A 62,492-nucleotide genomic window follows, 5' to 3' on the forward strand; every position below is an offset into this window, starting at 1 on the left:
ATTCATTTTGAGACAGGGTTTCACCATGTTGATCAGTCTGGTCTGGAACTCCCAACCTTAAGTGATCTGCCCACCTCGGCCCCCCAAAGTGCTGGGATTATAGGCATAAGCCACCACGCCGGGCCAATTTTTCTGTACTTCTAGTAGAGACAGGGTTTCACCATGTTGACCAGGCTGGCCTTGAACTCCTGACCTCAGGTGATCTGCCTGATTTGGCCTCCAAAAGGACTGGGATTACAGGTATGCACCACTGTGCCCGGCCAGAATTTTGCAATTTTAGACTGTGTAAAAACAGAATCCTGGCTGGGCACGGCGGCACACACCTGTAATCCTCGCACTTTGGGAGGCCAAGGTGGGCGATCATGAGGTCAGGAGACTGAGACCATCCTGGCCAACATGGTGAAACTGTCTCTACTACAAATAAAAAAATTAGCCAGGTGTGGTGGTGTGCACCTGTAGTCCCAGCTACTCGTAAGGCTGAGGCAGAATCACCCGAACCTGGGAGGCAGAGGTTGCAGTAAGCCAAGATCATGCAACTGCACTCCAGCCTGGTGACAGAGTGAGACTGTCTCCAATAAACAAACAAAGAAACAGAAGCCTAGAATTCTAGAATCCAGAATTTGAAAGTCATCAGCCAGGCATCTGTGCCTGACTGATGACTTGTAGTCCCAGCACTTTGGGAGGCTAAGGCGAGAGGATCACTTGAGCCCAGGAGTTGGAGGCTGCAGTCAGCTATGAGCACACCACTGCACTCCAGCCTGGGCAACAGAGCAATATCTTGTCTCTAAATAAAATAAAGTCATCAGCCGTGTGCAGTAGCTCATGCCTGTAATCCCAGTACTTTGGAAGGCCAAGATGGGTGGATCACCTGAGGTTTGGGGTTCGAGACCAGCCTAGCCAACATGATGAAAACCCCCTCTCTACTAAAAACACAAAAATTAGCCTGGTGTGGTGGTGCGAGCCTATAATCCCAGTTACTCAGGAGGTTAAGACAGGAGAATTGCTTGAACCTGGGAGGTGGAGGTTGCAGTGAGCCGAGATCACAGCAGTGCACTCCAGCCTGGGCCACAGAGTGAGACTCCCTCTCACAAAGAAGCCATGGACTCTCAAAGTTGGAAGAAACTCTCCATATCAGCAAAGGCAGCTGCCTCATTTTACAGATGAGACAGGTGAGGCCAGAGAGAGCTAAGACATGTCTAGTACTATCCACTAGGCAGGGGTGCAGCCTGTGCCCTCCCCACTTTGCCATGTCACCCCCTTATAGGACCACTCTGGGCAGAATCAGGAAACACAAGGGGATCCAGGCTTTCCCTCCTGCTCTGTGAGGGGTGGCTGTGGGCCCTGGGCATCTGCCCAGCCCCCTCTGGCAGAAGGGAGCTCCCAGCTCCCAGCTCCTAGAGATGCCTGTTCCTCTCCAGCTGGTAGGACCAGCCTGCTGACAGGGACAAGTGCCTGCCTCAAGGGAGGGGTGTGTTATGCTGCCTTACCCATCTCCCCCCACTCCTCCAATGTCAAAGGGGCCAATTAGCAATTAGAGGAGGCCGGGTGGTGGAGGCACCAGGCTGTGCATTGGCAGTTTGAGAGAGCAGGGAGCCGGCAAGGGTCCAGCCTCACACAGCTGGCTTCCCCACCCCCTCCAACCTGGAACAGAAGCTTGGTAGCCCCCACAGATCGCCTGCCAACCTCAGAAGCTGTAAGAGGAGGGGGTTGGGGTGCTGGACCTTATCTTAATTGGGGAATTCACAGCCTTTAGGCTGGGGTTCCTGTAAATTATACAAACCTGGATTCGAGCCTCTGCTTCATTTACTTGCTGTGTGACCTTCAGCAAGTGACTTGACCTCTCTGTGCCAGTTCCCTCTGCTGTCAAAATACAGTGAATAGTGTTTCCTCAGCGGCTAGGTGACTTTAGAGGGGTTATAGCTAAAGTGCTATAATCCCAGTGCAGTGGCTCACGCCTGATATCTCAGCACTTTGGGAGGCCAAGGCAGGAGGATTGCTGGAGGCCAGGAGTTCGAGACCAGCTTGGCTAACACAGCAAGATCCCATCTCTACAAAAAATTCTAAAATTAGCAGGCATGGTGGCACGCACCCTAGTCCCAGCTACTTGAGAGGCTGAGGTGGGAGGATCGTTTGAGCCCAGGATTTGTTGACTGCAGTAAGCTATGATTGTGCCACTGCACTCCAGCCTGGGCAACACAGAGAGACCCTGTCTCCAGAAAAACACACAGCAACAACAAAGCAGTGCTTAGCACAGGGCCTGGACATAGTAAGTGCTCAAGTAACCTAAGTGTTACCTTCTCTGAGCTGAGGTGAGAAAGGGCTTTGTTCGAAGCTGGTCCTGGCCGCCTGCTGGGTAGGGGACCCTCGCCAAGAGACTTAGGCGCTTTGAGCCTCAGTTTCCCCATCTGTAAAATGGTGTGGCTCAGAGTCCACGCTCAAACAAAAAAACAACCAAACAGGAGACCCAGGACAAAGATGGCGGAGCTCACGACAACAAGTCCGAGCTGGCAGTTTTCCACAATGAACCAACCAGACAGGGACCATAAGCCTCATTTTTCTTTTTTTTTTTTTTATTGCATTTTAAGTTTTAGGGTACATGTGAAGAACATGCAAGATTGTTGCATAGGTACACACATGGCAGTGTGATTTGCTACCTTCCTCCCCATCACCTATATCTGGCATTTCTCCCCATGCTATCTCTCCCCAACTCCCCACCCCTCTTTTCTTTTTTTTTTGAGACAGAGTCTTGCTCTATCGTCCATGCTGAAGTGCAGTGGCACAATCTTGGCTCACTGCAGCCTCTGCCTCCTGGATTCCAGTGATTCTCTTGCCTCGGCCTCCTGAGTAGCTGGGACTACAGGTGCACACCACCACGCTCAACTAATTTTTATCTTTTTAGTAGAGACAGGGTTTCACCATGTTGCCTAGGCTGGTCTCGAACTCCTGACCTCAAGTGATCCTCTTGCCTCAGCCTCCCAAAGTGCTCGGATTGTAGGCGTGAGTCACCGTGCCCTGCCGAGCCTCATTTTTCAGAAGAGGAAACTAAGGTTCAGAGTAAACACCTGCCCGAAACCACAAAGCCTGGCAGGAGGAGGAACACTTACGTCCCCCTTTGTGAGCTCTGTCCTTGGAGGGTACAGGAGCCTGACGGTCTCCCAGAACACAGATTTCCTGTCTGTAGATGATCCCCCACAGAACAGAAACCCCACCCCAAACATCCCAGGGCCCTGCCCCGTGTTCCTCCCCCAGCATCTTCCTCCCGCAGTGACTTCCTCCCCCATCACCATCCCCAACCTCCCGTTTAGACCATTCCTTCTCCCCCAACCCAGGACTCCTCTTCGTGCTGCTGGGGGTGGGGATCGTGGGTGTGGCCTCAATGGTGCTGGGCGCCCGGTTCTGTGGCCACCTCCACTGCCAGCAAAGGGACTCAGGTAACAACCCAGGTAAGGTGTGGTGGGGCGGAGGCAGCAGGAACTGCAGCTGCTTGACAGAGATCCACTGCATCTGCGCTCCTGCTTCGGCTTCCGGGAAGGAGGGAGGAGGGATGAAGGCAGGGGAAGCCTGGCTCCTATGTCCTATACCCATATTTTTCAGAAATAGAGACAAAGCTCTTAGCTTGAGCGACATAGCAAGATCCCATCTCTACAAAAAATTAAAAATTAGGCTGTGCACGGTGGCTTACGCCTGTAATCCTAGCTCTTTGGGAGTCCGAGGTGGGAGGATTATTTGAGCTCAGGAGTTCAAGACCAGCCTGGGTAACATGGCAAAACCGTCTCTACTAAAAATACAAAAACTAACCAGGCATGGTGGCCTGTGCCTGTAGTCCCAGCTGCTCGGGAGGTTGAGGCAGGAGAATCACTGGAACTGGGGAGGTAGAGATTCAAGTGAGCTGAGACTGCCTCACTGCACTCCAGCCTGGGCGACACAGCGAGGCTCCATCTCAATAACAAAAGTAGCCAGGCTCAGTGACACACGCCTATGGTCCCAGCAACTCAGGATGCTGAGGTGGGAGGATTGCTTGAACCCAGGAGGTGGAGGCTGCGGTGAGCTATGGTTTCCCCACTGCACTCCAGCCTGGGTAACAGAGAGTTACCCAGTCACTCCAGTCTGGGTGACAGAGAAAGACCCTGTCTCAAAAAAAAAAAAAAAAAAAAAAAAAAAAATCGGGCAAGGTGGCTCACACCTGTAATCCCAACACTTTGGGAGGCCAAGGCGGGCGAATCATGTTAGGAGTTCAAGACCAGCCTGACCAACATGGTGAAACCCCATCTCTACTAAAAATACAAAAAAAAAAAAAAAAAAAAAATTAGCTGGGCATGGCGGCACACACCTGTAATCCCAGCTACTCAGGAGCCTGAGGCAGAAGAATTGCTTGAACCCAGGAGGCTTTTTTATTTATTTTATTTTTTATTTTTTTATTTTTATTTTTATTGTTTTTTTTAAGACAGAGTTTCACCATGTTGGCCAGGCTGGTCTTGAACTCATGAACTCAAATGAGCCACCTGCCTCAGTCTCGCAAAGTGCTGGGATTGCAGACGTTAGCCACCACACTGGCCCAAGAATTGTTTTGTTTTGTTTTTGAGACGGAGTCTCTCTCTGTCACCCAGGCTGGAGTACAGTATCCAGATCCTGGCTCCTGCAACCTCCGCCTCCGGGTTCAAGCAATTCTCCTGCCTCAGTCTCCTGAGTAGCTGGGACGTGCCACCACGCCCTGCTAATTTTTGTATTTTTAGTAGAGACAGCGTTTCACCATATTGGCCAGGCTGGCATCGAACTGCTGACCCCGTGATCTGCCTGCTTTGGCCTCCCAAAGTGCTAGGATTACAGGTGTGAGCCACTGCTCTGACCAAGAGTTTTTATTTTATTTATTTATTTTTTTGAGACAGGGTCTCACTCTGTCGCCCAGGCAGGAGTATGCAGTGGTGTGATCCCGCTCACTGCAACCTCCACCTCCCGGGTTCAAACAATTCTCCTGCCTCAGACTCTGGAGTAGCTGGGACTACAGGTGCCTGCCACCATGTCCCGCTAATTTTTGTATTTTTGGTAGAGATGGGTTTTCACCATTTTGGCCAGGCTGGTCTTGAACTCATGACCTCAGGTGATCCGCCCGCCTCTGCCTCCCAAAGTGCTGGGATTACAGGTGTGAGCCACCATGCATGGCATTTTTTTTTTTTTTTTTTGGATGCAGGGTCTTGCTGTGTCAACCAGGCTGGAGTGGAGTGGCTCAATCATGACTCACTGCAGGCTTGACCTCCTAGGCTCCAGTGATCCTCAAGCCTGTGCCTCCTGAGTAGCTGGGACTATAGATGTGCACCACCACAACTGGCTAATATTTTGATATTTTTTTTGGGAGAGACAAGGTCTCACTCTGTTAGCCGGGACTGGTCTTAAACTCCTGGAGTCAAGCAATCCTCCCACCTTGACCTCCCAAACTGCTGGGATTACAGGCATGAGCTACTGCTTCTGGTGGCCTGAGTTCAAATCTTGGTAAGCTAGAACCCTATGAGACCTTGGGGAAGTCACTGCTCTTCTGCGAGCCTCAGTTTCCACTTCTGCAAAATGGGAACATAGTGGTAGGAAGGGCAGAGTCACAGGGAGGATGTTTACGTGCCCAGCAGGGGAGCCACTCCCTCAGATCTGTTTTAGGAAGGTCCCACCAGGTTCAAAGAGGAAGGGGTGCTAAGGAGAGAGGACTGGAGGGCCGTGGGGATGGCCATGGAGGAAGAGGACCTGGAGACCTAGCAGGGTGGTCAGAGAGGCAGGAGGACAGATATCAGGCAGGTGCGGTGGCTCACACCTGTAATCCCAGCACTGATCATCTGAGGTCAGGAGCTCCAGACGATCCTGGCCAACGCGGTGAAATCCCGGCTCTACTGAAAATACAAAATTTAGCAGGTCGTGGTGGTGCACACCTGTAATCCCAGCTACTTGGGAGACTGAGGTGAGAGAATTCGCTTGAACCCGAGAGGAAGAGGTTGCAGTGAGCCAAGATCCCACCACTGTACTCCAGCCTGGGAGACAGAGGGAGACCCTCCTGTGCCTCAAAAAACAAAGAAAGAAAGAACAGACCTCCCCAAGCAGGTGGAAGTCTGGAGGACTGGGAAGGGCCTGTCTGGTGCCCCCGTCCCCTCTGTGATCACACATAAAACAAGCTCTCTCTCAACGAACCAGGGAGCCCAACCTGAGCCTCCTCTCCACCCAGTCTCCCCGGAGCCACCCAGCCACGCACCTCCTCCCCGGGGCCGCCCAGAAGGGCCTTGGCTCTGGCCGTATCCGCAGCCTCCACCTTGATGAGCCGATGCTTGGGAAAGCCATACTTGACATCTCCGGGGTTCTTGGAGTCCCCTGCTCCCGCGCGGTCCAGCTCCAAAAGGCTCTCCGCCGTCCTCATAGGGGTCTTTGAAGTCCAGGTTCTTCTGCTCCCGGTAGGCCCTCAGGATGTCGCTCTCGGTGTAGTCCGGGGTGGGCGGCTGCGGAGGCGGCCTCCGACAGCCAAAGCTCAGGTAGTCCGGTAGCCACTTGGCCATTTGGGTGCCTGTCACTCCCAATCCGGCCACTGTCAGAGGGACCCCTATATGCGCTTCTCCGTGTCCCTTTCCCCAGGGAGGAGGAGGAAGAGGAGGACGGGAGGAGGAGGAAGAGGAGGACGAGAGGAAGAGCAGGGAAAGAGGAGAAAGGTCAGGTGCGCCCTTTGGCGGGGCTCTGGATGGATAGAGGGAAAGAAAAGGTGAACGAGAGGGAGGAAAAGGCGGCGACGGAAAAGGGTGGAGGACAAACCCACCTTAGTCCGGTTGGGGAAGCACCGCGGGGGAAGGGGCGCCCCGCAAGGCCCTGAGCCCCTCTCGCTGGGGGCCAGGGCGAGGGGCATCCGCTGAGGCGCGCGGAGTTTCCGCGGGCAGCGCGGTTCCCTGGCGCCGCTCGGCCGCCCGCCGCCTCCTCGAAGCTCCGGGATCCCTTCCTGGGTTCCGGAGATCGGGACCAGCGCCGCCTACAGACGCTCCCGGCCCCTTGCCCAGCCTGGACGCCGGGGATCTCAGCGCAGCGGGCGGGCTCCCCAGGGGCGCGGGCGCCGCGCGCAAAGTTGGGGAGCCGAGACGGTGACCCCAGCGGGAAGCATCCTTTGTCGAGCTCCTCTCGGCTCAGCGGGGAGCCCCAATCCCGCGGCCACCGGCTGGGCCGCCTCGATCCGGCCCCAGCCACCCGCGCAAAGAGAAATAAAAACCTCCTTCAATCCCTCTTCATGCTTTCTGAGAGACTTTCCCCGCCTCCGCCGGTTCGCGGCCGGGAGGTGGGACGCAGGACGCTGGGGAGGAGGCGCGCGGGAGAAAAGCCAGGTTCCCACCAGCCGCGGGCCGCGTCCGGCGCAGCAGCGTCAAGGCTCCCCCGCCTCCCCTCTGCCGCGTCCCCCGCCTCTCCCCTCCCCCTGCGCTCCCCTCGCAGGTGACTGAGACCTTCAGCTGTTCTGGGGAGGGAGGAAGCCGCTGCCCGCGGAGGGAAGTGAGGCCGGGGACGTCAGTATCCGGGGCCGAGGCCACGGCGGCTGAACACTGACCCTGACGCCCGAGACTGGCCGCAGCCAGCGAGGAGCGCCGGAGGTGGGGACCCGCTGGGAGGGACACAGCTGGGGAGGGGTAGATGGAGGGGAGGGGGAAATTGACCAGGAAATGGAGGACTGGACTTGACAGCCAGAAGGGGTGACAGCCCGCAGAGGTGGGTGGGAATGGCCAACAGGGAAGGTCGAAATGGAACCGATGTCTGGGGATGAAACTGACCAGGAGAGTGGGGGTGTGGAAATTGGTGGAGAGGTCACTGGCTGAATTGATAGTGACTCAGAGAGAAGGAAGTGGGGGTAAAGGAAGGGAGGATGGGGATCGGGCTTCCCCTCCTCCAAGAGGGCTCCGCTCTGCACCCCCACCCCCACCCCGGGACTAATTACGGGCAGGGGAAGGGTTTGGGGCAGCTGGCATGGAGAAGGGAGATGGTATCTGTGTCTGGAGCCTATCTTGGACATCTGTCTCTTTGTGGCTTCTGGGAGCGGGGGAAGAGGGGCAGAAGTGAGAGGGGTCTGGCCTGTCCTAGCTGCCTGTTGTCAGCCGCCCTTGTCTGTGGGTGAGAGTGAGAGGTTTTGGGGGTGGGAGAGAAAAGGGGAGCCACTGGCCAATTTTCCAGGGCAGAACCATTTTTTTTCCTTCCCCATAAGGGGGCTTGCCCAGTTCCTCCTAATGGCTGGAGTGAGAGAGGGGTGGTCAGGAAGGATGGGACCCCAGATTCTCTCGTCTTGTGGCCATCCCCATCCCCCTGGTTGGGTACAGGTTATAGCTTGGAGGGGACAGTTGGAGGACAAGAAAGAAGTCAGAACCAACACTGCTATGACTGGGCCTCCTGGCAGGACCCGGGGCTGGGGTCAGGGTCTGTCACTCACCGAGTCTTGGTTTCCTTATTTGAAAGATGTGGTTTCTACCAGGAAAACCCAGACAGCTTGAGGAAGGATCCCCGAAGAGAGCAAGTTATCACCCAGCTTTCTAATTTTACCGATGGGGAAACTGAGGCACAGAGCTAGGGACTTATTCAGAGCTCATTCTGCCTGGACATCGCCATGGGGACTGGCCTAGGTGGCCCTGGAGTCTCTCTCTCTCTCTCTCTTTTTTTTTTTGAGATTGGGTCTCGCTCTGTCACCCACGCTAGAGTGCAGTGGCCCAATCCATCTCTGCTCACTGCAACCTCCGCCTTTCAGATTCAAGCAATTCTCCTGCCTCAGCCTCCTGAGCAGCTGGGGTTACAGGCACCCACCACCACACCCGGCTAATTTTTGTATTTTTAGTAGAGACGGGGTTTTACCATGTTGGCCAGGCTGGTCTCCTGACCTCAGGTAATCCACCCACCTTGGCCTCCCAAAGTGCTGGGATTACAGGCATGAGCCACCGCGCCCAGCCTGGTGTCTCTTCAGGGAATCAGCTCTGCAACTCCTCTCCACGATGAGCTCCATTTTCCAGATGGGGAAACAGACCTGGAGCCAGCAAGGCAAAGCCCCTGAAGGCCGCAGGCATCTAGACCCTTCTGTTCCTCCCTTCCCTGCACTGACTGTGTCCTCCAACACAAACCTGTTGAACTCCTTTCTCTTTCTGGAAGTGCACGGCCACCCCCGCTTCTGCCCTACCCTTTCTGATCAGTGATCATCCCTGACAAGGCAGCGTACCCTTGGTGCAGCCAGGGAGCACAGTGGGTAATTGTCCTGCTTTCTGTCAGCTGCAAGGCAATTCCAGGGTAGGGAGATGAGCTATTGACAGATCTCATCAAATCTGACTCATCTGCCAGATAGAACTAGATATCTGAGGTATAAATAGTTGAAAGGGGTCTTCTAATTACGGTCTGTGTTAGGAATAGCAATCAGAGGCCCCGGGACCAGAATCAAACAACGTTTGACTTTCCTGTGCTTTGGAGCTGGCTTCTCCTGGAGCTGCCCCCTCACCCCAGCCAAAGCAGGGGAGTGGGGAGATCCTTGTGGGGAGGGGCAGAAGGAGGTAAAGGAGAAAGAGATCCAGGCTGGAGGTCCGATCACCTTGCCCTGTGACCTTAAATCAGCTGTATAAACTCGTAAGCTTGAGTTTTCTCTTTTTCTTTTTTTTGAGAAAGGTCTCACTTTATTGCCCAGGCTGGGGTGCAGCATTGCAATCATAGCTTGCTGCAGCCTCAACATCCTGGGTTCAAGCAATCCTTCCATCTCAGCCTCCTGGTAGTTAGGACTACAGGTGCATACCACCACACCCCGGTAATTTTTTGTTTGTATAAAAACAGGGTCTCTCTATTTCGCCCAGACTGGAGTGTAGTGTTGCAATCACAGCTCACTGCAGCCTCAACATCCTGGTTTCAAGCAATCCTCCTATCTCAGCCTCCTGGTAGCTAGGACTACAGGTGCACACCATCACACCCAGCTAATTTTTTTTGTAGAGACTGGGTCTCGCTGTGTTTCCTGGGCTGTTCTTGAACTCCTGTCTTCAAGCGATCCTCCTGCCTCCCTAAGTGCTGGAAGTGTAATCCCAGCACTTCGGCCTCCCAGAGTGCTGGGATTACAGGCCTGAGCCACTGCCCCTGACTCTGAGCTTTGGATTTCTGACCAGGAGAGGAGGGAAACCAGGGAGGGCTACCAGGAGGTGGTCATAGAGTGGGCAATAACAAGGAGGTGGGCTGGGCAGCGGGACCCTCCTTCCCCAGCATTCACAGTCTGAGAGGCAGCTGATGGGGGGCTCCTCCAGGGTGGGTGGGGCCCAGGGAACTATCTTCCAGAGATTCTTCTGGCTTCCAGAATCCCAGCCTGTCAGATAACGGCTGATGATGAGGGTGTTTTCTCACCTGGTACATGAAAGAATAAGAGCTCGCTCCTGTTAAGCGCTTACGGCCAGGCACCGATTTTGGTTCTTTTTGTTTTGCTTTGTTGCTTTTTGTTTGTTTTTGAGGCTGAGTTTAGCTAGCTCTGTCATCCAGGCTGGTGTGCAGAGGCACGATGTTGGCTCACTGCAACCTCTGCATCTCGGGTTCAAGTGATTCTCCTGCCTCAGCCTCCCTAATAGCTGGGATTACAGGTGTGTACTACCCTGTATGGCTAATTTTTATATATTTTTTTTTAGATAGAGTCTCACTCTTTCACCCGGCTGGTGTGCAGTGACATGATCTTGGCTCACTGAAACCTCTGCCGCCGAGGTTCCAGTGATTCTCCTGCCTCAGCTTCCAGAGGAGCCGGAAATACACGTGCCTGCCACTGTGACTGGCTACTTTTTGTAGTTTTAGTAGAGACAAGGTTTCACCATTTTGGCCAGGCTAGTCTTTGAACTCCTGACCTCGTGATCCACCAGTCTCCCAAAGTGCTGGGATTATAGGCACGAGCCACCTCACCGGGCATTTTCCCCCCACCTTGAGACAGAGTTTTGCTCTTGTTGCCCGGGCTGGAGTGCAATGGCACGATCTCGGCTCACTGCAACCTCTGCCTCCCAGGTTCAAGTGAACCTGCCTCAGCCTCCCAAGCAGCTGGGATTACAATCGCCCGCCACCACACCCTGCTAATTTTTTGTATTTTTAGTATAGACGGGGTTTCATCATGTTGGCCAGGCTGGTCTTGAAATCCTGACCTCGTGATTCACTCACCTTGGCCTCCCAAAGTGTAGGATTACAGGTGTGAGGCACCGTGCCTGGCAATTTTTGTAGTTTTTGTAGAGTCAGGGTTTCTCCATGTTGCCCAAGCTGGTATCCTGTTCCTGGGCTCAAGCAATCCTCCTGCCTCGGCCTCCCAAAGGGCTGGCATTATAGGCATGAGCCACTGTGCCCAGCCAGCTCTGCCTTCCTTAACTCACAGTCTGATGGCAGAGACATGGCCTCACCCACAGAAGCCCCCAGTCTGAGGGAGGAGTTGTGGCTCTGACTTCAGGGGCTTCCATTTGATGGGAGAGATATGCCCCTACCTTGAGGGGTTCCCGGTTTGATGAAGGAGACACAAACCTCTCTTCAAGAGTCTCCAGTCTGATGGAGACTCTTCCCCTCCTCCCCATCCCTCTGATGTGCTCCAGCAGCCAGGCAGCCCCGGAGGAGTTGATGGAGGAGAGCTGGGATGAGGACTGATGGCTCCCAAGACAGGATGACAGATGTGGGCTGGTGGGGAACAGGTACTGTTGGCAGGATGGGGCAAGGGCAGGCTTCAGAGGATGAGGGAAGGCGGCCCTGGGAGGTGGGGCAGGGCAGGGAGGGGTCCCCTTGCTGATCAGCAGGGACAGAGCCCGATGCATGGCTGTGCCCGCTCCTCTACTCCCGCAGCCCTGGGAACCCCCACAAGGGAACTGGAGACCCAGAGCAGAACTGCCGACGAAACACAGGGTAAGAAAACAAAGCTTCCCAGGGGAAAAAAAAGAAATAAAATTCCAGTGGCATATGAAAGAGTGGGTGTGTGTCTGGGGGAGGAGGTGGAACCTGGGGTTCCCTGAGCCCGTTTCCTCATTAGGGAATGGGGTGATCACCACTCAGCCCATTTGTGAGCACCTACAACATGCCAGATGGTTTTGGGGTGCTGGGATGCAGGCACCAATCTTTTTGAGATGGAGTCTTACTCTGTCACCCTAGCTGGATGGGATGCAGTGGCGCAATCTTGGCTCACTGCAACCTCTGCCTCTCAGGTTCAAGCGATTCTCTTGCCTCAGCCTCCCAAATAGCTGGAATTACAATTTTTAGTAGAGACAGGGTTTCTCCATGTTGGCCAGGCTGGTGTTGAACTCCTGACCTTAGGTGACCCACCTGCCTTTTCCTCCCAAAGTGATGGGATTACAGGTGTGAGCCTAGCCGATTTTTGTATTTTTTGTAGAGACAGGGTTTTGCCATGTTGGCTAGGCTGGTCTCTAACTCATGATCTCAAGTGATCTGCCCACCTTGACCTCCAGAAGTGCTGGGATTACAGCCATGAGCCATCGCACCCAGCCTGGCCTCTGCCTTAATAGCATTCTTGCTGGACCTTAAAGCAGAAGACCTGATGAAGCCACACCCAGCACTGTTGTTTTTAAGTTGCTCAATTTTGGTACAATTTGTTATGCAGCACCAGAAAACAGAGGGAGAGATGGGCAATAAACAGCCCCCAAGGCATCCCCTCTGCATCCCCTTAGAACTCACTTACCTGCTTTATTTTCGTTGTAGTCATCACCACCTTTGGTATGCATTAATTTATTTGTAGAACTTAATACATAAAAGGTTTTTTTCTTTCTTTCTTTTGGAGGACCTAAAGATTCATGTACATAAAAGTTTTTTTGGCTGGTGCAGCGGCTCACACTTGTAATCCTAGCACTTTGGGAGGCCGAGGCAGGCGAATCACTTGAGGTCAGGAGTTCGAGACTAACCGGGCAACATGGCGAAACCCCGTCTCTTTATTTTTATAAAGTGCTGGGGTCAGTCAGAGGCAAGCCCGGTGGCTCCTGCCTGTGACCCCAGCACTTTGTAAAAATACAAAAATTAGCTGGGTGTGGTGGTGTGTGCCTGTAATCCCAGCTACTCTGGAGGCTGAGGGAGGAGTTCACCTGAACCTGGGAGGTGGAGGTTGCAGTAAGCCAAGATCATCGTGCCAATGCACTCCAGCCTGGGTGATAGAGCGAGACTCTGTCATTAAAAAAACATTAAAATAAGAGGGAGTGTCAGAAGTGGGAGCTCAACTTTGTTTCTGCCAAGTGCTCAGGGAACATCTGATAACACAGGTTCCTTCCTTCCCTCTGCCAACTCCTTGTGCTACCCCTTCCGAGGAGGGACTTCCCAGCCAGAGCTTTCCACTGATAAAGCAGGCGAGTCCCACCCTTGTTGAGTATGTAGAGCTCAGCCCCTTTGAAGGCAAACTTCAATATCTTTTTTAAAAAAATATTAATTAGGCCAGGTGTGGTGGCTCACGCCTGTAATCCCAGCACTTTGGGAGGCCAAGGCGGGTGGATCACGAGGTCGAGAGATCGAGACCATCCTGGTCAACATGGTGAAACCCCGTCTCTACTTAAAATACAAAAAATTAGCTGGACATGGTGGCGTGTGCCTGTAGTCCCAGCTACTCAGGAGGCTGAGGCAGGAGAATTGCCTGAACCCAGGAGGTGGAGGTTGTGGTGAGCTGAGATCGCGCTATTGCACTCCAGCCTAGGTAACAAGAGCAAAACGCCGTCTCAAAAAAATATATATATATTAATTATTTTTTGAGATGGACTCTCACTCTATTGCCCAGGCTGGAGTGCAGTGGCGTGATTTCAGCTCACTGTAACTCCTACCTCCCAGATTCAAGGGATTCTCCTGCCTCAGCCTACCGAGTACTGGGATTGCAGGTGCCCACCATCACACACAACTAATTTTTATATTTTTAGTAGAAGTGGGTGGATCATCTGAAGTAAAGAGTTCAAGACCAGCCTGGCCAACATGGTGAAACCCTATCTCTACTAAAAATACAAAAATTAGCCAGGCATGGTGATGCATGCCTGTAATCCCAGCTACTCAGGAGGCTGAGGCAGGAGAAATGCTTGAAACTGGGAGGTGGAGATTACAGTGAACTGAGATCACATCACTGCACTCCAGCCTGGGCAACAGAACAAGATGCCATCTCAAAAACAAACCAACCAACCAGTGAAGGAGGGCTGGGCACGGTGGCACACTTTGGAAGGCTGAGGTGGGTGGATTGCCTGAGCTCAGGAGTTAAGACCACCCTGGGCAACATGGTGAAACCTTGTCTGTACTGAAATATAAAAAATTAGGAGGGTGTGGTGGTGGTGCCTGTAGTCCCAGTTACTCATGAGGCTGAGACTGGAGAATCGCTGGAACCCAGAAGGCAGAGGTTGCAGTGATCTGAGATCACACCACTGCACTCCAGCCTGGAGATCCTGTCTCCAAAAAAATAAAAAATAAAAATAAATAAATAAAGTGAAGGGGAGAAACTTTGTAAGTATGAGAAATATTTTGCCCAGAAATGAAGGACCATCTTAGTGAGCAGCACATATTTGATATTTGAAACATCTTATGACTATTTTGAATAAGTTGTAGCTTTTGAAATGATTTATTTTTGGTTATATATCAGATATTTTAGCTCACTGGAAATATACCAGTTTGAGAATTGAGACTAGAAACTTTCTCTAGAAATACTATACTAAAATTCTTGTTTCTGATATAAAAAAATTTGTTTGAAAATATTCAGTTACAGACACACTGTGTACTAGGACTCTAACTTCAAAATGCGCAATTAGGTTGAATAGTCATAAACATAGCAAACACAAATGCAAAGTGTCATTAGGTTATATGAGTACGCTTTATAAAAGAAATATTGTATGTGTTGATTTTGTCACTGGAACCCATCATAATCTTATGTAAATGTACCCTTAATTTAATAATTTTAATGATGTGTTTAAAATTTCCCACACATAATGTTTTTCTTTTTTTAGCTTTAAGAAAAAAGTTATGGAACCAAAAGAGAGACTGCATAGCCAAGTCAATTCTAAGTAAAAAGAACGAAGCAGGAGGCATCACACTACCTGACTTCAAACTATACTACAAGGCTACAGTAATCAAAACAGCATGATTCTGGTTCCAAAACAGAGATATAGACCAATGGAACAGAACAGAGGCCTTAGAGGCAACGCCACACATCTACAACCATCTGATCTTTCACAAACCTGACAAAAAAAAAGCAATGGGGAAAGGATTCCTTGTTTAATAAATGGTGTTGGGAAAACTTGCTATCCATGTGCAGAAAGCAGAAATTGGACCCCTTCCTGACACATTACACTAAAATTAACTCCAGATGAATTAAAGACTTAAACATAAGACCTAACACCATAAAAACCCTAGAAGAAAACCTAGGCAAAACCATTCAGGACATAGGCATAGGCAAAGACTTCAAGACAAAAACACAAAAAGCATTGGCAACGAAAGCCAAAATAGACAAATGGGACCTAATCAAACTCCACAGCTTCTGCACAGCAAAAGAAACAGTCATTAGAGTGAACCAGCAACCAACAGAATGGGGAAACATTTTCACAATTTACCCATCTGACAAAGGGCTAATATCCAGAATCTACAAAGAACTAAAACAGATTTACAAGAAACAAACAAACAAACCCATTCAAAAGTGGGTAAAGGATATGAACAGACCCTTTACAAAAGAAGACATATATGAGGCCAACAAACATATGAAAAAATGCTCATCATCACTTTGTATTTGCATAGAGAAATGCAAATCAAAAGTACATTGAGATACCAGTTAGAATGGCGATCATTAAAAAATCTGGAGACAACAGATTCTGGAGAGGATGAAACAGGAACAGTTTTACACTGTTGGTGGAAGTGTAAATTTGTTCAACCATGTGGAAGACAGTGTGGCAATTCCTCAAGGACCTAGAAATAGAAATTCCATTTGACCCAGCAATCCCATTACTGGGTATATATCCAAAGGATTACAAATAATTCTATTATAAAGACACATGCACACGTATGTTCATTATAGCACTGTTTACAATAGCAAAGACTTGGAACCAACCCAAATGCCCATTGATGATAGACTGGACAGGGAAAATGTGGCTCATATACACCATGGAAAACTATGCAGCCATAATAAATGATGAGTTTGTGTCCTTTTTAGGGACATGGATGAATCTGGAAACCATCATTCTCAGCAAACTGACACAAGAACAGAAAATCAAACACCGCATGTTCTCACTCATAGGCAAGTATTGAAACATGGAAACACATGGACACAGGGAGAAAATGTATATCTTAAATAATATATTTGTAGAGTGTGAACTGATGTATTAAAATCTTGTTACATTCTAGTCATATATAAATAAGTGTTATCATTTGATATGGCTTGGCTCTGTGTCCCACCCAAATCTCATGTCAAATTGTAATCCTCACGTGTCAGGGAAGGGGCTTGGTGGGAGGTGATTGGATCATGGGGGTGGAGATCCTCCTTGCTGTTCTTGTGATAGTGAGTTCTCATGAGATCTGATAGTTTAAAAGTGTAGCATTTACCCCTTTTCTGTGTCTCTCCTGCTCTGCTATGGCAAAATGTGCCTTGCTTCCCCTTCACCTTCAGCCATGATTGTAAGTTTCCTGAGGTGTCTTAAGCCATGTGGGACTGTGAGTCAATTAAACCTCATTTCTTTATAAATTACCCAGTCTTGTGTAGTTCTTTATAGCAGCATGATAACAGACTAATACACCATTATTACTAAACTACTTACCCAGTAAGGAATCCAGATAGGCCAGACATGGCGGCTCATGCCTGTAAACCCAGCACTTTGGGAGGCCAATGCAGGAGGATTGCTTCAGTCCAGGATTTTGAGACCAGCCTAGACAACACTGTGAGACCCTGTCTCTATATTACAAATGTATTATTAAACAAAAAAGAATCCATACAGTGTGACTGTAAACTCAAAGTCAGCCAAATGGAATAATAAACTATGCAACAGTTAAATACATTATTTAAAGGATGTTTGCTTCCACCCATGAAAGGAATTTTTGCTTCCACTCATTATCCAGGATTTATTGTCTTAAACAGCTGGCAAACTGGCCAAGACATATGAATTTGAAATAACTAGAAAACTGGAAAAATGTATGAAACAACTGTTTTAAGACTTGCATATTAGGAATTGCACAACTGTGATTCCTAAAAGAAAGGAAGCAAATATGGCCAATTCTATGATTGGCACAGCTTCTTGTCAGAGGGAAATTCCCAGACTATGGCAAAGACAGAAATAACTCCAAACATATTCTAGGAAGCATAAATATTTCAGAGTTCAAGAAGGTTAAGGTTGTAGTATGTGGACTGGCATACTGGAAAGGGAGCTAGCAGAGAGAGCTTGAGAAATCTGAGTACCAATCTGCATATGCAACAGGTCACATTCTTTTAGGCTTGGCAAAGAACAGCTGATGCCAGAGGAGCACTTATTGGGGAACTCGCAGACAAACACTTCCCAGAGCTCATACAGAGTTGGGAATCATTCAAGCTCCCACCAGCCAAGACTCTTCCTCCTTCAGTTCCTGAGATGACAGTCTATTTTTCTGTTAGTATGGATTTTTGAAGGTCCTATGGATACACTGGGAGTGGGCAAAGATTGGGATGTTTGGGATGCTGTATTGGTCTGTTTGGGCTGCCATAACAAAATACCACAGGCTTGGCATAAACAGCAGACTTATTTATTTTTGCATAATTCTGTAGGCTTAAAGTCCATCATCAAGGGGCTGTTGGCAAATTCTCTTTCTGGTAAGTGCTTTCTGGCTTCTGGATCACTGCCTCTTCACTACATCCTCACATGACATTTCCTCATGATTTTCACGGTGAGGGGATAGGGGAGAGAGAGCGTGTGCTCTAGTATCTCTTCTTTTAAAGACATAGCCTATCAGATCAGGTCCCCCTCCTACTACCTTATGTAACCTTCCCTGCTGCCAAAGAGGCCCTTTCTTAAAATAAAGCCACACTAGGGCTTAGGGCTTCAATATATAAATTTTGGGGGAACACAATTCATTTATTATATTTTGCCCCTAGCTCCTCAAAGTCCATGTCCTTGCATTTGCAATACATGCATTCCATCCCAACAATCATTCTAGCATTAATTCTATAGATCTAAAATCCAATGTGTCATCTAAATGTTATCTAAATCATAAAAGGGTGATCCTTGAGGTATGATTCATTCTGAGGCAAAGTTTCCAGCTACAAAATCAGTGAAACCAGACAAGGTATGTGCTCCCAAAATGTAGTGGTGGCATATGCGTAGGATAGACATTCCCATTCTACAAGGGAGATATCTGAAAGAAAGGGGTGATGGTCCCAAGCCAGTCCAAAACCAGCAAGACAAATTCCATTAGATCTAAGGCTTGAGAATGACCTCTTTAGTGCCCGGGCATGGTGGCTCATGCCTGTAATCTCAGCACTTTGGGAGGCTGAAATGGGTGGATCACTTGAGATCAGGAGTTGGAGACCAGGCTGACCAACATGGTGAAACCCTACCTCTACTAAAAATACAAAATTAACTGGGCATGGTGGCACATGCCTGAAATCCCAGCTACTTGGGAGACTGAGGCAGAATTGCTTGAATCCAGGAGATGGAGGTTGCAGTGAGCCAAGACTGCGCCATTGCATTCCAGCCTGGGCAACAGGAGTGAAACTCCATCTCTAGGAAAAAACAAACAAACAAGAAAACCTCTTTGGCTCAATGCCTTTCCTACCTGGGGTAGTGGCCTCTACCCCCATGGCCCTCAGTAGTAGTCCCACCCCACAATTCTGTGGAGTGGCCCTGCCCACAAGGCTCCAGGGAGGGTTAGCCTGGTCTGTTTAAACTGAAGAGGTGGTGGCTTCATTCTTTGAAACCAAGGAGGCAGCCTTGATGATCTTTCGGGTCATTCTTCCCTTTTGAAGAATAGCGCATCTCTCAACCAAATAGCTCTATTGTCCCATCCTGCAAAATCCAAGAAGACCAGCTGTCTTCCCTTCTCTATCACTTCAGTTCAATTTGACAGTGTTTTTGCTCATATAATTCCTTAATCTCTGTTGAGTGGCAATCCAGCCACATCCTTAGTGTTTTCTTTAGAACATGCTTCTCTTTTGCAAGATGGTTAGGCTGAGAATTTTACAAATCCTTAAGTTCTGGTTCTCTTTGCCAATCATTTCTTCAATGCTCTGTCTTCTCAGATTTTACTCTAAGCAGTCAGGAGGAACCAGGGCACACCTTCCTTGTTTTGCTTAGAAATCTCAACTAAAGGCTGGGTGAGGTGGCTCACATGTATAATCCCAGCACTTTGGGAGGCTAAGGTGGGCAGATCATGAGGTCAGGAGTTTGAGACCAGCCTGACCAACATGGTGAAACCCTGTCTCTACTAAAAATACAAAAATTAGCCAGGTGTGGTGGTGTGCACCTGTAATCCCAGCTACTCAGGAGGCTGAGGCAGGAGAATTGCTTGAACCCAGGAGGCAGAGGCTGCAGTGATCTGAGATTGAGCCAGTGTACTCCAGCCTGGGTGACAGAGCAAGACTACATCTCAAAAAAAAAAAGAAAGAAAGAAAGAAAGAAAGAAATCTAAACTAAATATCTGGTTTTATCACTTGCAAATTCTACCTTCCACAAAACTAAGACATAAACATTCAATTCATAACAGATGCTTAAAATGAGCCTTCCAGCCTCTAGAATATGCAATTACTCAGCCTCTTCTCCTCCCACTGCAGCCTCTATCTCTTCATTTATAAATGGGTAGAATTATTTATATCTGAAAGAGTGGAACAAAGCATTGAACAAACCGTTATTACTTGTCTAATGTATGCCCCCTGCCTCATGCGTAGTGGGTCCAGGAAAGGGAGCTTAGATATTAAGACTGCACAATTCCAGCTCGGCACCTGGGTGCCATCATGCTCTGTGGTCTCAGAATAACATTCTATTAAAGAGAAAGGGAAATTTGGAAAGGTTAGGAGCCACGCTTAGTCTCCATGGAGCGTTAGGGCCCTTACGTCTATTACCAGCCTCAGGTGTTCCTTTACAACAATGGACTAACACAGTGACCCTGGGCTCGGGATTACAAGGCTATGCTAGCATCAAGCGTTCATACTGGAAGGCTGAAGTGGGAGGGTTGCTTGAGCAGGGGAGGTCAAAGCTGTGGTGAGCTTCCTGGGTTCAAGTGATTCTCATGCCTCAGCCTCCTGAGTAGCTAGGATTACATGACTGTGCCAACATGCCCAGCTAATTTTTGTATTTTTAGTAGAGACAGGTTTTTGCCATGTTGGCCAGGCTGGTCTTGAACACCTGACCTCAAGTGATCCTCCTGCCTCAGCCTCACAAAGTGCTGGGATTATTGGCATGAGCCACTGTGCCTGGCCCAAGTAATTGTTTTGTATTGATTGAATTTTTCATTGTTTCCTACACTTCAGTTTAGATTTTAGGGTTTGTGTATACTTATAAAAAATGAGATCATGTCTTAAATATTATTTATTATTTTTGAGACAGAGTCTCACTCTATTTCCTGGTGCTCAGGCTGGAGTGCAGTCTTGGCTCACTGCAACCTCCACTCCCTAGGTTCAAGCAATTCTCATGCCTCAGCCTCCCAAATAGCTGGGATTACAGGTGCTGGCTACCATACCTGGCTAATTTTTGTATTTTTAGTAGAGATGAGGTTTCACCATATTGTCCAGGCTGGTCTCAAACTCCTGACCTCAAGTGATCTGCCTGCATCAGCCTCCCAAAGTGCTAGGATTACAGGGGTGAGCCACTGTGCCCAGCCAATATCCTCGTGTAACTTGCATTTAAAATTTTATGATATGTTGTGAACTCTTTCCATGTCTCTATTCTGTCTTGATAAAATATCCTTTATGGCCAAATATTTTTTCACTTTTCAAAACTGCATTTAGTTTTACCCATATCCTATATTTTGACATATAGAAAATTTCTGTTTTTGCTTGTGTGGGGGATTTCTTCCATTAAAAGTAGACAAGATGATTTTGACCAACCTGTGAAATAAATAAAATGGACAAAACTGAGCAAAATATTTTAAGCTGGGCATGGTGGCTCACACCTGTAATCCCAGCACTTTGGGAGGCCGAGGCAGGTGAATCATGTGAGGTCAGGAATTTGAGACCAGCTCAGTCAACATGGCGGAAACCCTGTTTCTACTGAAAATACAAAAATTGGGCCGGGCGCGGTGGCTCATGCCTATAATCCCAGCACTTTGGGAGGCCGAGGCGGGTGGATCACGAGGTCAAGAGATCGAGATCATTCTGGTCAACATGGTGAAACCCCGTCTCTACTAAAAATACAAAAAATTAGCTGGGCATGGTGGCGCACACCTGTAGTCCCAGCTACTCAGGAGGCTGAGGCAGGAGAATTGCCTGAACCCAGGAGGCAGAGGTTGCGGTGAGCCGAGATTGCGCCATTGCACTCCAGCCTGGGTAACAAGAGCGAAACTCCGTCTCAAAAAAAGAAAATACAAAAAATAGCCAGGCATAGTGGTGCACACCTGCAATCCCAGCTACTGGGGAGGCTGAGGCATGAGAATCGCTTGAACCCAACAGGTGGAGGTTGCAGTAAGCCAAGATTGTACCATTGCACTCCAGCCTGGGTGGCAGAGTGAGACTCTATCTCCAAAAAAATAAAAATATTTTAAACATTCTTTCTAAGCACATAACTAATAAGACAGTGATCACTGGGGCATGACATGAAATTCACTTGGGAATTGCATGTCAGCACAATGTGTGAGGCTGCTTTTGCTGTGGAGACTCAGGCTGACCTGAGAGAGGCAACAGGCTGAGATTTGCTTTTAAGGGTGTTGCAAGGTTAATGGGGCAGAAAGAGACCTCTGTGGCCCATGGGTGAGATGGACCAGAACACCTCTGTCTTGATCAGTCCCATGGAGGATTCTGCACAGGTAGCATGAAGAAGAAGAAAATCAGCCTTCCCACAAACTCCAGCCAGACTTCAAGATGTGTGGGAGGTCAGAACATTCTTAAGCCCTGAAATCCCTTTTTTATTTTATTTTTTTGAGATATGGTCTTGCTCTGTTGCCCAGGCTGGAGTGCAGTGGCGTGATCATGGCTCATTGCATCATCAACCTCCTGGGCTCAGATGATCCTCCCAAATAGCTAGGACTACAGGCATGTGCCACCATGCCCAACTTTTTATTTATTTATTGTAGAGACAGGGCTTGACTGTTGTCCAGTTGCCCAGGCTGATCCCAAACTCATGGACTCAAGCAATCCTCCTGCCTTAGCCTCCCAAAGTGTTAGGATTACAGGCATGAGCTGCTGCACCCAACATGAAGTTCCTTTAAAAATATCAAGGAGTGTGTCCCCTGTGAGCAGCAAGAAAAATTTCTCTGGAAGAAGAAACATCATCTTAGGTCTCTCTCTCTTTTTTTTAAGAGATAGAAAAGAACATCGTATACATAAATTCATTGTATTACACAAATAAACACCTGATTGACAGATCACATCTTGTTTGTGAAATTTATACAGGAAATAATTGATACAGGTTATAATAATTTATGCACATAATATTAGAAAAATTGGAAAGGATCAAATTATGCAGAATGGAAAATTCACTTAAGAAGAAAAGAGGCGGCAGTGCACCATGGCTCAAGCCTGTAATCCCAGCACTTTGGGAGGCAGAGGCAGGCAGATCACCTGAGGTTAGGAGTTTGAGACCAATCTGGCCAACATGGTGAAACCCCGTCTCTACTAAAAATACAAAAATTAGCCAGGCATCGTGGTGAGCACCTGTAATCCCAGCTACTAGGGAGGCTGAGGCAGGAGAATCGGTTGAACCCAAAAGGCAGAGGTTGCAGTGAGCCTGGGTGAAAGAACGAAACTCCATCTAAAAAAAAAAGAAAGAAAAAAAAGGAAAAAAAGATGCGTCACTGTTTTGCTGCTTTGCTGCAGAAAATCCTCTCCCAAAGCAAATTCACTGGTATTGGTATAATTCTGATAAGAGTGTTTACATTTCAGAGCTTCTGTCCAGGAAAAGAAACAATATTAGAGTGAACCAGCAACCAACAGAATGGGAAAAAATTTGCAATCTACCCGTCTGACAAACGGCTAATATCAAGAATCTACAAAGAACTAAAACAGATTTACAAGAAACAAACAAACCCACTCAAAAGTGGGCAAAGGATGTGAACAGACACTTTTCAAAAGAAGACCTATATGAGGCCAACAAACATATGAAAAAATGCTCATCATCACTGGTCATTAGAGAAATGCAAATCAAAACAACATTGAGACACCATCTCATGCCAGTTAGAATGGTGATCAATAAAAAATCTAGAGATCAAACACCGCAGATTCTCACTCATAGGCGGGTGCTGAGCAATGAGAACACATGGACACAGGGAAGGGAGCATCACACACTGGGGTCTGTGACGGGGGGAGCTAGAGGGACAGCAGGGGGTGGGGAGTTGGGGAGGGATAACATGGGGAGAAATGCCAGATATAGGTGAAGGGGAGGAAGGCAGCAAACCACACTGCCATGTATATACCTATGCAACAATCGCATGTTCTTCACATGTACCCCAAAACCTAAAATGCAATTAAAAAATATATATATATAAAGAAAAACTATGATCCAACTGTATGCTGTCTATAAGACACTAGATTTAAGGGCACAGGACATGCATAGGTTGACAGTAAGAAAATGGGAAAAAATTTCATGGAAATATTAACTAAAAGGAGCACAAGTGGTTATATTAATGGCCAGATAAGATAAACTTTAAGCTTATAATTGTTACATGAGACAAAAATGGACATGATGTAATGATAGAAGGGTCAATTCAACAAAAAGGTATAATGATTATAAATACATATGTGCCATACATCAGGGCTGCCTTCTCATTTTTTTTGTATGTATTCCATAGATATTATCTTTAATATTACTATGTGAATTACATAAAACTTTTAAAGTTATTACAATCTACTTTAAACTGATAAAAACTTAACTTCAATTGAATACAAAAACTCTACAACCTTATGGCTCTTCCCATTTTATGTTATTGATGTATGTTGCAAATTACATCTTTATATATTATATTCCTATTAACATAGATTCATAATTACTTTATATGCTTTTGTCTTATAAACGCTATAAAAAATAAAATGTGGAGTTACAAACAAAAAAAAATCTGGAGATAACAGATGCTGGAGAGGATGTGGAGAAATAGGAACACTTTTACACTGTTGGTGGGAGTGTAAATTAGTTCAACCATGTGGAAGACAGTGGCGATTCCTCAAGGACCTAGAAATAGAAATTTCATTTGACCTAGCAATCTCATTACTGGGTATATACCCAAAGGGTTATAAATCATTCTATTATAAAGACACATGCACATGTATGTTCATTGCAGCACTGTTTACAATAGCAAAGACCTGGAACCAACCCAAATGCCCATCGACAATAGACTGGACAAAGAAAATGTGGCAGATATACACCATGGAATACTATGCAGCCATAAAAAATGAGTTTGTGTCCTTTGTAGGGACATGGATGAATCTGGAAACCATCATTCTCAGCAAACTGACACAAGAACAGAAAATCAAACACCACATGTTCTCACTCATAAGCAGATGTTGAACAATGAGAACACATGGACGCAGGGAAGGGAACATCACACACTGGGGTCTGTTGTGGGGGCATAGGGGAGGGACAGCAGAGGGTAGGGAGGTTGGGGAGGGATAACATGGGGAGAAATGCCAGATATAGGTGATGGGGGGATGGAGGCAGCAAACCACACTGCCCTGTGTGTACCTATGCAACAATCCTGTATGATCTGCACATGTACCCCAGAATCTAAAGTACAATTAAAAAAAAAAGAGTGTTTACATTTCTAAATGTTTTCAAACATCCCAGAATCCAAATGCTGTGTCAAAAAGATGCTAAAAGGTCTTGTGTCACCTGCCTTGTTACTACAATCTTAAGTATTTTCAACGTGCTCCATAATGATCTTCACGGATGCAATATCCATTTATAATTCCATGGGTGAGGCCAGGCACAGTGGCACTGTAATCCAAGTGCTTTAGGAGTCTGAGGCGGGAGGATCACTTGAGTTCAGGAGTTTCAGCCTGCAGTGAGCTATGATCACACCACTGCACTGTAGCCTGGGTGACAGATCCAGACCTTGTCTCAAAAAACAAAACAAAACAAAAAAAAAGCCACATAGTTGCATTGTTGATTATTTGATCAATCTCTATTTTACTGTTAAAGCAGGAATGTTCACCATAGTTTCCACAGCACAAAGGACATGTTTTGCCACATGCCAAGTATTCTTTAAGTGTTGAGGTGAATCTGAAGTAGTTTAATAATTGCTGTCCCTTATTTTTCATAAACATTTGTATAAACCGAGCTTGTAAAAATTGCAAGTAACTGAAGTTTGCTTTTGGAGTACGAAGAGTCATCAATGCGTGGGTGTTTGCAAAAATATTACCTACACAGGACATCCAGGTTCCATATCACAGACGAGACACTAATGGGAAGGAGGACTTGTAAATCACTTAATGAGATGGGATTTAATTAGGGTTGCCAGGTGTTACATCCAGCAATCCCACCCACCCTTCCAAATCTAGCTATTTTTGTCCTTTGAGAATTATCACTACAGAACTTGTTTATCAACTAGTATAGTTCTGGTTCTTTCATATTTCCCATTTTCCTTTCACGAGAAGATTCAACAAAGACATGAAAGTGTGAATGAAGTGGGCTTCCTAGAAGTTTGTTTTTAATTTTAATTAATTAATTTTTTTTTGAGACAAGGTCTTGCTCTGTTGCCCAGGCTGGTCTTGAACTCCTGGCTTCAAGTCATTACTACTTCATCCTCCCAAAGTGGTGTGATTACAGGGATGAGCCATCAAGCCCAGCCTAGTTTTGTTTTTATTTATTGTGCAAAATTATTGTGTATCTTCTTCAATCTGGAAAGCTTATTAGCCTCAAGGGAAACAACTGAACATGAGTTTCAATCCCTACTGCAAACACCCTTTGGATTCACCACCGGGTCCCTTATGAATTTTCATTAGTGCAGTCCCTAAGTGATAATTTTGCCATAAGAAGTGAGGTCCTTCAAATAATTGGCTTATTACTGGAGTTAGAACTTTGGAAGGAAGGATACAGAGACTGAAATCTTGAAAACTGGGGCAAACACCACTGAAGAATGGTAGGAAAATTTGAATATTGACATGCACTGGTCTTTTTGCTGCATTCAGCAAAGTTCTGATAATAGGGTTAAACTAATACTACATCTAGGCATACTGCATGCAGAGATGGAAGAAAATCATGCATTTCTCTCCCTCCCTCCCTCCCTTCCTCCCTCCTTTCCTTTCTTTCTTCTTTCTTTTTTCTTTTTCTTTCTTTTTTTCCCTCTCTTTCTCTTCCCCCTCCCTTCCTTGCTCCTTTCCTTTCTCTTTCTTTCCTTCCTTTCTCTCTTTCTCCCTTTTCCTCTCTCCCTCTTCCCTCCCTCCCTCCCTTCCTTCCTTCTCTCTATATCTCTCTCTTTCTTTCTTTCCTTTTCCTTTCTTACTGCCTTTGTCTCTTTCTCTCTTTCTTTCTGACAGTCTTACTCTGTCACCCAGGCTGGAGTGCAGTGGTATGATCTCAGCTGACTGTGGTCTCTGCTTTCTGGGTTCAAGCAATTCTCCTGCCTCAGCCTCCCAAGTAGCTGGGACTACAGGCACACGCCACCATGCCTGGCTAATTTTTGTATTTTTAGTAGAGACAGGGTTTCACTATATTGGCCAGGCTGATCTTGAACTCCAGACCTCAGGTGATCTGCCTGCTTTGGTGTCCCAAAGTCCTGGGATTACAGGCGTGAGCCACCGCACCCGACCGAAATCCACTTTTTCATATCCTTGCCTGCATTTGTTATATTTACCATTTTATCTGTTTGAATATGTGCGTAGTGATGACTCATTCTGGTTTGAATTTCTATTTCTCTAATGGATTATGATGTTTGACATCTTTCTATGTCCTTATCTGCCATTTATATCTTCACTTTGGTGAAATGTGTCTTTGTGTCTTTTGTTCATTCTCAACTGGATTTTTTGTTTTCTTAAGGTTGAACTTTCAAAGTTCTTACATGATACAGTCCCTTTTCAGATATGGCTTACAAATTTTTTTTTCCAGAATGTAGCTTTTCTTTTCGTCTTTTTTTTTTTTTTGAGACAGAGCCTTGCTCTGTAACCCAGGCTGAAGTGCATTGGTGCAATCTTGGCTCACTGCAACCTGTCTCCCAGGTTCAAGTGATTCTCCTGCTTCAGCCACCTGTGTAGCTGGGATTACAGGCACCCACCACCACACCCAGCTAATTTTTTTTTTTTTTTTTTAATAGAGACAGCGTTTCACCATGTTGGCCAGGCTGGTCTCGAACTCCTGACCTCAGGTGATCCGCCCACCTTGGCCTTCTTTCATCTTCTGAAGGGGTCTTTTACAGTGCAAACATATTAAATTTTGATAAAATTCCATTTTTTCCATTTATTGTTTTATGAATTATGTTTTTAAGATGTCAAGAATTCTTTGCCTAGCTTAGGTACTAAAGATTTTCTCCACTGTTTTCTTCGATAAGTGTTATAGTTTTACATTTAAAACCAGGATCCATTTTGAATTAGTTTTTGTATTAGGTGTGAGGTTTAGGTTGAAGTTTTTTTTTTCTAACTTATGGATATCAATTTGCTGCAGCACTATTTGTTCAAAATATTGCCCTTTCTCCATTGAATTGCTTTTGCACTTTTATAAAAAACTAGTTTTCTTTACTTAAGTGGGTCTATTTCTGGATTCTCTCTTCTATTCTATTGAACTGTCTTCTTTCTGCCAATTCCAAACTGTTTGATTGTCTTTAACTATAAGGAAGTCTTAACGTCAGGTTGAATGACTTCTTTCATTTTAGTCTTTTTCAGAAAGATTTTCAGCGGTTGCAGTTCCTTTGGCCTTCCATGTAAATTTCAGAGTAAGTCTGTCTACATTTACAAAAAAATCTTGCTGAGAATTTGATAGGAATTATGTTAAAACTACAGATCAGTTTGAAGAGAATTGACATCTCAAATATCAATGAATAGGTATGTCTTGACTTTAGATCTTCTTTGATTTCTTTTATTAGTGTTTTGTAATTTTCAGCATACAAGTCCTGTACATGTTTTACTAGATTTGTACCTAAGTAATTTTTGTTGTTGTTGAGTGATTGTGAATGGCATTCAGCCTTTAACTTCAGTTTTCACATAATCATTGCTAGTATATACAAATGCAGCCAATATTGGTATGCTGATCTTGTATTCTGTGATCTCAACTCATTTATTCTCGTAGTGTGTGTATGTGTGTATCCCTTTGAATTTTCTGTGTAGATAATTGTGGCATTTGAAAACAGTGACAGTTTTTAAAAATCTGAATATCTAGCCGGTTGTGGTGGCTCACGCCTGTAATCTCAGCACTTTGGGAGGCCGAGGCGGGTGGATCATCTGAGCTCAGGAGTTTGAGACTAGCCTGACCAAGAAGGAGAAACCCTGTCTCTACTAAAACCACAAAATTAGCTGGTGCGGTGGCTACTTGGGAGGCTAGGGCAGGAGAATCGCGTGAACCCGGGGGCCGGAGTTTGCGGTGAGCTGAGATCGCGCCATTTCACTCCAGTCTGGGCAACAAGAGAGACACAGTGTCACACACACACACACAAAGATCTGTATGTCTTTTTCCTTTTTATTGCCTTATTTCACTGATTATGATTTCCTGTACTATGTTGAATAAGAGTTGTGGGAGTGAAATCCTTGCCTTGCTCCCAATCTTATGAAGAAAGCACTGTGTGTTTTTTTTTAATCGTTCAGTATGATAGTAATTGTACATATTTTTAGGTGCTCTGTGTAAAGTTGAGGAGGTTTCTCTCTAGTCCTAGCTTGGTGAGTTTACTATGAATCGCTGTTGAATTTTGTTACTTTTTTTTATACATCAGTTGATGTTGCTTCATTGGTCTATTAATGTGGTGGATTAATATATGGAACTATTCTTGTATTCCTAGATTTCATTTGGTCTTAGTGCATGATTCTATCGATATATTTATGGATCCGATTCTGTTAATATATTTCTAGATTCGATTTGCTATTTTATTTACTTATTTTTTTTTGTGATGGAGTTTCGCTTTTGTTGCCCACGGTGGAGTGCAGTGGCGCATTCTCGGTTCACCGCAACCTCTGCCTCCCAAGTTCAAGCGATTCTCTTGCCTCAGCCTCCTGAGTAGCTGGGATTACAGGCATGCGCCACCACTCCCAGCTAATTTTTAGTAGAGACAGGGTTTCTCCATACTGGTCAGGCTCGTCTCGAACTCTCGACCTCAGGTGATCCACCTGCCTTGGCCTCCCAAAGTGCTGGGATTACAGGCATGAGCCACTGCACCTGGCCTCAATTTGTTAATGTTTTTGAGGACTTTGTGTATGTAGGATATGAAGGGTATTGATCTGTATCCTGTATCCTTTAATATTAAGGACACTGGGCTGGGTACAGTAGCTCATGCCTGTAATCCTAGCAGTTTGGGAGGCCAAGACAGGCAAATCACTTGAGGTCAGGAGCTCGAGAGCAGCGTGGCCAACATAGTGAAACCCCATCTCTACTAAAAATACAAAAATTAGCTGCGTGTGGTGGCTTGTGCCTGTAATCCAATCCCAACTACTTGGGAGTCTGAGGCAGGAGAATCACTTGAACCCGGGAGGCGGAGGTTGCAGTGAGCACCACTGTATTTCAGCCTTGGTGATAGAGTGAGACTCTTTTAAAAAAAAGTATACATTTCTGGATTAAATTTGCTAATTTTCTTGAGGACTTTGTGTGTGTAAGATATGAAGGATATTGACCTGCATCCTGTATCCTTCAATATTAAGGATATTGATCTGTAGTTTCCTCAGTACTATCTGACAGTTTTGGTATTAGGCAAATACCGGCATCATAAAATGAATTGGTACTTCTCTGATGATTAACGATATTGAGCATCCTTTTATGTGTTACTGACCATTTGCATATGTTCTCTCATAAAATGCCCATTCAAATCTTTTGTCCAGTTTTTTTTTTTTTAGACAGAGTTTTACTCTTGTTGCCCAGGCTGGAGTGCAGTGGCGCGATCTCGGCTCACTGCAACCTCAGCCTCCCGGGTTCAGCTATTCTCCTGCCTCAGCCTCCTGAGTAGCTAGGATTACAGGCGCACACCACCACAACCAGCTATTTTTTTTTTTTTTTTTTGTATTTTTAGTAGAGACGGGATTTCACTATGTTGACCAGGCTGGTCTCGAACTCCTGACCTCAGGTGATCCATCTGCCTCGGCCTCCCAAAGTGTTAGGATTACAGGCATGAGACACCGTGCCCAGCCTTTTGTCCAGTTTTTAGTGTTTTTCTGAATTACTGGGCTGTAAGAGTCTTTAATATATTCTGTATGTAAGTCCCTTTTCATCAAGTATTTGTTCTATAAATGTTCCCCCACGCCCTAACTTTCATTTTCTTAATATGACATTTCAAACAACGTAAGGTTTTAAAACTGATGAAACCCAACTTGATTTTTTCTTCTAAGATTTATGTTTTTCATGTCCTCTCTAATGAAGATTTTCTTTTAGGCACTTTATGGTTTTCATGCTTACATTATTCATTTCTTCTCTATAAAAATATTCAATTGTTACAGAACTGTGTTGAAAACTCTATCCTTTCCCTTTGAATTATCTTTGCATCTTTGTTGAAGCCACTTGAAAATATATGGGTGAGTTCAATTCTGTTTATCCGCATGTGTATCCTAAATCCAGTACCATACTATCTTGATCACTATAGCTTTAGTCTTCAAAAAAGTCTGTAATCCTAGCATTTTGGGACGCTGAGGTGGGTGGATCACCTGAGGCCAGGAGGTCAAGATCAGCCTGGCCAACATGGTGAGCACCTGTAATCTCAGCTACTCAGGAGGCTGAGGCAAGAGAATCACTTGAACCCAGGAGGTGGAGGTTGCAGTGAGCCGAGATCACACCACTGCACTCCAGCCAGGGTGACAGAGGTAGACTCCATCTAAAAAAAAAAACTTAAAAAATTGCTTTGATTTTGTAGGTCTTTGAGGTTTCTAACTCATGAACACAGTGTATCTATTTCAGGACTTCTTTACTTTCTTCTAGCATTAGTACATGTTTTGTAGCTTTAGTACAAGTCTAATAACTTTGCTCCTATATTTCATGATTTCGATGCTGTGTTTTCATTAATTTCAACTTTTTTTTTTTAAGAATACCTTTATTAAACTTGTTACTTCATAATCATTCTTCCTTGCTCTCTATTGGAGGTACACATTTTAATTTTTTATTTTAGGTGTATCAAGAACCAATGAATCTGTGGCAAAGAGTTAACCTATGTATGGTAAAATACATAAAATTCATATTCCTTTGTTTCATAATAAATAAACCTGTAGCATAATAAAGAATAGTGCAAACTACCATTGAAAAAGTTATATAAATAAAACAACTCATTATACATCAGGAATATTTTGTTCTAATAAGTTTACGATACATAAATTATCCCCCCAAAAGTTCATAACTTATCTTTTCTGTTTGAAAGGGCTTTGAAAGTGAATAATATGAAAATCAAATAAACGTTTAAAATGTAAAATTATCTCATACTCAAGTTTTACGGTCTTTTTCTTTATAAAGGAGGGTCTGCATGTTTCATATTCACCAAAACAATCTGAAGACAACATTGAAAGGCTTTCCAAGTGACAGCACCATGCACTGTACTAGTCATATAATATATCTATAAACTATATATAATCTCATCAACACAATGCAAAAAAGACATGCAGGAAGAGTCTTGGTTTTCACATTACTTTGTTCATTCAAGTAAGCTTAAAAATATATTTTCCATTTTCTTTCCTTTTTTTTTTATTAAATAAACCATGGATCATAAATGACAATCTTTCACCAAAATGTATTAATATAATTCTTTGGTGTGCTTTGAACTCTTCCAGGAAAAAAAAAAAGGATGATGTCTGAAAATAAATTAATTCAACTGTACAAATAATAGTGTTCACATACAAATTATTAACAATGACAAGACTACATCAACCACTCAGAGCACACAAAACAAATTTCTACAAACAATGGGGAGGGGGTGTCTGCAGGGTCTCTAAGGATAAATTAGTGCTCTTTAGTATATCTGTATGATGTTTCTGATGGACTACATTTCGCACTGGAGATGTGTTGTACCAACCAAAAATAAATTGACTAAGAGTTATTGTCCTAGGTCCTTGACCTTTTTTATCCTAGCTTGACAGCTCTGGCAAAGGTCACACATTCATCAGTGTTTGGTGATAACTATAAACCTTTAAAAATTTTAATATGTATGGCAACTCCCTCCCCTCTTTTAATGTAAATCATACACTTCACACACTGTCATTTTCAAATGGATTCCAGTTTGGTGTGCTCAGTGCTCAGGTGGAAGAAAATGCATTAAAATGCAGCTTCAGGCATTGAAAAATAGACTTTTTAAAAGGTTGATACAACAGTATAAAAGAGGGGTTGGCCTGTTTATCAAAAACAACAGCTTTCCAAAAAAATAGGCATGATGCCATCATCACACCTCCACAAGACTTGACTGTGAATGTTGGCATCCCAAAGAACATAGGATCGAAAACAGAATCTCTTTATTACACAATAAGTTTGGACAGTTAGGAGGCAGCATCTGAGAATTCATATTAAAAAAAAAAAAAAAAGGGCCGGGCGCGGTGGCTCACGCCTGTAATCCCAGCACTTTGGGAGGCCGAGGCGGGTGGATCACGAGGTCAAGAGATCGAGACCATCCTGGTCAACATGGTGAAACCCCGTCTCTACTAAAAATACAAAAAATTAGCTGGGCATGGTGGCGCGTGCCTGTAATCCCAGCTACTCAGGAGGCTGAGGCAGGAGAATTGCCTGAACCCAGGAGGCGGAGGTTGCGGTGAGCCGAGATCGTGCCATTGCACTCCAGCCTGGGTAACAAGAGCGAAACTCCGTCTCAAAAAAAAAAAAAAAAAAAAAAACCATAGAGGAAAAAGAAAGCACTTGAATTTCTTCTATTTTATAAAACATCACAGCTTCACAGTTGTCTTATTGCAGCAGCTTTTCTTCTCTCCACTTTTGCTTGAACAATCACAGTAGCACAAGATATGGAGACATATTAAGGTTGCTGCATCTTTTTTTTTAATCACACAGCAGAATACTGAAGAAATAATCCTGTATAAAAATATTGTGTTAAGGTGAGATCAGAAAATTAAAAATTACAAATAATAAACTGAAAGGGTTTTTACAAATAGTTTTGGACACAGGTACAGCCCAGGATCTGTTGGCAATGCAGCAGGTGTGTAGTTTACAAACAAGAGGCCTTGGCAGAATTAGGGTCCAGCAAGGAGGCTCAAAAGCAGCCTATGGTATGGTGTTAAAGGCATTTGAGAGGCACTCTAGGAAATGCAGAGGGCCTTGTTGCTGTGTTAAGTTCTGACTTAATGTTCTTTTTCTCCCCCTTTAAAAAAAAAATCATATATATATATATATATATTTTTTTTTTTGCATCGGCAGTGTGTATCTCGATTAACTAATCTCTCCATTTTCCTTGGTACAATTTGCCCCCAGCCCCGTCCTCCTGCAATGTACAAGTCCAGCTTGGTTGTTTTTTGTTTGTTTTTTAAGGAAAAAAAAAAAAAAAAGCCCAAATATCTTAATTAAATTAATTAAATGTAGAAACACCATAGGGTTTTATACTGAATAAATAGGGCTAATTAGACCCGGTGGCAGGTCTGAGTCACTGGTTTGTCTCAGGCTCGGCATTGTCTCAGGTTAGGAAGTGGTCCAAGGACTCCCACTTATTATTTCACTTATTATTATTAATCATAAATTCCAATGTTCGTCCGCACAACTTCGGGGTTCCCGTAAATTTCCTCATCTTCAGACTCGGAGGTGGTTCCATTGCTGGAAGGGGTGTGGAGGTGGCTGGAGGACCCACTGGCCTGGCAAACGTACCACTCATTCAGGTTGGTCACCTGAGGAGACAGAGTGCTGGAGCGACTCCTGGCTGGGTCCAGCACGGGGGACAAGGGGGCACCCACTGGAGTCCCCACTGATAAGTAGCCAAGGGGTCCTGGAGAAGGTGGCAGGGACTTGCAGTGAATCTTCATGTGCTTCCTCAGGGAGCTAGGGTGAGTGTAGGATTTGTCACAGCCTCGGATCTTGCAGTAGTAGGTCTTGTCACTGGTTTGGACATGGGAATGTTTCTTCCGATCACTACTATTAGCAAACTTCCTGTCACAGCCATCAAATTCACATTTGAAAGGCTTTTCCCCTGTATGAGTGCGCTTGTGGATCTTGAGGTTCTCGGAGCGCGCGAAGACCTTGCTGCAGCCCGGGGAGGGTTAGGGGAAGGGCTTCTCGCCGGTGCGCACACGGATGTTGTTGATGACCTTGTATTTGGCCTTGAAGGGCTTGCCCTTGCGCGGACAGTCCTCCCAGAAGCAGACGTGGCTGCTCTGCTCGGGGCCGCCCACGTGCTCCACCGGGACGTGATTCATCAGCTCCTGCATGGTGCCGAAAGTTTTGGAGCAGGGCTTTGCGCCACCGGCGGGGGGCGGTGGCGGTGGCGGTGGCGGTGGCGGCCAATTTCAATTTTTTAAATACTGAGCTTGTATCCTGTGACCTTACTAAACTCATTTATTAGTTTAAAAAATTTTTCAGACACTTTATGCTTTTCCATATAGACAATCATGTCACAGCAGTCTCATGTCTTCTTTCACATTCTCGTCCCTTTTCTTTGAGACAGGGTCTCACTCTGTCATCCAGACTGGAGTGCAGTTGTGCAATTATAGCTCCCTGCAGCCTTGACTTCCTGGGCCTTCAGTGATCCTCCTGCTCAGCCTCCTGGGTAGGTGGCACTACAGGCACATGCCACCATTAAGTTTTTGTAGAGATGAGGTCTCACTATGTTGTCCAGGCTAGTCTGTAACTCCTACGCCTAAGCAATCTTCTCGCCTTGGCTTCCCAAAATGCTAGGATTACAGGGATGAGCTACCACACCCAACCTCTTTTTTACTGGCTTATTGTACTGGCTAGGACATCCACTACAAGGTTGACTGGAAGTGGTGACTAGACATCTTCATCTTGTTCCCAATATTATGAGGAAGCTTTTTACTTCACCATTAAGTACAGTGTCATATGTAGGTTCTCTCACAGATACTGTTTCTTAGATTGTGGAAACTCCATTTAATTCCTAATTAACTGAGCCGTTTTATCATGAATGGGTGTTAATTTTTTTGTTTTCCTATATTAAAAGAGCATGTGGTTTTTCTTTATGATATTAATATGAAACACATTGTTTTTTGAATGTTAAAGCTCGCATTTCTAGGATAAACCCTACTTGGCCATATGTGTTACTGCTATCCTTTTATAGATTGCTGTGTTCAACTTGCTATTTTAAAAAGGATTTTTACATCTACATTGAGATGTTGATTTTTCCTATGATGTTCTTTCTGGCTTTGGTATCTGGGTAACGGTGGTTTCATGACTTTTCTTTGTGGGAAAGTTAATCAGCTACAAATTCAATTTAATAGGACTATTCAAGTTCTCTCTCTCTTGAGTGGGCTTTGGTTCTACATGACTTACAAGAAAGTTTTCCACTCAAGTTGCCGAATTTATTGACATTAAGTTACTAATAAAATTCCCATATTACCTTCTTAGTGTATAGGACCTATAGTGATCTTTCCGCTTTCATTCTTGATACTAGGAATTCTTTCAATTCTTTCAAAGAGTCAGGTTTTGGTTTCATAAGATTTTCTCTACTGTTTGTCCATTTGTGATTTTGTGACTTTTAGCTCTTTAACTTCTCCTATTCTATTTATTTGCTTTGGATTATTTCTGTTCTTTTTCTCATTTCTTAAGGTGCAAGTTTAGACTACTGAATTGATATCTTCCTTTTTATCTAATGTAAGTATTTAATGGTTTGATTTCCCCTCTAAGCACTGCTTTAGGTGTATTTCCCAAATTCTGACATATTCATTCAGTTTAAAATTTTTCAAATTTTTCTTGTTACTTTCTCTTTATTACTCATTTAGGAGTATGCTGTTTAATTTCCAAATATTAAAAGATTGTTCAGACAGCTTTGTTATTGGTTTTTTACTTAATTCTGTCCTGGTGAGAGAATATACCTTGTATGGTTTTCATTCTTTAAAAAATTTTAGTGAAGCATGGTGGCTCACCCCTGTAATCCCAGCACTTTGGGAGGCTGAGGTGGGTGGATCACGAGGCCAGGAGATCGAGAACATCTTGGCCAACATGGTGAAACCCCATCTCTACTAAAATTACAAAAATTAGCCAGGTGTGGTGGCATGCGCCTGTAGTCCCAGCTACTCAGAAGGCTGAGGCAGAAGAATTGCTTGAACCTAGGAAGTGGAAGTTGCAGTGAGCCAAGATTGTGCCACTGTACTCCAGCCTAGTGACAGAGCAAGATGCTGTCTCAAACAACAACAACAACAAAAACAGCCGGGTATGGTGGCCCATGCCTATAGTCCTAGCTACTCCAGAGGCTGAGGCAGGAGGATTGACTGAGCCCAGCATTCAAGGTTGAAGTTAACTGATTGCACCGACTGCACTCCAGCCTGGATGACAGTTACACACTGTCCCTAAGAAATAAAACATGTATTAATATACCATGCTAATGAGTGTTCTACAAATGCCAATTAGTCAAGTCAGTTGATAATGCATTCAAGGCCTGTATCTCCTAAGTGACTTGTGCTATCAATTACTCGACTATTTAAATATCTAATTATAATTGAAATTTTGCCACTTTTGTCAGTTTTTATTTCATGAATTTTGAAGCTGTTTTATGTGTACTTAAGATAGAAAGACAGCTTTGCTGTACGATTCCCAAATCCCCATAATACAGAGGTCTTTCCCTTGGGGTCATTCAACTTCTGCTGAGAAGAAACTTCCCATCTCTTGCTGGATGTTAAACCTCTGGCCAGCCATGTATAGGAGCTGGGGAGCAGTATGTGTTTATGGAATGAGGGGGAATGCTCCATATACAATTAGCCATTAGTTTCACTGCTTTCTCTTCACGTCTCACTCCCATCCTCCCCAAGGTACTAAGCATTTCTGAGCCTGGAGCCAAACTGGTTCCTTCTTTTCCTTATCCCCATATGCAAGCAGCGTAACTGTGCCTGCTTCTGCTCTAATAGCTATCTTTCCATCTTTCAAATTTTTATTTGCTGATAGTCTTTCTCCTAATCTCCTTATTGCAGTAGTTTTATAAATTAAAATTTCTTTCCTCACATTTTAATGTCTAATGTGATGAGACATGTTTAACAAAAGCAAATTCTTGAATACTTTCTCTGCTAGCCATTTTTAGCTTATCAAGCTGCAACACGATTTCTGTAGCTTCTGCTGATCTGCTGCCCCCTGCTCCTTATGCATTCACTTTTTTTTCCAGCTCTGTCTCTGGAAGCTATATGTTATTTGTTGTTACCACCTGCTCTCAGGGACTGCAGGTGTGAGCCATCACACCAGCTAATTTTTTTACTTTTTTGTAGAGATGAGGTTTTGCCATGTTGCCCAGTCTGGTCACGAACTCCTAGGCTCATGGGATGCACCCTCTTCCACCTTCCAAAGTGCTAGGCATGTTGCTTTGGATCTTCCCTTGCATTCACTCTGGAAGTATCCCAATAAACTAGCTGTAATCACCAAAAAGAACTACTTGTGTTCCTGAATAGTTGCCTGGGAGGGGCTGCTCAACTATCAAAATGGTATATGGGAATGTTTTTTGTTGTGTGGCTACAAACTACTGTACCTTTTTGCAACAAACACAAGAATTTCCATGTCAATTATATTTCCAACTGTCCTCTTGGCCTAAAATGGACACACTGTACACCATAGTTTAGAGGGGGCTAATCAGGACCGGAAAGAAATATGAAAAACACAAGGCACATAATTTGAAGAGGAACCAGAGTTTCAATTTCTCAGAGAATGTGAACAGAGTTTCAGTTTCTCAGAGAATGTGAACAAAGGGTAACATGCCCTGCTTGAGAATAAATATAAAGTTCTTGCCCTTAAACTGCTGAGTAGAATATGTAGTTGAATTGTAAAGTACAGATGCTTTTACTCTACCCATCTGAGAACAAGAACAATCCATCCGTTGCACAGCATAACAAAGTGCTTGATACTTAAATACTTTCAATGAATGATTTTTCAGTTAGAGAACATATCTGAATAACCCTTACATCTCTCTCCTTTGTAGAATATAAAGGTGAGAGTGATACTAAAAATAATTAACAGTTTTTACAGTATGAGCACTGTGAAGACCTGAATAGGCTAATGTCACTTAATGAGGATCTTTCTTGTGAACCCGCTGGTGGATGTGAAGGTTGGAGCTCTGGCTGAAGCCCTTCCCACACTTGCTGCACTCATAGGGCTTCTCTCCAGTATGTACTCTCTGGTGGATGAGGAGTTTGGAACTCTGACTAAATCCTTTCCCACACTTGCCACAGTGATAGGGCTTCTCTCCGGTGTGGACTCTGAGATGGATGCGAAGATCCGAGCTCTGGCTGAAACCCTTGCCACACTCATAGCATTGGTAAGGCTTCTCTCCCGTGTGGATGCACCGGTGAATGTGAAGGTTCGAGCTCTGACTGAAGCCCTTCCCACACTCGCCACACTTGTAGGGCCTCTCTCCTGTGTGTACTCGCTGGTGGATGTGCAGGTTTGAGCGTTGACTGAAGCTCATACCGCACTCCCCACACTCATAGGGCTTTTCTCCAGTGTGGACTCGCTGGTGGATATGCAGTTTGGAGCTCTGACTAAAGCCCTTCCCACACTTGTCACATTTATAAGGTTTCTCGCCTGTATGGACAGCATGATGAATGAGCAGACTTGAGCTCCTGGTGAAGCCCTTCCCACACTTGTCACACTTATAAGGCTTCTCATCCGTGTGGACTGCCTGATGGATAAGCAGACTCGAGCTCCTTGTGAAGCCCTTCCCACACTGCTCACATTTGTAGGGTTTTTCTTCTGTGTGGTCTCTCTGGTGAAGTAGTAGCTCTGAGCTTTGACTGAAGTTCTTACCACACTGACTACATTCACATTGTTTGTCTGTAGTGTGGGTTTTCTCATATGGATGACCATCTGGGCTGGTGTTAAGTATTTTCCCACAGTTATTACAGTCACAGCGTTTCTCCCCTGTATGAGCTCTCTGCTGACTATAACTGACCACCTGTGATTTCCATAAATGAATGTCTTTGCAGTTACAGTCAAGGGGATCTAAAGTTTCTTTTAACTGGCCATTCTGGCAAGTTGCCTCACCACTTAACAATGGTGAGGCCAGTTCTGGTCCATGAGACACCAGTTTAACTTGAAGGTTCTCTGAACAACTTTCCCCCCTTCTCACTTTTCTCTCAGTGCCTTCTTCCATTACAAAGAGATGTTTGCTTTCCTGATGATCCTGAGGCTCATTCTTACAGAACTTCACTGAAGAGTTTTGTGTGTCTATTTGGCTTGGGACTTTCAAAGGCAAATATGTTTCACTCTCAATGTTTTTGAAATCATCACTTTGAAGAGTCATCATATCGCCCCTGTTTCTCAAAATATAAGAAGATGCTTCTCCCCACTGTTGACAAGGGGAAAGATCTAGTTCAGGCTCCCCATCCACTTCCCCTTGATGATTCACAATACAATCCCGACTCCCAGTAATTATACTGGCCATCCCTTCCAAAATTAGCCAGCAGGAAAGCTCATGTAACAGATCCTGAGTGCTTTCTGCTGAAGATTCTCCACAGAATTTTCACTCAAGTCTCCTAGGGAACAAAGAGAATTCAGTGGTAAGAACAAAGGGTAGACTTCAAGATTTCAAGAATGGGAGTGCCAAAGGCTTGAAGGCTTAATAACTAGGAAAAATTCAGCTTGTCCTTATAGTCATTCATGTGCTTTGGGTTAATGTCAGGTACATTTGTATCTGGGTACAAGACAGAAATTTTCTCTTGGCTTTGAAGCATAGCCAAGGAAATTCTTCCCTTACTAATCCTACAAAAGGCTGTAAGTCCTATATCCTTGCTGACAATAACATTTCATCTCATCTCACTTCATTTTATTTTATTTTTTTTGAGACAGAGTCTCGCTCTGTTGCCCAGGCTGGAGTGCAGTGGCGTGATCTGGTCTCACTGCAACCTCCGCCTCCCGAGTTCAAGCAATTTTCCCACCTTAACCTCCCAAACAGCTGGGATTACAGGTGCATGCCACCACGCCCAGATAATTTTTGTATTTTTAGTAGAGACATGGTTTCGCCACGTTGACTAGGCTGGTCTTGAATTCCTGGCCTCAAGTGATCCACCTGTCTCAGCCTCCCAAAGTGCTGGGATTACAGGTAATGAGCCCCCATTCCTGGCCTACTTTCCTTTAAGTAAATATGCATTTAATTGGTATTCTGCTTTCATAGGTGTTGGGGATACAAGGAAGAAAACAGAAATCCTTTTGCTTAACAAGCTAAAGTTTCCTGGGAAGAAAGACAAATATATCAAACAATGATAATACTAAGTGAGTAGTGTAGATGAATGTATAGTACAATAGAGTACAAGAATGTATGCACAACCAGCCACGAAGGCACAGAAGAGGAACACTCACCTCAGACCCTGGGGTTTAGGAAGACTTCTGGGAGAAAATGACAGGAAAAAAAAGAGAAGTGAAATGTGGAAGAAAATTACAAATGGCTTCTTACAAAGAAGATAAAAAGGTAACAGTGGCGAAGAATGTGCCCCGGAGGGGAAGTAAGAAGCTAGAGTAAAGGGCTTAGTGTCTAATTATAAGGACCTTAGGGTTAAACCCTTCAGGGATTGAAAACTATTAAAGGATTTAAATTCAGAGTGAAATGATTGACTTTGTGACTATAAACACCACTGGAAAGCAAGACTTCAGGTAGCGAGATGGCCGCTCTAACAAATCAGAAGAAAAACGGTAAGGATGATGGTTGTGGACAGAATGGGAGAGATTCATTCTAGATCATGTGATGACAAACTAAACCTAGAAGAGAAAGGAGGTACCAAGCCTGTTCCTTGGGATCCCTGCCTGAGTGACTGGGTATGGTGGTGCTATATAATCAGATAGGAAATGCAAGAGGAAGAAGCTGAAGCAGGGAAGGGGGCAGAAACTCAAATCTGCCTTGTATAATCTGTGGTGCTGGTAGAACATTCTAGGTCTGGAACTCCTGTGAGAGAACTGTGCTAGGAATACAGAGTTTAGACTTACTGGTATATTAAACAAACAAACAAACAAACAAACAAACAAAATCCTCAGACTTACTATTCCTAAATGATAAAGAGCAGATGGATTAGGAGTGATGGAGAAACTAGGGGGAAAATGTACAGCTCAAATTATATATAACAGAAGGCTTCTTCATGGGCAAAGCATCTTACAAAATTTTAGAAATTCAAATACCAAACTCAGAATCAGTAACTACAAAGGGAACACTGACCTCATTTCTCTGGAGTCTATGTCTCAGGAAATAATAAACAATGATAAAGTAAGACATTTCTTAATTCAACCTAGGCATTCCTAACAGCTGTGCTAGTTTCTGCTGTTAGTGGCACTCTCCCAGCCCGCCCTCATTTTCTTAGAAATATTGGATGGCTAACAGCAGTGGCCTCATATAAAGCCCCAAGAATAAAATAAATAATCTGCTAAAGAAAGATTGCTAATAGTATTAACTGGACTGAAGAGAGAAGCAAAGGTTGAGGTAATGCTAAACCAACACAATGACTGATTGATTAAGGTACAAAGAAGAAGCAATTGACAATGTATGTGCCAAGAATAAAACCTCAAGCTAAATTTTTTTTTTTTTTTTTTAAAACAGAGTCTCCCTCTTGTCACCCAGGCTGGAGGTGCAATGGTGCAATCTCGACTCACTTCAAACTCTGCGTCCCAGGTTCAAGTGGGTCCTGCCTCAGCCTCCCAAGTAGCTGGGATTACAGGCACCCACCACCACTCCTGGCTAATTCTTGTATTTTTAGTAGAGATGGGGTTTCATCATGTTGGCCAGGATGGTCTTAAACTCCTGAGCTCAGGTCACCCACCTGCCTCAGGCTCCCAAACTGCTGGGATTACGGTTGTGGGCCACTGCGGTTGGCCCTCAAGCTAAACTTTTAATGGTAGTTCTGACAAAGAAGATGCCCAGGGCTGGAAATGAAGAAGCAAGGCATGCCCCCAGATAACTTAGTGTCAAAAGAGGTGGCCCGAAAAATGACTTACACTGCTATGCAGGGGAGCATGGGGACTAGGAGGCCCACCTGAGGCTCAGCCCTAGCCCTCAGCCCACCCACCGGGGGAGTTTACTGCCTGGGTACTCCCCTTGTCCATGCCTCCAGCCACAAAACAATTCAATTCTTTTTCCCCCAAAATAAAACCTCAGCTAGCTCTGCCAACTGTCCCCCCACCCAAACGAAAAAAAAAAATGGCCTACAATATCCACCATCTGGATTCTTACTACCTCCCTCCTTAGCCCAATCAGCAGAAGTATCCCCTAAAGTAGAACACACATGCCTGTCAAAGTGGTTCAAGCACGGGTTGAGGACACACTCCAGTATCATACTGAGAATACAAGAATTTTGAAAAAATATATAAGGAGACAATTTTTTTTTTTTGGAGTTGGAGTCGCGCTCTGTCACCCAGGCTGGAGTGCAGTGGTGTGATCTCGGCTAACTGCAATCTCTGCCTCCCGGGTTCAAGTCATTCTCCCGCCTCAGCTTCCTGAGTAGCTGGGACTACAGGCATGTGCTACCATGCCCAGCAAATTTTTTATATTTTTAGTAGAGATGGGGTTTCACCATGTTAACCAGGATGGTCTTGATCTCCTGATCTGGTGATCCGCCTGCCTCAGCCTCCCAAAGTGCTGGGATCACAGGCATGAACTACCATACCCAGCGGACAAACAAAATTTAAAAGGTACATAATTAAAATCCCAGAAAAACTGGAGTGGACATCACATTTAAACACAATCTAGTAATAAAATATTAAACATGCTTCCTGGCACGCGGCGCGCGCTGCGGCTGGGCCGTTAGCTGTTCGGCCCTGGGATCCACCGCGACTCCGCGATCAGCCAGCTCTGAGCCGCTAGCCGCCGTGAGCACTCGGATTCCAGCCGGCGCCAACGAGCCTCGGGGCATAGCCCGCAGCGGCCAAGCTCATGGCCGGCTGAGCTGGACGCCGCCTCCGCCTCAGCCATCGCCGCTGCTGCCTCCTGCTCCTAAGTCGGCGGCGGCCCAGGCCCAGCAACCGTGGGCGAAGACTACTGAGATGGGCGCCTGCAGCGAATAGGAGAAGGAGGTCGCACGGCCTCATCCCGGGCCGTTGCCCCAGGCGCCGCCTCGCCGGCCCCGCGGCTCTGAGGTTGCTTGCGCGCCCCCGCCGATCGCCATGGATTGGATGAAGAATATCAAACGGCAGCTGTCAATGACACTCCGAGGTAGCCGAAGCATAGACAAGACCAACGGTGCCACTGAGCAGATAGACCTGGATAAGAGTGGTGGTGGTGGTGGCAGTAACCCTGGAGAGGCCCCCACACGTGCTGCTTGTGGGGAACTTCGCTCTGCACCAGAGATTGTGCACAGGACTTGAAGATGGGGTCTGATGGGGAGAGTGACCAGGCTTCAGCCACATCCTCGGATGAGGTGCAGTCTCCAGTGAGAGTGTGCATGCGCAACCATCCCCCACGCAAGATCTCCACTGAGGACATCAACAAGCACCTATCGCTTCCAGCTGACATCCGGCTACCTGAGGGCTACCCTGAGCTGATCCTCAATAGCCCCATCTTTGACAAGCCACTCAGCCGCCACCTCCGTAGTGTCATCCATTCTGAGATTGGCTTTGGGAAACTGGAGACTTACATTAAGCTGGACAAGCCGGGCGAGGGTACCTATGCCACCGTCTACAAAAGCAAAAGCAAGCTCACAGACCACCTTGTGGCACTCAAGGAGATCAGACTGGTACATGAAGAGGGGACACTGTGCACCGCCATCCGGGAAGTGTCTCTGCTCAAGCACCTCAAACATGCCAACATTGTTACGCTACATGACATTATCCACACGGAGAAGTCCCTCACCCTTGTCTTTGAGTACCTGAACAAGGACCTGAAGCAGTACCTGGATGACTGTGGGAACATCATCAACATGCACAACGTGAAACTGTTCCTGTTCCAGTTGCTCCGTGGCCTGGCCTACTGCCACCAGCAGAAGGTGCTACACCGAGACCTCAAGCCCCAGAACCTGCTCATCAATGAGAGAGGAGACCTCAAGCTGGCTGACTTTGGTCTGGCCTGGGTCAAGTCAATCCCAACAAAGACGTACTCCAATGAGGTGGGGACACTGTGGTACCGTCCCTGACATCCTGCTTGGGTCCACGGACTACTCCACTCAGATTGACATGTGGGGTGTAGGCTGCATCTTCTATGAGACGGCCACAGGCCGGCTCCTCTTCCTGGGCTCCACGGTGGAGGAACAACTGCGTTTCATCTTCTGTATCTTAGGAACCCCAACTGAGGAGACGTGGCCAGGCATCCTGTCCAATGAGGAGTTCAAGACCTACAACTACCCCAAGTACTGAGCAGAGGCCCTTTCGAGCCACACACCCCGACTTGATAGTGACGGGACTGACCTCCTTACCAAGCTGTTGCAGTTTGAGGATCGAAATCGGATCTCTGCAGAGGATGCCATGAAACATCCATTCTTCCTCAGTCTGGGGGAGCGGATCCACAAACTTCCTGACACTACTTCCATATTTGCACTAAAGGAGATTCAGCTACAAAAGGAGGCCAGCCTTCGGTCTTCATCAATGCCTGACTCAGGCAGGCCACCTTTCTGCGTGGTGGACACCGAGTTCTAAGTCACAGACTGAGGCCCCAGCAGGCAGCGGCTGGAGGGATGCCACACCCTTCACAGGGCAGCCCCCAACTACATCTTCCCTACTTACTCTCTGCCTACCTGCCTGAGCCATGTTCGCCTGCCCACTTGTCCCCTGCTGCCTGCCCAAACACCCGACCATTGGCCTGTCAACCCACCCATTGGCCTGTCTGCTGGGTGCTAACAAAGCTCTCATCACTCCTTCAAAAATAAATAAACATATTGCTATGAAAAATAATAATTCTAAATAAATAAAATAATAGATGATGATGATAGATTAGATAACTTGTTTCATAGATATGTGTCAGGCTGTTTTATTCAAAGGCCTGCAATCTAGATGAGTTAAATAGTAAAATTAACACAGGGCTAAGATGGAAGATTGAGGAATTCTAAGAATGCATATGAAAAGACAGACAAATAGAGAGGTAAAAGTAAATGCTCATCTCCAAGGAGTTGCATGAGGACAGTGAAGACAGAACACAGGGAGAGAAAATGATCAAAGAAATAACAAAAAAATGTTTCCTAGAATTCAAGATTCAGGGCCCAATAAATGCTAAAAAATGGTATGTAAAAAGATCCCCAACTAAACATACCCTTTTAAAACCTCAGGACTTCAAGGAAAAAACAAAACAAAATGCAGAAAATGCTAAAAGTTTCTAAACAGAAAAGCCAGGTTATGTGCAAATAAATGAGAATTATATTGACAATGAACAACTAATTAGCAATATTGCAAATCTTCAATATCTTCAAATTTTGGGTAAAACGTGATTGTGAAATTATAATTTTTACTCAGCCAATTAACCATTTAGAAGTCAATAAAATACATAATTAGGCCAGGCGTGGTGCTTCATGTCTGTAATCCCTGCTCTTTGGGAGGCTGAGGCGAAGGGACTGCTTGAGCTCAGGAATTTGCAACCAGTGTGTGCAACATGGCAAAACCCTCTCTCTACAAAATACAAGACAAAACAAAAACACTCCAAACCCCAAAACAATAGTTAGCTGAATCAACTGTTGAAACATAAAAGAAAAAAACAAAACTCTACAATAACAGTATGGAGTCAAAACCCCACAAATAAAATATATTTTTAAAAAGCAAGTATTAGCTTCAGAGGAAAAATAAAAAAGGAACTATAATCGTACTGTACTACTTGACTCTATAGTGAATAACTAGTTACAAAGTCAAAGCAATGTAAGCATTAATCACTGACATGACTCTAACATAAATTCTCGGGAGGCTACGCATTTGAGGAGGTAACATAAAAAAACTACATCTTCATCTGTAATATGAGAAAGTCAATAGAAATTATAAAATATTGATAAATTGAGGAATAACAGTATATCACAATACAATAAATTTAAATTTAGATGATACTGTGGTGCCATTTTCTACCTGTTACACTAGCGTAAACCCGAAGTCTGAAGACACACATTGCTCGTGAGTGTAAACTGATATGGACAGACATTTTGACAATTATCAATGTCATAAATGTATGCACTCAGTATTCCAGCTTAGAACTTTACTCCTCAGATTTCTAAGCATAGTTTGCAAAATGATATTTACATGAGACTGCTCACTTTGTAAAGGCCAATGACCAAAACATGAGCTAGAAACATGAAAGAAACTTCATTGTGCACCTTTTATATTTATTTATTTATTTGTTTTATTTTTTATTTTTTGAGATGGAGTCTCACTCTGTCGCCCAGGCTGGAGTGCAGTGGAGCCATCTCGGCTCACTGCAACCTCCTCTTCCCTGGTTCAAGCAATTCTTCTGCCTCACTCAGCTAATTTTGTGTATTTTTAGTAGAGATGGGGTTTCATCATGTTAGCCAGGAAGATCTCAATCTCCTGACCTCGTGATCTGCCCGCCTCAGCCTCCCAAAGTTCTGGAATTACAGGTGTGAGCCACTAATATTAATTTTTTAACCATGTGAATGCATTTATTGTTTACATGAGAGAGAAAAATAACTATATAAACATACTGTCTGGAGTAGGAAGACAAATCCAATAAGGAGCTAGAAAGATGAAAACTGAGTGCCTTTGGGAAGCCACATTGTAGCTGATGGAGCAGCAGAGCCAGGTAACAGGAACGTCTTTATTATGAGCTGTCCTTACAATTTGTTTTACCCAGGTGTGTGTATTACTTTGTTTACAAATTTCAAAAGTAATGGCAAAAACGAAAAAGAAAAATGACAAAAGAAAAACAGGGCAGTTTGTGGCAGTTACATCACAAAATGGGCTGAAATGATTAAATGGATTTTAAAGGATATTGCTTCAACACCCGTAACATACAGTAGTTGGAAATGGCTAGTGGTTATAGAAATTGTAGGTATACGAAAATCAATGGGGGAGGAATTTTGCGAAAGGTGCATTTTCATAAGCAATAATGAAAGTGTGATGTTAGCTTTTTAAAAAATGTTTAAAATAATATGAAGAATGAGGCCGGGCACGGTGGCTCATGCCTGTAATGCCAGCACTTTGGGAGGCTGAGGTGGGTGAATCACTTGAGGTCAAGAGTTCAAGATCAGCCTGGCCAACATGGCGAAACCCAGTCTCTAATAAAAATACAAAAAACAGCTGGGCATGGTGGCGGGCACCTGTAGTCCCAGCTACTCAGGAGGCTGAGGCAGGAGAATTGCTTGAACCCAGGAGGTGGAGCTTACAGTAAGCCGAGATTGTGCCACTGCACTCTAGCCCGGGTGACAGAGTGAGACTTCGTCTAAAAGAAGAAGAAAAGAAAATATGAAGAATGAGTGTATAACATTAGGGGAAAACACTGACATGAGAAAAGGGGTCCTTTTATAGGGAGTTAACATGGCAGAAAAAAGCTCTAACACACACTGCATAAAACAGCAAATTAAAAATGCACACAGTGCAATCCCATAAAATTTTAATACATACACTTATAATATACATACATAAGTATAGAGTACATAGTGATTTTATTTCATATTATACTGTGTTTTTGAGACTTTTGTATAAAAGAAAAATGTTGAACAACTATGTTCCATTTTATGTCAATAAAAATGAAAACTTAGAGCAGAACTTGAAACTGGAAGCCCATCTCCTACTTCATTTTTGTCTACCTGTAAACCATTCTCTACAAAGCAGTCACAGTGATACTGGGTCAATCAGAGCACACTATTCTCTGATCCAATGGCTGCCCACTAAAGATAAATCCACTTTTTTTTTTTTTTTTTTGAGATGGGGTCCCATGCTGTCTTTTAGGCTGGAGTGCAGTGGCGCTATCTCAGCTCACTGCTACTTCCACCTCTCCGCTCAAACGATTCTCCCACCTCAGCCTCCCAAGTAGCTGGGATTACAGGCATGTGCCATAACGCCTGGCTAACTTGTTGTCATAAATCCACTTTTTCCCAGTGCCTTCAGTGCCATAACTGGGCCAGGCCCTGCCCACCACCTCTTCTCAGTCTGTTCTTAGATGCACCCTGTGGGTCTACCACATTCTCCTTGTAGGTCTTTGGGTCTCTTGTGTGTTTCTCATTGCCTAGAATGTTCTTCCCCTCCCTAGCCACCTGCTTAAACTATTGATCCCTTAGCTCCCAGTTTAATGTCACTTCAGAGACTCTCCCTAAGACACATTCACAACCCGCATTCCATCACATGCCTTCGATCTCTTAGTGTTCCATCCTTCATAGGACTTACCAACTGTATAGTAATACTCCAAAGAATTACATCATAAATGATGTTTAAGGGAGACTTACTTGCAACATCTAACTTGAGCTTGAAAAACAATGGCAACAATCTAATTTTTACCCTATTTCATGCATTAGATAGACTCATTTTAGGGCAGTATCTGTGGGATCTAGGAGTGTTAATAAATTTAAAAGAAGTTAAAGTTAAAAAAGAATTGGTGGGAGATTTTAGATACTGAGGATGAGAAGAGAGAAACTTTTCCAAGACAGGGTCTCACTCTGTCGCCTAGGATGCAGCCTGGAGATCTTCGCTCACTGTAGCATCAACCTCCCTGGCTCAGGTGATTCTTCCACCTTGGCCTCCCACTCAGTAGCTGGAACTACAGGCATGTGCCACCAGGCCTGAGTAATTTTTGTACTTTTTGTAGAAGGCGTTTTGCCATGTTGCCCAGGCTGCTCTCCAGCCCCTGGGCTTAAGTGATCCTCCTACCTCTGCCTCCCAAAGTATTAGGATTACAGGAATGAGACACTGCGCCTGGCCCAAGAGAAATTTAATATGGTCATGGCTTGTTTCTAAACTAGGAGACTGGAACAACTTTAATACTGACAAAAGTGGGAATATAAGAAAGGAACTTAAAAAGGAAAAGAATTTTAAGCTTATCAAAATAGGAGAGTTGAACACCACTAAATGTTTAACAACAGCTCCTCCTACAAGTGGACATATATAGCATGCATTCTCAGGGGCAATAATGTCCCCAAGGAGTGAGAATTGGTTTTAGGGGGCACAATAAATCTTTATCTTTTTAATTTCCTTTTTTTTTTTGAGAAGGCATCTCACTCTGTTGCCCAGGCTGGAGTGCAGTGGCATGATCTCGGCTCACTATAACCTTTGCCTCCCAGGTTCAAATGAGTCTCCTGCCTCACCCTCCAGAGTAGCTGGGATTACAGGCATCCGCCATCATGCCCAGCTAATTTTTGTATTTTTAGTAGAGATGGGGTTTCGCCATGTTGGCCAGGCTGGTCTTGAACTCCTAACCTCAGGTGATCTGCCCACCTCAGCCTCCCAAAGTGCTGAGATTATAGGCATGAGCCACTGTACCTGGCCGAACAAATCTTACATATTATGCTTGTTTGGGACCCACAAAAACAATCCTACCTGACAAAATCTTATTCCTTCATATGTAATTTCTCTAAAGGAGAAATTTAATTTGTCTCCTTTTGGCAGGGAGAGAGTAATGATAAAGAATAAGGCTGAGAAACACTGATGATGTAGTGACTTAAAACCAAAGAGCCCTTTGGGATTTCACATTAGAAAAAAGACAGAAGCCAGAGAATCTGCAGGGAAGAGGACTAAGAGAGAAGCTGGAGGAAACAGAAAAACTATTTCATACATGACAAAGAATTTCAAGAGAAGGTCACCACTATAGAAGCCATCAGTAAAACCGGTAAGAGTAAATATGCTGAAATAAAAATTTAAAAAGGAACAAACTGAAAGAGACAAAAGTTCAGTGGTAACCTCCAAGGGGGCAATTTTGGTATGAGAAGGGAGCACAAGTGCTGGGTTTACATGAAGAATGTGCAAAGGCCTGGTTTACCACCTGGAGGTAATGACTTCCCCCTGTAGCACTCTCCTTACTCCCCAGGATTAGCTGAAAATAGAAATTGAAAGGCCAGTCACTGAGGGAAGAAAACCAGGGCCCCCTGTGGATTGAGGGAGGGGCAAACCCTGAAAGCTACCATGATGGCACATTTTTCAGTGTGTGTGTGTTTTGTTTTTAAACAGGGTCTCACTGTCGTCAGGGCAGGAGTGCAGTAATGTCGTCCCAGCTCACTGCAACCTCAGCCTTCCCAGCTCAAAAGATCCTCCCACCTCAGCCTCCTGAGTAGCTGGGATTACAGGTAACTGCCACCATGTCTGACTCATTTTTTTAATATTTTGTAGACACAAGGTTTCGCTGTATTGCCCAGGCTGGTGTTGAACTCATGAGCTCAAGCGATCTGCCTGCCTTAGCCTCCCAAACTGCTGGGATTACAGGCATGAGCCACTGTGCCCGGCCACTTTTCAGTGTTTTTTTTGTAGAATGTCTGCTTTTGGCTACAAAATGGCAATTTCACATGGTTCAATCTAGTAGGTACACATTCATCTCCCCATCTAATTAAAATTCCTTATCAACATATTTTTTAATGGCTACACACTTTTCTGTGATCCATGATAATTTGCCTGACCAATCCCATGATACATTTAGTGAGTAAATAATTTTTTCACTATTTTAAGTAATTCAATAATAAGTATTTTCGTTCACAATTTTCAGTTGGAGTTACTGATTATTGCCTTAAACAGATATCTAAAAAATGATGAAAATGTTTAAGGCTCCTTGATTCAGGCAGTCAAAAAGTGTTTTATCTGGCTCATGCCTGTAATCCTAGCTACTCTGAGGCCAACGTATCAACTGAACCTGGGAGGTGGAGGTTGCAGTGAGCTGAGATTGTGCCACTGTACTCTAGCCTCCAGCCTGGGCGAAAGAGGGAGGCTCTGTCTAAAAAAAAAATGTTTTTATCTGGGTATGAGAATATCTCACCACAAGTTTTGATTATTTTTGGGAGGGCATGAATTCCTGAAGGTGTAAGGAAAGAAATGATGGAAACTGGATATTGCAAGGCAGGGGAGGACATTCAGTGAAAAATAAACTAGATGGCATAGACCAATGTGGGGGAAATATGGGAAAGGTAAGAGTACAGAGAAGCAAGTCAGCATTACTGGGAAAGACCACAACCTCCTGCAGAGGCAGAAGGGAACTGAGTAGATCAGGTAAAACAGTAGCACATGGGAAACATCCCAGAAATCCCTGCTTTTGACACAGACCACAAGGTATCAGAGAACTCCTGGAACATTGGAAAAGGGACTCCTGTTGTGGATTAGCCTGGCTTATAACTTGCTATGATGCCTGGTGCTCTTTGGGGTTCACTTGCCATTATATAATGATCTTTATCTTGTTCCACCTGAGAGATCACATTTGGGAAACTCACAGGGATTGGGTGATGTGCAGAAAGCATAATCAGTCCCACCTCTAGCTTATAAAGGATGGAACAGGTATGGTTTTTAAGACAACCCAGTAAAACTACCATTCTCCAATTCTTAGAATAGTCAGAAAACATCCTTTTGTGCCAAAAAGGAAGTAGGAAACAAAGATGCCCAAGGGCAGGTGTCCAGGTCCACATGTCCTTACCCACCCAAGACCAAGTTCCCATTGTTTCCCAGCATCACAGCTCTGCACAGGTTCCTGGGAGCACAGTCCAGGTTGCCCCACTCCTCCTCGGTGAAGGCCATAGAGGCATCCTTGAATGTAACTGGTTCCTAAAACATTAAGCACATTCCTCCTCAACAAACAACCATCTGTACAAATGCCCTGGAAGGGGTGTGAAGTCAGCAGCACTGGAAAAGGTAAGAAAGGTAGAGAAGAAGTTTGTAGCTCAGGGGATCTGAGTGAGCTAAGTCAAATTTTGTTGGAAGATCTTTCCTTTTCACCTACTTGGCTACTTCCAACCAAATCATTTCCCTTGTGCCTACAAAACATGTCTAAGCTCAAGTTCTCAGCTACTGACTCTTTCCTTGTCACTGTCTTCTTGTGTCATTGCTGAGTTGTCATCTTCACCCCATTCCCACCATTATCCTGACAAACTTAACACTCTCAGGAATAATTTACCCAACCCTCCGACCTCACGTTTCATCTCCACAGTGCTAATAATCTCAGCCACATTTCATCAAACTGTCATGACCATAATCAGGAGTCCACTACCTGGACCCCTCTGCTCTTAAAATATTAATCTCCCTAATATTCTACACTTTAAAAATCACTTCCTATGCTTTCTGTTTTTCCTCCTCCCTCATATTTGCTTCATCAAGGTCATCACCCTTAACCCTTCCTCTTTTTTACCTCAGCCATAGTATGCTTCTGACCTCCAGGTTTCCCTAGTTGAATCCATCATATGTCCTTTCTTCTTCTAAACTAAGTAGTTGAACATTACTGGGAAAATAAAACAGTACATACACACACAGCCATAAAACACTCTCCTCAGGGATCCCTTGGCTTAAAATACCATCCACTGCTAAATATTTATTTCCAGCCCTAACCTCTCCCCTCACCTCCAGACTCCAACTTTCTACCTTTTAACATCTACACTGGGATGTATAAAGGTGCTTAAAACTTAACAGGTCCCAGCATTTGGGGAGGCTGAGGTGAGCAGATCACTTAAGGTCAGGCGTTCAAGACCAGCCAGGCCAACATGGTGAAACCTTGTCTTACTAAAAATACAAAAATTAGCCAGGTGAGGTGGTACGCGTCTGTAGTCCCAGCTACTCAGGAGGCTAAGGTGGGAGGATCGCTTGAACCCAGGAGGTGGAGGTTGCAGTAGGCCAAACAAACAAAAAACTTAACAGGCCCCAACAGAACTCCTGCTCCCAGCAATCTCCATCAACATCTGCCCTTCCCCAGTTGTCCCCATTTTAGTAAACAGCCACAAGAACCACTCAATTGCTCAAACCAAAATCCCAGAAGTCATTTCATTCTCATCTTCACATCTCAGCCATCACCCACCTCCTTTACCTCTAAGACGTATCAGCATCCACCCAGCTTCCCCCTGACACTGTCACCTCTCCACGCCTGGGCGGCACGTGTCTCACTTGCACCAACCTCCTGCTTGATCTGTCTCTACTCTTGCTACCCCAAACATGAGTTTTCCACATGGCAGCCAAGGTGATCTTTTAAAACAGAAACTAGGCTAAGTGTGAAACTCTCCAAAGGCTTTTCAGGGGCTATTGAGTAAAATCCAGAGTCTTCATCCTGGCCTGTGAGGCTCTCCTGTCACCTCCCCAACCCTGGCCTCTCTTATGATCATCCTCAGCACCAGGTGCCCAGCAGGCCCTTGAACCACATCAAATTCATTGTAGTTTTTGTGCGAGCTGCCCTCTCCCTTCCTTATCATTCAGTTCTCACCCCAACTGTTGCCTCCTCAGAAAGCATGTCCCTGACCATCTAATCCACAGGAGTACCCTGTAGCTATCATTTTCCTGGTTTAATTTCTTCTTACGACTTATGCCTCATCTTATTTTCTTATTTATTCACTTGCTTTCTTATTTACTGTTTCTCCCCATTGAGATCTAATTGCCCCGAGAACAGAGAGGCTGCCTCATTTGTGCATGATTGCATTCTCAAAACCTCAAGCAGGGCCTGGAACTTAAGAGGAGTCCAAATATTTATTCAGTGAATGTCAGCAAATCTGGTTCCCTCTAGGGCTCTGTGTGATGAAACAATGCTTCTTAAACTTCCTGTGGTGAAGAACCAGTTTTTTGTTTTTGTCTTTCAAGTTCTCAATTTTAGTACTTATATCTGCACAGTGCATGGGCTGGCACCACTCTCTAAGGCACATTTTCAAAAGTAGAGTGATAGAATACATAAAGTCATAAGGGCTGTCTCATGAATTCGATCAGCTAAGCCAGCTTCGGCCTGAGTCTAAAGAGGCACCACTCCCACCTTCCTTGGGCCTGCGCTGCAGGAGTGACATGACTTACCCAACTCGTCACCAGTGGGGAAGGGAAGAATGAGGGTAAAGATAAAGGTAAGGATGGGTACTGCGCTGCAGGAGTGACATGACTTACCCAACTCGTCACCAGTGGGGAAGGGAAGAATGAGGGTAAAGATAAAGGTAAGGATGGGTACTTTCTCCGAAGCTTTCTGTTCAAGGTCACTGGTCTCCACTCTGAGGAAGAGGGCTGGAAGAGAAGCCTCAAGCCCCTGAGTAAAGGTGGGACAAACAAGCAGAAGCAAAGGTTGCTGCCATCAAGCTCCATCACCACATCCTTTAGCAAGGCATGACGGCATATTACAAGCAAGCGGGCTGGCCGCTCTTCCCAACCAGACCTTCTCTTTAGACCACAGAGAAAAAATATTTCTTTCTGTTTAAGGCTAACCTCTCCTGTGCATTCTAGATCAAATCCCTTCTATCTTCAGAGATGCAAGCCCATCAATTATCTTTTATCTCCTCTGTTTTTTATCTGTCTTCCATCCAGTCATCTGGATTGTCTAATCTTCCTTCTCTACCTCAACAATATTCAAGCCATTTCAGATCCTGTCAATTCTACCTCCTAAATTTCCCTCCAGTGTGTTACTTCTTTTCCATTTCCACTGCCAGTCTTAGTAAGACTCTTATTGTTTTTTTTCTTACCTAGGCCAGAATAACTCTTTACCAATTCTTTGTAGTACAATTTTTGTCATCTTTTAGTCCCTAGGTTAGACAATCAGAGTTATTAATTTTTTAAGGTCCTGAAGATAAAGTGGCAGGTGGGATTCCACGCTGAGAAGGGAAAGGATATGCTAATGGACGACTAACTTAGTGGTAGGTAAAAAAATGACAGGAATAGACCAAATAAGATGAATCACTGTGACAAGGGAAGGGAGAAAAGGAAATAGTGCTCCTGTTAAAGCAAGACAAAGCTGGGACTGAAAGATTGAATAATCAACAGTCTTCTCAGGTGTCAGTGGCACTAAGGATTCACTCCAAGGCTGCGCTCCTGCTTACAGTGGGGAGAGCAAACTCAATATTCTGAAGGCCAATTGAAGAAGAAGGTCACAAGATCAATCGTTTCCTGTTTCTATCAGACAAATGTCAACCTCCTCAGAACTATATACATGTCATCATGGGGACTTCCACTTTGCAGAGCCCGTCTCTGCTGTATCTAACAATTTACTTTGAAATGGAAAAGCAGGAAGAGGCACACTAGATTACATGGAGTCATCTAACACATCACCCTTGAGTCTAGCACAGTCCTTTCCAGAGTAAGCCCTGACTTATGGAGTTCTCCCATCCATTTTAGAGCTTTCAGTCTCAGGACAATCAATAACCCTCTTTCTTAAGCATGAGGATGAGTTAGAATTCTCCTCCTCTGAGATCCTATAGCATCTTTCACATCCCTTTATTATAGCTATAAATCTGTCTCCCAAGTTTGCTTGGCCCCATTCTGAAGGATGGAGCCATGCTCAACTCATCTTTGTTTTTTGAGACAGAGTCTCACTCTGTTGCCCAGGCTGGAGTGCAGTGGCATGATCTTGGCTCACTGCAAGCCCCACCTCCTGGGTTCAAGCAGTTCTCCTGCCTTAGCTTCCCGAGTACCTGGGATTACAGCTGCCAACATGCCCAGCTAATTTTTGTATTCTTAGTAGAGATGGGGTTTCACCATGTTGGCCAGGCTGGTCTCCAACTCCTGACCTCAGGTGATCCTCCCGCCTGAGCCTCCTAAAATGCTGGGATTACAGTTGTGAGCCACCATGCCCGTCCTCAACTTGTCTTTAAATCCCCAGCAATGAGCACAATTGACTTGGAATCAGAAAGATAAATATAGATTCATATTCAACTTAAATGAATAATAATACAACTAAAAGAAAATCTAAAGATAGTAAAACCCAAGACCCTCAGTTTACAGATGAAAAACCAAAGTTCATAAGGGTGAAGTGACTTATCCAATGTCACGGAGGAAGGGAGAGGTGAACTAAGACTCCTGCCTTTCAGCATACTTAAGGACAATGGCTGGTACATAGAAAACATGCAGGGATTAGAATGAAGTCCTTTCTTTAAATTAAAACACACACCAGAATCTCAAAATTTACCAAACTAGCAATACCCAGTTGCAGCGGCAGTGAATAACTAATCATCAGGGAACAGTCAGAAGCGAAGGAAAGAAAATATATGGATTCTACTCAGGTTAATCTCTCTTGAAGTCCTCAATTACTTTTTAGGTCACAGAGAAGCCATGCTCTCAGTACCTCGATACAGCTTACTGTCCTCCAAAACAGATTTTTCTAAGAGCTCGTGTGTGTGAGGGCTGTATTTGCCAGCAAAAAGATGGGTTTTGCTGGTAGTGTTAAAAATCAATTTTTTTTTCCTTAAAACCCAGTCTGATATTTTATTCAAACAACTTCTGGTGTGATGACCTGTTTAGTTAATGGAGAAAGAACAGCCTGAAGTTAGAAAACACAGGGTTTACTTCTGGCTTGCTGCTCTCTGCAACAAAGGACAAGACACTTTCCATCAGCTCCCTCAGAGTTAGAGCTCTCCACCATAAAATGCCAGGTCAGGGCAAAGAGGGGGCCGACTATCTCAAACACCCTGGGAGTCTAAGGGTTAATTTTGAGGTAACCTCCCACAGACGGTTTTACCAAGACAAATGAGAACTCTCTTTTTAAAAAAGTATGACTTGGTAATTTTTATTGGAACAGTTAAATATGTAAACATCTTAATGAAAGAGAACAAAACCTGAGTATAAAAGATGAATAAGTCATTTTACCTGCCTTAGAGACACTTATATCAAGTGTATAGACAGACACTTCACAATAAACCTTTGGATGTACAAAGATCAACAGAATAAAAAAAGAGTGAAACTCTCCTTTCACTATGTCTAGAAGGGAGGATGAAGCTTAGTTCTTAAAAAAACGCCACAGAGTTCTGATGCATAGCCTGGTTGAAAAGCATTTCTACGAGTGATTTTCTAACCACTGTGCTGCCATTTAACACATTTCCTCGTTTTTGACTCTTTCACAGTTAATAAATGATCACTATTAATATGCATCCTTTTTGTGTACAGGTAACATAATACGCTCATCAAGATGGTAAGCTCCTTGAAGAAAAGAACGGTGGTTTATCATTCTATCTGTTTTGCTGAGACCTCTTAGCACTGGGATGAGAATGGAATAGCTTGGAATGACTTTCAACGTGAGTGAAATGTCTGGCAGGAAAACGCAGACTTTGAGAGGCTCCCCATGAGAGCACAGCCCAGTGCTCTGAGGAGCGGAATAAATTCATGGAGGCAGGGTGAGTGAAAACTATCTGTGCAGAGCCTGGTGACATCATCTGCTAGCTACATGCCCTTAGTATCTTAATGTCCATACACCCATAACTATAAAACACCATACTGGGGCCTGACAATAAATAAAACAACACACCTCACAGGGACATTTCAGAGAGATGGCATTTTAGGAGAAATGGAACGCCAACTCACCCAGATCTTGGTCATTTCTTACCTCCCAGGGAGGACGGGTTCCTGGAGAGGCAGTTAGGGAAAGAGAAAAAGCCATGAAAATCAAGCCCAGCAAGACTGCAGGGAAAAAGTTACTCCGCTCCTGCCTCTGAAGCCTCTTCAGTCATGGAGGAAGTCTCGCACTCCCTCCATGAGGTGAGAGGTGACGCCTTTTCTGTCACCACCTTCATCTCTCTCCACAGTGCTTTCAATTAAACAAGCCAAGTCTTCCCCTTAAAACCAAGAGGCTAAGTAAATCCCGCAGCAGCCGGCAGCTCTAAGTCATGCCCATTTCCTCTGACTTTCTGATCTCTGCCCTAAAGTTCTAGTTAAGAGCAGGAGCTCTCGGGTTATATGACCGCCTCTCAGGATGGATTTCGGTTGCCCAAGATGCCTTCCCTCATTTCATTCTCAGGAGTCTGGCTGGTTCCTGCAGTGCGGGGGCTCAGATGCAAGCTCTTTTCAGCCAGGGCAGTGCTGCTGCGGACAGAAACCTCAGTCTCTCACGGGATCCCCGCTACGTCGCTTAACGTCCACCGAAACCCCCTGCAATAACGCCCGTCACACTCGAGGGAGAGGCCGGCGTGGCCAACCACGAAGCCCCCAGCCGGCCCAGGCCAGAGTTTGGCCAGGAGAGAGGAGGGGCCTTCGGAGGCGCAGCCGCTCAGCCGCAGGACCCGGCAGGCTTCAGTGTGGCCGCAGCCCGGCCCCGGGGGCGCAGCAGCTCGGAAATGCGGTGCCGTGACACACGTGCCGCCGCGGGCCGCGCCTCCGCAGCTCGCGTGCCCTACCATCGCCGCCCTCCAGGCTTCCGCGGCTCGGCGGCCCAGCGCCTTCCCGCGGCACACCCATTTCCTGACCCCTGAGCGCCTCTGCCAGGGGCCGGGGCAGCCCTTCCTGTCTCACCTCCCACGTGGAACACCACACCGCCAAGGGCCAGATTCCGGATGCTGACGCCTCGCGCGCGGAGGGCTTCGAAATACAAGTCCCAGCAAGCCGCGGGCGAGCCACGCCCACTTCCGGCGCGGGCCCCGGCGCTCTGCGCTGCGCAGAGCGGGATTCCTGGCAGGGGGCCACATCTTTGCCGCTTTGTGAGTTAGCGGCTCGTGTATTCAAGTCCTCCTACTCAATTTTTATTATAAACGCGTAAGAATTATTTTAGGAATGCCTGTTAAGGTGTTTTTTCATTTGTTAAAATACTCTTAGGAGAAAAGGACGTAAATACCCATAATTTCATCTTTACTTTTCAGAACGTTCTGAAGTGAATACTTGCCATTCTGCATCTTCAGTCTCACTTCTGAAGTTTATACATTTAACAGATATTGTTTGAGAGCCAACTGTGTATCAGGAGCAGTTCAAGATGCTTGCACAAAAGTCACTGCCCTATTCTAGTGGAAACAAGCAATACATAAATATGGTAAATGGTGTCGTGTGTGTCTTGTGGTGGTATGAAAGCATAGAGCTGGGTCGGGGGTTGCGGGGTGCGTGTGTGAGTGTGTAGGGCTGGGGTGCACTTTACAGTTTTAAACAGGGGATCTTAACAAACACAGAAGGTGAGGGAATTAGACAAGTGGCACCCAGCAGTCATAACTCTCCTAAACGCACACAAGGGTTGTTTATGCCAAAATTTTACATTTCTTTCACTTCTTACCGAGTGAAAGAGAGCTACCCATTTGGTCTCTTCCCCAGTTTCTTTCTTTCAGATTTATTTTGGAGGGGAAAGGGCTGTTGCTTGGACCTCTTCTTCTACATCCTCCCCCTTCCTTGGTGTATTCGTTTCCAATTGCTGTCACAACAAATTACCACAAACTTAGTAGTATAACAAATATTTATTCTTTTACACTTCTGGAGGTGCCAAGTCTGAAATCAGTTTTACTGTGCTAAAATCAGTGTTGGCAGGGCTAGTTCCTCCTGGAGGTTCTAGATGAGAATATTTCTTTGCCTTTTCCAGCTCCCAGTGAGTGTTTGCATTCCTTAGCTTGTGGCCCGCTCCTTTATCTTCAAAGTGCATGACTGTAGTCTCTGCCTTCATCATCACATCACATGCTCAGGCACTGACTCCTGGAGCCTTCTAATAACAGCTGTTGTGATTACATCAGGCCCAGCTGGCCAATCTGGGATAATCTCTCGACGTCAAGATCCTTAACATAATCACATTTCAAAAAATCCCTCTTGCCATAATAATTAACATCCACAGCTTCTGGGGGTTAGGACATGGACATATTTGGGAGGCTATTATTTCAGCCTGTGATGCTTGGAGAGGCCCATGTCCCCTTCAGTCTTCTCCTAAGAGATGCTCTCTTACCTTTTGCCTGGGAAACACAAAATGTCTCCCTTGGACCTTACTCCTCTCCTCATTCTTCAATGGAAAACCACAGAGCTCTTCTGTATTTAAATTCTACCACCCTTGCCCTGACCCTCACTTCCTCATATGCTCACTTCCCTCCTCATGCAACTTAAGAGGCCATGGACCATTGTTATGACCAGTCCTGTGTATGTGCAGTTACCCTTAACTCTTGCCCTAGTCTTTCTTGGTTTTATTCTCCTGATAGAAACCCAAATCCGCTTGAATCCAGTTCCTGGCCTGCTCCTGTGTGGCAGAGATGGTTTGAGAAAACCACATGGCTGGCATGATTGGTCTCATTTTCCAGTTTATAACCATTAAGTTCAAGTGGGCCCTTCATGCTGCGTGGCTATCCTACATTTCTTAGTCCATCCATTCTCCTAACTGACTATTTCACAGCTTCTACTCTCTTTTCATTATTTATTTATTTTTTGAGCCAGGCTGGAGTTTAGTAGTGTGATCTTGGCTCACTGCAACCTCCGCCTCCTGGGCACAAGCGACCCTCCCACCTCAGCCTCCTGAGTACCTGGGACTATAGGCTTGTGCTACTATGCCCCGCTAATTTTTGATTTTTTTAAGAGATGAGGTTTCATCATGTTGTCCAGGCTGGTCTCCACCTCCTGGGATCAAGCAATCCTCCTTCCTCAGCCTCCCAAAATGCTGGGATTACAGGCTGAGTCACCACGCCTGGCCTTCTACTCTCTTTTCAAGCCACCACCAACTCCTCCATTGCACTGAGCACAGATGACTTTGCTTTCTGGTACTGAGAAAAGAGAACTTCTGTACTCTCACAAGCACATCTGCCCTCCTCTCTGCATTAGAACCTGTATGTTCTACTTTTCATTCTGAGTGACTGGCCCTAGTTCCTAGTTCCTAAGAAAATTCTCTTGCACCCTGGATGTTAACACCTTTTTCATGAATGAGGGAATTTTCTCTCTTCTGTATTTCATGATTTTCATTTTGCACTGAACTATCAGCATACTGATAAATATGCTATAATATTGTCCATAAAATAAATAAAACCTCTTACCCTGCACCCTATTTCTCTCCAGCCACTACCTCATTTCTCTGCTTTGCTTTACAGCAAAACTCCTTAAAAAATTGTCCCTAAGTGATGTTTACAATTTCTTTTCTCCCATATTCTCTTTTTTTACGTGCAAAAAGTATAATTTTTAACTTAATTTAAAAAAATGATATATAATAGATGCATATATTTTGGGGGTACATGTGATAATTTGATTAATATGTATAAAGATCAAAGCAGGACATTGGGATGTCTATCACTAAATATTTGCCTTTCATTATGCTGGGAATATTCAAATTATTCCCTTCTGGCTATTTTGAAATTTACAGTAGGTTAACGTTAACTATAGCTAACCTACTGGTCTATTGAACACCAGGTCTCATTTTTTCTATCTATCTGTGTATTATATCTTGATATGGTTTGGCTCTGTGTCCCCACCTAAATCTAATCTTGAATTGTAATCCTGACATGTTGAGGGAGGGACCTGAAATTCCTATGAGTGGAGGGAGGGAGGTGTTTGTTTCCCCCATGCTGTTCTTGTGATACTGAGTGAGTTCTCACAAGATCTGATGATTTCATAAGTGTTTAGAAGTTCCTCCACTGTTTTTCTCTCTCCTGCCACCTTGTGAAGAAGGTGCTTGTTTCTTCTTTCAATGTGATTCCAAGTTTCTGGGGCCTCCCCAGCCATGTGGAACTGTGAGTCAATTAAAACTCTTTTATTTATAAATTACTCAGTCTCAGGCATTTTTTATAGCAGTGTGAAAAGAGACTAATACATACCCCGTAACCAACCTCTATTCAGACAGTCACCTCTACTCTTCCTGAGCTCTGGTTACCACCAGTCTACTCTCTATCTTCGTGAAATCCACTTTTTTTTTTTTAAGTTCCCACGTATGAGTGAAAATATGCAATATTTGTGTTTTTGTGCTTGGCTTATTTACCAAACATCATGACCCCTAGTTCCATCCATATTGTTGCAAATGACAGGATTTCATTCTTTTAAATGACTGAATAATATTCCATTATGTACATATACTACATTTCTTTATCTATGTATCCATTGATGGCCACTTAAGTTGATTCCATATTTTGGCTATTGTTGAATATTGTGAATATGTTTACATGGGAGCGCAGATATCTCTTCAATATATTGATTCCCTTTCTTTTGGATATATACCCTGTAGTGGAATTGCTGGATAATATGGTAGTTCTATTTTTAGTTTTCTGAGGAGCCTCCATACTGTTCTCCATAGTGGTGTACTAATTTACATTCCCATCAACAGTGTACAAGGATTCGCCTTTCTCCACATCCTCGCCAGCATCTATTATTCCCCGTCTTTTAAATAAAAGTCATTTTAACCGTGGTGAGATGATAGCTCATTGTGCTTTTGATTTGCATTTTCTTATGATTAGTGATGTTTAACATTCTTTTTATACTTGTTAGCAATTTTACGTCTTCTTTTGAGAAATGTCTATTCAGATCTCTTTCGCCCATTTTTAAACTGGATGATTTGTGTTTTTACTGTTGAGTTGT

General features: G+C 44.7%; 1 protein-coding gene, 1 long non-coding RNA gene and 2 pseudogenes across 4 annotated transcripts; 2 read left to right on the forward strand and 2 right to left on the reverse strand.

The window, feature by feature from the left end:
• Positions 1–11,413: 11,413 nt before the first annotated feature.
• On the forward strand, positions 11,414–16,654 carry LOC135271936 (uncharacterized). The gene is made up of 3 exons (XR_010340063.1): positions 11,414–11,654; positions 11,803–11,862; positions 14,928–16,654. It is a non-coding gene; the product is annotated as an uncharacterized LOC135271936 (long non-coding RNA).
• A 16,481-nt stretch (positions 16,655–33,135) lies between these two features.
• On the reverse strand, positions 33,136–34,606 carry LOC105733243 (zinc finger protein ZIC 5-like; annotated as a pseudogene).
• On the reverse strand, positions 33,136–58,546 carry ZNF239 (zinc finger protein 239). 3 transcript variants are annotated; one of them, XM_012475580.3, is made up of 2 exons: positions 58,497–58,546; positions 33,136–39,784 (listed from the first exon to the last, which is right to left on the reverse strand). In XM_012475580.3, exon 2 carries the CDS (start codon positions 39,691–39,693, stop codon positions 38,317–38,319), a length of 1,377 nt encoding a protein of 458 aa, XP_012331003.2. In that variant the 5' UTR covers positions 39,694–39,784; positions 58,497–58,546; the 3' UTR covers positions 33,136–38,316. The 3 variants fall into 3 exon arrangements, with proteins under 3 accessions (XP_012331003.2, XP_012331004.2, XP_012331002.2); XM_012475581.2 differs by lacking the exon at positions 58,497–58,546 and adding an exon at positions 57,595–58,120; XM_012475579.2 differs by lacking the exon at positions 58,497–58,546 and adding an exon at positions 57,573–58,120.
• On the forward strand, positions 43,377–44,867 carry LOC105733260 (cyclin-dependent kinase 16-like; annotated as a pseudogene).
• Positions 58,547–62,492: the final 3,946 nt, after the last annotated feature.

This window comes from Aotus nancymaae, unplaced genomic scaffold, assembly GCF_030222135.1.
Source record: "Aotus nancymaae isolate 86718 unplaced genomic scaffold, 86718_ANA_hifiasm-v0.15.2.pri h1tg000099l, whole genome shotgun sequence".
NCBI classification, from domain to species: domain Eukaryota; kingdom Metazoa; phylum Chordata; class Mammalia; order Primates; family Aotidae; genus Aotus; species Aotus nancymaae.

Bases quoted from the DNA above. Each gene is read 5' to 3' on its own strand.
- ZNF239 (XM_012475580.3), bottom strand. From the start codon at position 39,693: ATGGCCAGTATAATTACTGGGAGTCGGGATTGTATTGTGAATCATCAA.